Raw genomic sequence first — 72,089 nt, 5'->3', positions numbered from 1 at the left:
CCCGAGTACCTGTCACCAGCCCATCAGGTACTCTGATGACAGGTACTCGGGTACTCTGATGGGCTGATGACAGGTACTCTGATGGGCTGGTGACAGGTACTCAGGTACTCTGATGATGGGTACTCGGGTACTCTGATGACAAGTACTCGGGTACTCTGATGACAGGTACTCTGATGACAGGTACTCGGGTACTCTGATGGGCTGGTGACAGGTACTCTGATGGGCTGGTGACAGGTACTCGGGTACTCTGATGATGGGTACTCGGGTACTCTGATGACAGGTACTCGGGTACTCTGATGACGGGTACTCGGGTACGCTGATGATGTGTACTCGGGTACTCTGATGACGGGTACTCGGGTACTCTGATGACAGGTACTCGGGTACTCTGATGACAGGTACTCGGGTACTCTGATGACAGGTACTCTGGTACTTTGAGTACCCGTCACCGGAGTACCCGAGTACCCGTCATCGGAGTACCCGAGTACCTGTCACCTACCCATCAGAGTACCCAAGTACCTGTCACCTACCCAACAGAGTACCCGAGTACCTTCCACCTGCTCATCAGAGTACCTGACACCTGAAGTACCCGAGTACTTGCCACCTGCTCATCATTACCCATCACTACTCATCAGTACTCATCAGTACCCATCAGTACCCATCAGTACCTATCACCTATTAGTATCAGTACTGATCATCCGTACCCATCAGTACAGTATCACCTATCAGTATCAGTACTACTCATCAGTACCTATCACCTGCCTGTCACCTGCCCATAAGAGTACCCGAGTACCTGTCACCTGCCTATCGGAGTACTCGATTACCTGCCACTTGCTCATCAGTACCAGAGTACCTGTCACCTGCCCAGCAAAGTACCCGAGTACCTGTCACCCTTCATACAGCCACCATGTCTAAGTCCAAAAAGGTTAACATACGTCGTCCGTTTAAACCTAAATACCGGTGTTATGGCAGCAGATAGCTGCCATAACCCTGGTATTTTTTTAAACGGTGGACGGTTGGCTTTCCGATAAGGGTGGTCCCAGCGGCGGATTCGCCGCGGGATCACCCTTCCGGGGTGGCGGAAGAGGTGCCCCCCCCTCCCGCTGCATTCTGGTCCTTTTCCCCGCTTAACGGACCCGCCGGCAGCGGGGAAAACGATCCGGTCCCAGATCCTCACAGACAGGATGTCGAGTGAGGGCAAGCTTGCCCTCACTCGACTCTATGGTCTTGGAGGACCGGAGCTACGGCAAACGTCGTTGCCTAGCAACCAGTTTAAAGGTCCCTTTTTTTTTTTCATTTTATTTAATTTTTTTTTTATTTTTTTTTTTATTTTTTCTATCTTTTAGTGTACTTGTGAGATCTGAGGACTTTTTGACCCCAGATCTCACAAAAAAGAGGTCCTGTTGTGCCTTTTTCTATTACAAGTAATGTTTACATTTCTTGTAATAGAAATAAAAATGATCAATTTTTTTTTTTTAAAAACAGTGTAAAAATAAAAAATAATAAATAAAATAAATAGTAAAAAAAAAAAAAAAAATTAAAGCGCCGTGTCCCCACGAGCTCGCGCGCAGAAGCGAAACCCCGCCCACATATGTAAACAGTGTTCAAACTACACATGTGAGGTATCGTCGCGATCGTTAGAGCAAGAGCAATAATTTGAGCCATAGACCTCCTCTGTAACTCTAAGATAGCAACCTGTAGAAATTTTTAAAATGTCGCCTATGGGGATTTTTAAGTATCAAACTTTGTCACCATTCTGTGAGCGTGCGCAATTTTGAAGCATGACATGTTGGGTATCTATTTACTCGGCGTAACATTATCTTTCACATTCTGGAAAACAATTGGGCTAACTTTACTGGTTTCTTATTTTTTAATTAAAAAAAGTGATTTTTTTCCCAAAAAATTGCGTTTGGAAGACCGCTGCGCAAATACGGTGTGATAAAAAATATTGCAATAATCTCCATTTTATTCTCTAGGGTCTCTGCTAAAAAAAAAATATATAATGTTTTGGGGTTCTAAGTAGTTTTCTAGAAAAAACAACTGATTTTAGCTTGTAAACACCAAATGTCAAAAATAGGCCTAGGCAAGTGGCTAGGATGCATGATGATGCTCCTTGGATGTTTAGGCCCCTCTATATGGCTAGGCTGTGAAAAAGTCTCACACATGTGGTATTGCCATACTCAGGAGGAGTGGCAGAATGTATTTTGGGGTGTCATGTTTGCTATGTACATGCTATGTGTTAGGAATATCCTATAAATTGACAACTTTGTGTAAAAAAAAAAAGTTTTAATTTTTTTCCCACATTTTCCAAAAACTTGTGGAAAAAAATGACATGTTCAAAGGACCCATAATGCCTCATAGAATATACGTTGGAGTGTTTGCTTTCCAAAATGGGGTCATTTTGTGGACTTTTTCATTGTATTGGTGCTCTAGGGCCTTGAAAAGTGTGATAGGTAGTAAGAAAGTTTTATGTGTATTTATGCTCCTAAAACGTCTTATGGTGCTACTTGGACGTGGAGTCTCTTTTTGTGGCCAGGCTGTGTAAAAGTCTCACACATGTGGTATCACCATACTCAGAAGGAGTAGCAGAATGAATTTTGGGGTGTCATTTTTGCTGTGTACATGCTATGTGTTAGAAATAGCTTATAAATTGACAACGTTTTGGGAAAAAAAAAGAAAAAAAAATGTTTTCTTCATTTTCCCAAGAATTGTGGGAAAAAATTATAACTTCAAAAAACTCACCATGCCTCTTACTAAATACCTTGGACTGTCTACTTTACAAAAAGGGGTCATTTGGGGGGTATTTGTACTGTCCTGACATTTCAGGGCCTCAAGAAAGGAGATAGGCCATCAGTACATCTGGTGTGATCAATTTTCAGTAATTGGTACCATAGCTTCTAGACTCAATAACTTTCACACAGACTAAATAATACACACTAATTTGGTTTAATTTTACCAGAGATATGTAGCAGTATAAATTTTGGCCCAAATGTATGAAGAAAAATTAATTTTTTGCAAAATTTTATAATAGAAACTAAAAAAAAGTGTTTTTTTTTGCAAAATTTTTGCTCTTTTTTTGCTTATATCACGAAAAAAAAAAACCCCAGTTGTGATCAAATACCACCAAAAGAAAGCTCTATTTGTGTGAAAAAATGATAAAAATTTTGTTTGGTTACAGTGTAGCATGACTGAGCAATTGTCATTCAAAGTGTGAGAGTGCTGAAACCTGAAAATTGGTCTGGGCAGGAAGGGGGTCTAACTGCTCTGTATGGAAGTGGTTAAAGGGTTTTCATTGATAAAGAAAGTTCTGGAATCCCAGAGATAGAATACTGCAAAAGGGTTTATTGAGTTTTCCATAATGGATCCAACAAATGTAAGCACCGATTCTTGTTTAAAATGCAATTGGAAAATACGGTAATTTTTGTATATTAGTTTGTTTTTCTTTTGAAATTTAGGATTGTTTCAGTATGTTATGCTAATTTTTGTATTTATATCTTTCATTAGCCTATGTGAGCACTGTCCAAACCAATTGTCCTGAAGAAGCTATACATATAAAGCGAAACATGTCGAGAAATCGTTTGTGGTATTGTCTTAGTAAGATTGTAAATTGTTTTTAAATTCTATTTTTTGAGATTTTAAAATCATTTTCATAATAAAATATTGTTCATTTTACTAAATGTGTTTTTTGATTAATCTTGCCCTTACTGAGAGATGTGACTTATTTTAAACACAGCCACATTGCTGCTCCATGTACAGAGCCCTGTGTTGTTAGTAAACACAGGGCTCTGTACTGTGATTTGCTAAACCCATCAGCAGGTCCCAACAATTAATTATGGGCTGGGACCTGCTGACCAACTTGTGCTGTGCCGAATCACAGCACAGACAGGGTGCCCTCCACCCGGAAATGTAAAATCATATACAAACCCGATTCCAAAAAAGTTGGGACACTGTACAAATTGTGAATAAAAACAGAATGCAATGATGTGGAAGTTTTAAATTTTAATATTTTATTCAGAATACAACATAGATGACATATCAAATGTTTAAACTGAGAAAATTTATAATTTTAAGGGAAAAATAAGTTGATTTTAAATTTCATGGCATCAACACATCTCAAAAAAGTTGGGACAAGGCCATGTTTACCACTGTTTGGCACCCCCTCTTCTTTTTATAACAGTCTGCAAACATCTGGGGACTGAGGAGACAAGTTTCTCAAGTTTAGGAATAGGAATGTTGTCCCATTCTTGTCTAATACAGGCTTCTAGTGGCTCAACTGTCTTAGGTCTTCTTTGTCACATCTTCCTCTTTATGATGTGCCAAATGTTTTCTATGGGTGAAAGATCTGGACTGCAGGCTGGTCATTTCAGTACCCGGGTCCTTGTTCTACGCAGCCATGATGTTGTAATTGATGCAGTATGTGGTTTGGCATTGTCATGTTGGAAAATGCAAGGTCTTCCCTGAAAGAGACGACGTCTGGATGGGAGCATATGTTGTTCTAGAACTTGGATATACCTTTCAGCATTGATGGTGCCTTTCCAGATGTGTAAGCTGCCCATGCCACACGCACTCATGCAACCCCATACCATCAGAGATGCAGGCTTCTGAACTGAGCGCTGATAACAACTTGGGTTGTCCTTGTCCTCTTTAGTCGGATGACATGGCATCCCAGTTTTCCAAAAAGAATTTCAAATTTTGATTTGTCTGACCACAGAACCGTTTTCCACTTTGCCACAGTCCATTATAAATGAGCCTTGACCCAGAGAAAACACCTGCTCTTCTGGATCATGTTTAGATATAGCTTTTTTTTGGCCTATAGAGTTTTAGCTGGCAACGGCGAATGGCACGGTGGGTTGTGTTCACCAACAATGTTTTCTGGAAGTATTCCTGAGCCCATGTTGGGATTTCCATTACAGTAGCATTCCTGTATGTGATGCAGTGCCGTCTAAGAGCCTGAAGAACATGGGCATCCAGTATGTTTTTCCGGCCTTGACCCTTAAACACAGAGAATGTTCCAGATTCTCTGAATCTTTGGATGATATTATGCACTGTACATGATGATAGCTTCAAACTCTTTGCAATTTTTCTCTGAGAAACTCCTTTCGGATATTGCTCTGCTATTTTTTGCCACAGCATTGGGGGAATTGGTGATCCTCTGTTCATCTTGACTTCTGAGAGACATTGCCACTCTGAGAGACTCTTTTTATACCCAATTATGTTGCCAATTGACCTAATAAGTTGCAAATTGGTCCTCCAGATGTTCCTTATATGTACATTTAACTTTTCCGGCCTCTTATTGCTACCAGTCCCAACTTTTTTGGAATGTGTAGCTCTCATGGAATCCAAAATGAGCCAATATTTGGCATGACATTTCAAAAAGTCTTACTTTCAACATTTGATATGTTATCTATATTATATTGTGAATAACATATAAGTTTATGAGACTTGTAAATTAATCCATTCCTTTTTTTACTCACAATTTGTACAGTGTCCCAACTTTTTTGGAATTGGGTTTGTACATATACGTGATTTAGCGCAGAGCGGCCATCCCGGCACTGTACATCTATATAGGGCAGTTCACTAGTGGTAAAACTATGTAAACTATTAATGTGTTAAGACTTGTGCAAAGGTAATGAATGATTCCATAATGTTTGTAAAATGTGTGTAATGGCATCTTTGTTGCCTTTCACTTGTGAATGTAACATTCTCTAACATTTGAGAAAAATAGCCATAAGATTATTTGACCATGAAAGTTACCATTCACCAATAGAGAAAATGGCCTAACATTACAGGCTAAAAACATTGGACCAGAAGGGGAAATATTATGAGGAAGACCTCCACACTGTGTACAGTCTATGAAGTATCCTGTGCGAAAGGACAAACAAATGGGTGTTCCGTAAACTTTACCTAAAACCCTGAAATTAGTCTAGAATAACACACAAGAATTGAACATCCCAGAAAAGCGTTCTCAACTTTTAATAATGATGAACAAAATAAGAGCCGATATTGTATTTATTCAAGAAACTGTATGGAACTGAGGGTTGGGAAACATGGACTTTAGAAGCACAATTATTGAAAAAGTACATTTTTTTTTCAAAACGATTAAAGTAAACAAAATTACATGTATACATAATGGGAAATATATCTTAACTATGTACTTGCGTACATACTATACAGCTCGTCATCTATAGGACTATCGATTACATCACATCAGTGAGAGTATTCTTAATCGTTCAATTGCGTACATACTATAACCACCACAGCTCGTCATCTATAGGGCTATCGATTACATCACATTAGTGATGAGCCGAACACCCCACAGTTCAGTTTGCACCAGGACACTGCGAACAGAGGAAAAGTTTGTTCAAATAAACAAACCCCATTGAAGTCTATGGGACTCGAACCTCGGAAACCAAACAGCCTCTTTTTAAAGGCTTACTGTAAATGCAAGTTATTGCCCCAAAATGTGTTATGTGCCTGTAAAGTAGTGCATCTCTACGATGTATGTAACCTGCTGCAGCAATACTGACATTTCTAAAGGAAAAAATGTCATATACAAATATACATAAAAATTTCAAATCGCATGTACTTGTCATACGGGTGCAGGAAAATCGGGCCTTGGTTGTTGGTGGTGTCTAAACACCATAACCCCTCACAGTTACTCTTGTTGGCCGTAGGAACGGGCCCTGCTGCTAAAAAATCCATACAAATTTGAAATCGCATGTTCTTGTCATACATGTGCCAAAAATTGGGCCTTTGCTGTTGGTGGTGCCTGAACACCGTAACCAAGTCCTCGCAGTTACTCTTACTAGGTGCAGGAATGGGACCTGCTGGTAAGAATTACCTACAAATTTGCAATTGCATGTGCTATACATGTGCCAAAAATTGGGCCTTTGCTGTAGGTGGTGCCTGAACACCATGACCAAGCACTCGCAGTTACTCTTGCTGGATGCAGGAACGGGACCTGCTGGTAAGAATTCCATACAAATTTGAAATTGCATGTGCTATACAGGTGCCAAAAGTTGTGCCGTTGCTGTAGGTGGTGCCTGAACACTGTGACCAAGCACTCACAGTTACTCTTGCTGGGTGCAGGAATGGGACCTGCTAGTAAGAATTCCATACAAATTTGAAATTGTATGTACTTGTCATACAGGTGCAAAAATATTGGGCCTTTGGTCTGGTTGGTGCCTGAACACCATAACCATTTGGTTGAATTGCCTTATCACCTGTTAATATGGGACTCAGCACCTCCCAATTAGAGGTACCCTGGTCATGCTTGGGAATCCTCTTTGAATAGCCGCCTCAGATGTCTGCAGCATACCTTTGTGGTGTTTATCAGCTTGACCCTTCTATATGTGCAATTTCACATGCCAGTGGTGAGAATGAATTTGAAGCTATATTTAAGGATATGTGACTGTATCTGTATATATTGAAATGTTGATATATTACAATTGTTCTTCTCTTTCTTTATATATAAAGTCTGTCTGGGTCCAAAGGGGTATCTGCGGAAGCAGTTTTGAACCTCTTTTGTTGTTCAGCGAAATGCGTCAGCCCTTCCCACCTTGGCTGTACCCACTTGCAGGCCACTGTTCATTTCTGGGCCAGAAATTTCTATTTTTGATTGTATATTTTTATGTACTCTCTGACTATATTATATTTTAATGCAATATCAATAAAATAGATTTTTTATATATGTTTTGTCTTGGCTACTAACAATTGCTATTGCACCACTCACACCCTTTAAAGTTTGTTATTTTTACTAGGTGTGGTTAGGACCAACTAGTCTGGATGACTGTGGACCAGCCCACACCTGTATTTTATTTGTAATCCTTATCCTGGGATGTGGGTGTGTTCTGGTGCAATTTTTCTTACACCCAAGTTAATTCATTTATTTTGGATATGAACACCATAACCCCTCACAGTTAGCAGGGCACAGGGACAGGTCCTGCTGCTAAAAATGGCACACACCATTTAAATTGTATGCACCCTTCATACAAGTGCAGAAAATTTAGGCCTTAGGGGTTGGAAGTGACCTAAACCAAAAACATTGTTGGAAGCTAGCAGAATCAAGGTAGGGGAATAGGATAGGCAGCATATGCAGTCTTCAAGGGATGGCAGACCCCTAGCAAATTCAGTCAGTTAAATCAGCATCAGGAGCTTGATAGCTCTTGTTGATCCAGGACTGGTTCATTTTGATAAAAGTAAGCTGGTCAACAGAGTCTGTGGACAGACGCACTCTTTTGTCCATCACAAAACCTCCAGCCGGACTGAACGTCAGTTCAGAAAGCACACTAGAAGCAGGACAGGCCAGTAGCTCCATTGCATATTGAGCAAGTTCTTGGCAGTGTTCCATGCTCAAGATCCAGTAAGCCAGTGGATGCTCAGCTGGAAAGGTCTCCAGTCTGCTATTGTGCCTCACCATGCACCATATGATGGAGACACTGCCAATGGTTGCTTAAACCTAACAGCCCTGGGTGCTGCTGAGGACAAAAGAACTGTTTAAAGGCATCGGTCAGCTGGCTGCCTTCTCTGCCGCTCCTCCTTTGGCTGAATGATGCCTCAAACACTTACAGAGAATGTTGACCTCCCAGTGTCTGAAAAGGCGGTACACACATTTTTTTCAAGGCCTCCTCAAGATGTTTCATCCTCTGCTCCCTCTGCAAAGGCAGGATGAGCTCTGGAACTTTACCTTTGTAACGTGGATCAAGAAGGGTTGCCAACCAGAAATTATCCCTCTCCTTGATAGCACGAATCTTCAAGTCCCTTCTCAGTCTTTGCAGAATCAGGGAGCCAATGCAAAGAAAGTTGGAGGAGGCATGAGCTTCTGAGTCCTCTGGGTCACTAAGGATGAAATTGTCAGCAGGAGCAACCTCTCCCCAAACATGTACAATTCCTGGGGTTTCCTGGGAAATCAAGACCATCTCTTGAAGACTGCTGTTCTCTACATCCATGCTACTGAAATCCTTATCCTCCTCCTCCACTTTGTCCTGTGTGTTTTATGTCCCTGCAGGAATGACATCTGCATAAAGGGGGCCTTGTGAGGAAAGGAAGTACTCCTCTTCCTGCCGCTGTTCTGCCTCAAGTGCCCTGTCCATGATTCCACACAGCATGTGCTCCAGCAGGTAGACTGGCGGGATAGCGTCACTGATGCATGCATCGTCCTGGCTCACCATCCTTGTGGCCTCCTCAAATGGTGACAGGACGATGCATGCATCCATAATCAAGAGCCACTGGCGTGGCGAAAAAAAGCCAAGCTCCCCTGACCCTGTCCTTGTGCCATACTCACATAAGTACTCATTGATGGCCCTCTGCTGCATGTGCAGCCGCTGCGGCATTGCCAATGTTAAGTTCCACCTAGTGGGCATGTCACAAATGAGGCGGTTGGTGGGCAGGTTAAATTCCCGTTGAATGTCAGATAAGCGAGCACTGGCATTGAACGAATGGCAGGAATGGCCACAGACTTTTCTGGCCTGCCTCAGAACATCTTTGAAGCACGGGTATCTGCTTAAGAAACGCTGCACCACCAGATTCAGAACATGTGCCAAGCATGGAACATGTGCAAGTGTCCCTGTCGGAGGGCGGAGAGAAGGTTGGTGCCATTCCTGGCTCAAGCTGTCTTGGCGTCAACAATCTCTGAGCCTGCCCCTGCAGAGCTGTCAGAATCTCTGCACCGGTGTGACTCCTAAACCCTAGACAGACCAACTGAAGCACAGCATGGCATCTTTTAGCCTGACTGCTTGTGTAGCCCCCTGGAACGCTTAGGGAGCACTGCTGCTTCAGAGGACAAATAGTACTGCACAACCAAGAGCAAAGGGCCACAGACACAGAGAGGACAGACAACAGATGACAGAGGAAGGAGAGAGAAAGAGGAGGAAAGAAAAAGAGTGGATGGAGAGGAACAGGAGGAAAAGGGGAGGGGGGAGGAGCTGAGGGGTGGTGAGGGGAGGAGAGAAAAGGGGAAGATCCCATGGTGCAACAAAGACCTACAAAATCACAAATCAGCACAGTTTAGGATTGCACATTCAAAAGCTCAGCATATTTCTCGGAGTAGGTGAAGGCAAGCCAGGAGGCCCAAATCTTATTTGCCTTGGAGGCACGACCCCTGTAATCGTAGGTCATGTCCTCCAGGCGGTACGTATGATCCACAGAATGAAGCCAGAGTGCGATGGGTGGGGGAACCTGCTGCTTCCAATATAGTGGAATAAGGGCCTTGGCCGCATTGAGGAGGTGGGGTGTGATTGACCGCCTGTACCTATGGGGCGGGTCCTTAGAACCATGAAAGAGAACAGTCCATGGGTCAGCAGCTACAGGGAAGCCCTGTATGGTTTCTATTAGCGATAACACCGACGACCAATAAGGGCGAATGATCGGACATGACCACCATATGTGGGCATGGGTGGCTGACTGGCCACACCCCCTCCAGAACAGAGGGGAAGAGGAAGGAAACATACGATGCAACCTCACCGGGTAGAAGTTCCACCTCATAAGAAGCGTTTAGTTCATCTCCGCTGTTTTGGCAGAAATTGCAGAGGAGTGACAAAGAGTAAGTAGAAGGTGGATGCAGGAAGGATTCCCTGAGAGGAGGAGACATGATGTAGTAGGGTATTCATAGAGTGAGGCAGCCAATGTTGAAAAGATAGATCATGCAGGCCCGTAATGAAATAATTGTGGCCTAGGAGAGGCATCAGGGGCGAGTTGTAAGGTAGTTTGAAATGCCTGTGCAACATGTCCCAAGTGTGGAAAACAGACGTAGACAATGGAGATGTTCCAGGGGAGTAAGATCTAAACGTGTGGAATCCAGAGTTGGCGGTACAAGGAAGTCCCAGCAAGATCGTATTCTAACTGCACCCAAAACTTTGAACCGGAGTGGTATTTCCAATCCAGAACCCAGTATTGTTACAAAGAAAAGGAGGTTGGGACTTTACATGAGAGACATAAAAATAATACTTTTTTACTCATATACATCTGTACTACAATATATACTTAATTTTTACATATATACTCATTATATTCTTACAGATATATGTATACAGTGTCATACTTATGGCTCTTGTCATCTCTACTACTTAGCCCACATGTGCCATGTGTGCGACATGTTCCACCTGGCTTACCTGCCTATGTGCCCTCAGCTCCCGTGGGAGGCATTTGGGGCAATTTCCAGTCTCCATGCCATTCTACATGCCGCTATGTACGTCCCCTTTCTCCTCCCATTTCCACATTTTTTATATTTTTCATCTCTTGCATTATCCATATATGCCTATATTTTCCATTTTTATAGATTACTAACATACATACATCTACTCCTGATGAAGTGGCGATTTGGGTCCATGAAACGCGCCAGTACAATGATGTTTGTAAAATATTGAATTACTCAATTACCTGGAACTTTAAGTTCTGCCATATCCTGCATATGTTTATTACTCTATATAATTGTAAATTAGCTTTGTTGGACATTATTTATTGTATTTGGGGAGTGTTCACCTTTATTTTATCATTTGATGTTATCATTTTTGATCTGTCATGCATGTCTTATTTACATGTATTAATAAATGCTGCTGACATTTTTCCTGCCGACCCATTTATGTCTCTCATGTAAAGTCCCAACCTCCTTTTTTTTGTAACAAATATTAGGGATGGAGACGCACGGCAAATCCCACTGTGCGCCTCATGTAAAGTCCCACCATTCCCCCCTTTTTTCCAATCCAAAACCCAGGTTAAAATAGATGCACGTAAGTATTTCTCAAAATCTGGCACTGCCAGACCCCCATGGGACTTGGCACGCATCAAAATATTGCCAGCTATACGGGGGTGTGATCGGCGCCAGACGTAAGACATCACTAGGGAGGACAGGAGTGTCACAAAATTTTTGGGAACATTAAAGGGCAACATTTGAAACAAAAAGAGCACCCTGGGCAGCACGTTCATCTTGACCACGTTCACCCTCCCAAGCCAAGAGTTTGCCAAGTGGTTCCACTTACCCAGGTCGGCTCTAACCCTATTAAGAAGAGGAACATAATTCTCCACAGAGGTAGCACAAATGTTCACAGTGAGGTGTACACCAAAATATTTAAGTGAGCAAGGTTGCCACGCAAATGGGAAGGATGGTTGGAGTCTATCAACAACAGGGTGGGGGACAGAAACGTTCAAAATCTTGGATTTGAACCAACATCATAGCTTTCAAATTGCTGCGCATCCTCCAGCAGCATGTCACTGACACTATGATTGAATAGTTCAGGTGACTCCTCTGTGCATGATGGTGGGGTGACTGAAGGAGTAGCTGTAGAGAAGGAGCCTGTGGAAGGGGCCACTTTGGCAGCTGCGGTGGAAGGCAAACTACTGTGAGCGTGGATGTCAGAGGATGAGGAGGAGGAGGACGGCTTATTGATCCACTCCACCAACTCCTCCACATGTTGTGGCTGAATAGCCCAGTCAGAACCGGAAATAATGGACGGGCGTACCCCTCCTGCAGAGGATGCACTATGTCGACTGTGACCACCGCTTTTCACAATGGACACAGAGGCTGCTTGCCCTCTTTTCATGGCCTGTGAGTGTCAGACTCTGCTTTCGGACATTATGTTAATACAGATCAATATAGGTTATACGCAACTGACCAATCAATACTCAATGACCTGACATGATGTAATTGATAGCCCTATAGATGAGCTGTGGTGGTTATAGATGTACGCAAGTGACCGATGAACAATACTCTCACTGATTTCTGATGTAATCTATAATCCTAAAGATGGATGATCTGTGCTGCTTATAGCATGTACCCAACTGACCGATGAACAATACTCTCACTGATATCTGATGTAATCTATAATCCTATAGATGGATGATCTGTGCTGCTTATAGCATGTACGCAAGTGATTGATAAACAATACTCTCACTGATATCTGATGTAATCTATAATCCTATAGATGGATGATCTGTGCTGCTTATAGCATGTATGCAGGTGACCGATAAACAATACTCTCACTGATATCTGATGTAATCTTTAATCCTAAAGATGGATGATCTGTGCTGCTTATATCATGTACACAACTGACCGATGAGCAATACTCTCACTGATATCTGATGTAATCTATAATCCTATAAATGGATGATCTGTGCTGCTTATATCATGTACACAAGTGACCGATAAACAATACTCTCACTGATGTCTGATGTAATCTATAATCCTATAGATGGATGATCTGTGCTGCTTATAGCATGTACCCAATTGACCAATGAACAATACTTTCACTGATATCGGATTTAATCTATAATCCTATAGATGGATGATCTGTGCTGCTTTTAGCATGTACGCAAGGGGCCGATAAACAATACTCTCACTGATGTCTGATGTAATCTATAATCCTATAGATGGATGATCTTTGCTGCTTATAGCATGTATCCAACTGACCGATGAAAAATACTCTCACTGATATCTGATGTAATCTATAATCCTATAAAAAGAAAAGAGAAGGCGCCTGGCCCTTTAAATAAAAGATTGTTGAACCTGCTGCCCTTTTAATTGTAATAAAACAATAAATAGGTATATATCATAGGTAAAAAGGCGCTGGTAATCTTAATATATCACGTGTTATAAAAATTAATAGGTGATTTAAAGTGTAATATATGTGATTAAAAATTGCTACAAATATATATATGATCTACTATTGGTGCAATTAGCAAAGAAAAGTGCATACCAGTGCAATTTCAATTCAGAAGTGTTTGTGCTTCTCAAAGTAAATTAATCCACAAAGGTGTGGATCAGTGAACCAATAAATAGATATATAAAGAATTCCATACAAAAATCACATAAGAATATATAAAAATATAAATATATAAATGTGCTCCAAGTAGTGTTTAAAAGTCCAGGCAATAGCATGCAATCAAAATTGTGCTTGGTGGATTCTTATTAATCCATTCACAGTGCTCCAGGTGCTGGGATGTATGCATGACAAAAAACAAAAGCAACAAACCCCCAAAACTTGCATAGGACATAAAAATAGCCCCCCACCCCCCACCCCGCAACACCAACCCAATCTTGGTGAGCATAGTTCCCCAAACCGTGCAACCGCACAACCATCGGGAGGGGCGATCACCATATGAGATCTTCCCGAAGGAGCAGCGGTCCATGCAGCAGAGATGCTGAAAAAGTAGGATCACCAATCAAGTCAGCAGCAAAGTCCCCCCGCCAAAATGTACCAGTACCAAAAATGGGGAGAGACCACCCCTCCATCCCGCTCAAGGGTGCAGAAGAAGGCCCAGGATAAGATAAAACATAAAAAAAGGGGGGAAAAAAATAATAACCCAATAGTCCACGCAGGGTCCTGTACAGAAAAATGTTCCAGCAATTCAGGTGTAGCCAGACATTCCAACCCCGAGACAGCAAACGTACTGGGGTACTGCAGCAGGAGCCAGACAGGAACGCATAGGATAGGAACAAATAGCAGCAGCACAGTCTCCTGGAGTCCCAGGGGCACACACTTAGAGAAACATTGCAAACAACCGTAGGTAAGAACTCTTTTCCCTCCCCAAGGTCCAAATGGCAGGACTCTCAGGGAGAACCACAGGGCTGATCATCCAGGACAGCACCAGAGGCCATCAACGCTGCGGTGGCAGGGTATCCATCCAGGCAGACACATCCGAAGGGTTCACAAAGAAACGGACCGCCTCCCCATCTTGGACTCGGAGGCGAGCGGGAAACAGCACACTATATTTGATGCCACGGGTCCGGAGAGCGGCTTTAACAGAGTCAAAGGATTTCCGGAGCTTCTGAGTCTCAACGGAGTAGTCCGGGAAGATGAGGAGCTTGGTATTCTGGTAGGATAAGGCCCCCTTCAATCTAGCAGCCCGGATCACCTCATCCCTGTCCCGGAAATTAAGCAGGCGCAGGATCAGTGTGCGAGGGGGCGCCCCGGGGGGGCCCGGCTTGGGTGGGACACGATGGGCTCTCTCCACAGCATAGAAGGGGGAGAAGCGGGCTTCAGGGAGCAGGGACCGGAACAGTTCCTCAACAAAGAGCGTCGGGTTAGCCCCCTCCACCCCCTCAGGCAGCCCCACAATGCGAAGGTTGTTGCGCCTGTTACGGTTCTCCGCATCCTCCGCCTTATACTCCAGCGCCTTCACCCTGGTCTGCAGGGAGCGGATGGCTCCGGTATGATCCCCAACCAGATCCTCGGTCTGGCCCAGGCGCTGCTCCGCCGTGGACAGGCGTGAGCGCAGTTTGTCCATGTCCTGCCGAATGATCCCCACATCCAGCTGCACCGCCTCGATTTTAGAGGTGAGGGCAGACTGGCAGGTAGCAATAGCGGCCATGACATCCTCCAGTCGCAGCTGCGAGGAGGAAGCCTGCATGTCCGGATCAGTCTGTGACGCCATATTGGAGCGAGGGAGCAGCCTTCCCGCCACTGACCTGCTTGGAGCCGTCGGGGGAGAATCCTCCAAAATGGTCGGAAACTTCAACTTTTTTCCCCTCCCCGTGGTCCCCGCAGACCTCCGGCGCATGGATGGTGGGACAGTACAGGTCCGGTAACTGCAGGAGAAGAATAGCCGGCAGAAGGGACAGAAGGTTCAGCAGAGCTCCGGCAAGTGCAACCGCTCAGGTCTCCATCTTGGCCACGCCCCCCTTTGTAGCAATTTTTAATCACATATATTACACTTTAAATCACCTATTAATTTTTATAACACGTGATATATTAAGATTACCAGCGCCTTTGTACCTATGATATATAATCTATAATCCTATAGATGGATGATCTGTGCTGCTTATAGCATGTACACAACTGACCGATGAGCAATACTCTCACTGATATCTGATGTAAAGAAACAAATCTCTCCCTGCCTGAAACACATTCCTCTCCTTCCCTACACTGCTAAAAAAAAACTCCAAAATAAAAACTACTCTCTCCCTGCCTCACACGCGTGCCTCTCCCTGTCTCCTCGTCCGCTCAATAACACTACACACTGCGGCAGCGCGGGCAGCCTGACAGGATACCACATATATAGTATTGTTTTTAACTCACATTATATGTTATTTAATATAATTTTCTCTCCACACTTGAATAAATTGATACAATTACTTTTTTACAATTGTGCATATACTCTCATTACTATCCTGATGGTCCTTTGCCTAAAAAGTCCTGCGTCTAGGGGAACTTTTGCTTTCTAGTTGTAAAAGTTGGAGCAATGCTTGGAATGTCTATATAGAGAACCAATTGCAGAGTAGAATAGTCCTCTGTTGGGGGGATGTATACGAGGAGGATCAGTATATAGGAAAGGTAGGTATTCCCGCCTATGACTGAGAGGGTCCCAAAGATGTACTTGCTATGCTAGCCTGAGTTTGTCTCAAGAAACAGTAATCTGTATAAGGTCAAATAGTAACAAGCTGACAGCTGGTGGTAGGGGCAGCCAACTATTCAAGAAACTCACTTTGAGTCCAAGATCCAAAATCCAAAAACCATCATTTTCCAGTAGTTCATCATACCACCAACAGTCTAGCAAAAACCATGGGGGTGTCCATCCTCATCTCCAAATGCTCTCCTGTTTCCATTACAGATGTTCTTACAGATCACAATGGCAGGTTCCTTTTTGTCAACAGACCAGTCACACTGGCAAAATTGTACCGCCTAAATGAGAAACAGGTCTCCTTTCTTAACTCAGTAGTGAGCCAGCTCACCACCTTTCAATCAGGCATCCTAATACTGGGTGGAGATTTCAACAGAACACTACAACTTATTTTTGACACATCTACAGGTACATCATCTCTACCATATAGAGCCTTACGAAAGGTAAATCTTCTACAGGATCTTTTACTCCATGATACATGGCATACTCTTTATTCCAACACTCACCACTACACTTTTTTCTCTACCCCGCACAATCACCACTCCAGACTGAACTACTTATTTCTCAGAGCTAATTACAACATTAATGGCACTGAGGTCACGGGACGCACTTATAAAATAGCAGCATTCACGGATGACATTCTGCTGTTCTTGTCTGAGTCACAATCCACTATCCCTAACTTACTGAAGGACTTTTCACATTATAACACTCTCTCTAACTTACAGATCAATTTTTTAAAAATCTTTTGTCCCCAATGTAACGCTGCCAATTCACAAAGTGACCTCCTATAAGTCTTAATGACCCTTTATATGGCAAAGCAGTCGATCACCTACTTCGGGATTCAGCTCCCAAAATCCTTATCTGACCTTTATACATTGAAATTACTTCCCCATACTAAGGAACATCCAAGGTAATCTACAGAAACGGCTTAAAGGACTCTATTAATCTGGGGGCATAATGCCCTAGACTCTGTGACATACTTACTCTCCCAAAAATGAAGGGGGACATAGGATTGCCTGACATCCACAAATATTACATGGCATGCCATTTAGCAAGGATTTTAGACTGGTACTCCCATTGAAATGTTAAAGCATGGGTCCAGCTAGAGCAGCCAAACTCTGTGATATCTTGGTTACCCATAAAACATACACCTACAGAATACAAAGACCACCTGATGGTAGGGTCTTCTTTGCAATGCTTGCAAGCAGCTTGTAAACCATACAATCTCTCTTCTCTCCCAGGCCCGCCTACCACTCTTCGACATAACCCATACTTCTCTCCAGGTATGTCCAACCATTTCCTAAGGGACATTTGCCCTTTATAAACAGGTTTCCGCAGAGTACTTTTTCCACAGGGGCTCTTTTCTATCCTATGAGGCACTACAGGCCAAGAGTAACTCCACCTTCCCTTTCTGGACTTCGGTCCAACTAAGACACTTTAACCACCCAAGATCTCCCTCTGGCTGGTATCGCCTGCACACATCATTTGAAGCTATTTGCTCTAAAGCCAACAAAATGTTCTAGACCTGGGAAAGACAGCTAGACAATCTCACTATTGGCGAGTGGGATAGCATTCTCACTCATACACTCAAGGGATCAGTGAATGTCACAGTACAGGAGTTAGGATATAAAATACTCTCAGGGTGGTATAGGACACCCATGCCCCTCCACAAAGTTTCACGCTTGAATATTCCCCTTATGTTTGAGATGCGGATCCGAACCTTGTACTTTGCTATACATCTGGTGGTTCTGGTCAGAACTGCAGGCATTCTGGACCGGTGCATGATGACCTATCCAAGATAACCACTTTTACACTTGACTTAACTCCAGCTCAGTACTAGCTTCATCATACCCCTCCCCCAAAATCAATTTACTACAAATTGTTAGTCAACGCGGCCAGATGGTGTATCCCCACTAAATGGGGCACCACCACTCCCCCTACAATACATGATTGGTACTACCATGTCAGACAAACAGCTGAAATGGAAGAACTGATAAGTGTCACTCGCGATAACCCATCTAAATGTACCCGTACATGGGCATGCTGGATCAATTTCCAGGATTTTCTGAAAACTACATCACAAACAACACCTGGACACCCAACCACCAACAACTCAAACTCATGACCTGTCTTGACCGCAAAGCAGACAGAAATGATATGGCACTCTGTCCTCCCCCTTCTATATGTAAACATGCCTTAGCTTGTCTAGCTTAACATGCTCATCCCCTACCCTACAGTCTCTGGACCTCTCTTACACACCCTTTACCTTCTCCATTTCTCTTCACATTCCCCCCTAACTCTCTCCCCTATTATTTTCATAGCTACTTATCTTCTAAACATCATATAGCCATCTACATATCGAACACTGCCTTGGGATACGGTAATAGCAAGCTACTCCCATAATAAGACATGGCTAATTAGGAAGAACTCCAAGGTACTCATAGATATTGTTAATGGACATCTTGTGTATCATTCTCTGTGTCCCCTTACTCCTCTAAGTCAGCTACTTTATTTGCCTATGACATGGATAGAAACAAGACTTAAGACACGATAAGTTACTTATTTCATGCAAAGTTCCTACTCAGTATTGGAAGCTATGTACTTGGTTACACATGTTATGTTGTTTTATTTTATCTATTTGTAAATCCCAATAAAATTCCTAGAAAAGAAAGACAGTGTATATTTTTAGCACTGATCACAGTATTAGTGTCACAGGTTCCCAGAAAGTGTCAGTTAGTGTCAGACTGCCCGCCATACTATCACAGGTCCGCTATAAGTGATCACCGCCATTCCTAGTATTAAAAAAATTTAAAATTCCAGTATACATTTCATCATTTTTATAACTTTTGCATAAACCAATCAATATACGCCTATTGGGAGTTTTTACCAACAAAATGAACAGGGAAAAATATTTAATTACCACCAAAAATAAGCTCTATTTGTACGAAAAACATGATGTAAATGTCATTTGGGTACAGAGTTGCACGACTGCGCAATTGTCAGTTAAAATAACGCAGTGCCAAAAAGCAACAAAATGGCCCGGTCATGAAGGAGTAAATCTTCTGGAGGTCAAGTGGTTAAAGGAAACCTGTCCAAAAAAAGCATTACAAAGGAGACATTTTGTCCTCGTGTGATAAAAATGACAGTGTAAGAAAATAAAGTTACATCCAAGCACCTACACCCCCCCCCCCCCCCACATACACACACACATACAGAAATGAACACAGATGGAGGGGCACCTGCGCACAAAAGCTCTAATTGTGCTACATATGTTCTATATAAGCACGCATGCTGGAGGGGAACAAGTTATCTGGTATGAGTGGATTGTGGGTGCAATGTCAGGCTCCTGCAGACAAGTCCTTCAGCTTTCTGTCCATACATCTGTACAGGATTTTTGTTAGAAAGCTGGAAGACTTGTGAATGGACTACGAGTGCACTGATCAGCACAATCACAGTCCATTGATACTACAACTCTACGATGGCAGATAGGACTTTAGTAAACAGGTAGTTTATCCATTCACAGATTTGCATGGAGCCTGAGCTGACTTTAAATATGGCAATGGTTACAGGGGGGAACCCTACCCACTGGGGGGGGGGGGGGAACATGTGCTGGAACATGTTACACCCCTAATACGGATGTGCCATGTAACATGTTCCAAAAGGTGAATTTAGCCTTTAAAGTATTACCTATGGAAAGTTTAAGGTCCTAAATTATGTCATCATTTCAAAGGTGCAGGAAATTTTAAGGCTTGACATACTGGGTATCTATCTACTCAGTGCAACCTCATCTTTTATATTTTATCAAATAAGTGGGTAATATATTACATATGAATGCCCTAAAATGAACTAAAATTGCATCTTTTACTAAAAACAAAAGATAGCATTTGGTAAACCATTGCACTAGTATCAATGACAGAAAAATATGATACAGCAAGCATTGTTCCTCCAGGGTCTCTGCTTTCATAAAATATACTGTTTGGGGGTTTTACATAATCTTCAGGCCTAAAATTTTTTAAACATGAAAAAATAAAATAAAAAGCTCCAACATTGAAAGGGTTAAACACCTCTAAACTAAACATGAACCTAAATTGGGGGTGATGTTTGTGTGGTGGAAAGACGTGTCTGGGCACATTGTGTTCCAATACTAAACTGACCGAGTATAAGAAGATACGAGTAACCTTTCATTGAACCCTCTCACCTTATACTTTAGTGTGTGTGGATTTATTTCAGATTTTTTGTAATTCATTTTAAAAGAGAAATCCATGTCATGTAATGCTTGAGCCAAAATGTAGACTGAGATAAACACTTTATAGGATGTTTTCTCATCAGGAAAATCTAAACCAGGAGGAAGTGTCTCCAAATTGCAGTTCATAATAGGACGTCTAATTGTGAGTGGAATAAGGACATTTTTCATTTGGTTTTTTGAAAAGCATCTATATTGAAATATGAGAATATCCTCCATCAGGGGGTCATTTAAGTGGCTGGATGGGTTAAAACTATTAAAATATTCCTGCAATCCTGTTATGTAGACATAGGGGTATGTGAACACCAAGCTGCAGTTATTGACATAAAAAAAAAGTATGCCAGTTATTGACCAAGAATTAGGTAGAATAAATGTTTTCTCCGTGAAATAAGGGACATTATTATACAAAAACTTGTAATAAGTCAGACTAACTGAGCCACAAATAATAAGAACTTCCGTAGTTGAGGTTTGCAGCTCTGGAGGAATTTTATTATAATTCTTTATAGACATCAGAATCTTGAATTCAATACAAATTCCATGATTAGATAAATGTTTGCTGAGTTGTCGGATCTCCCTCTCTCCGTATTCATCATCAGATGTAAGGATCCCAACCCAGTTCCACTTCATCCTTTCCAGTAACTTTGCTATGGCCACATATTGCATCTCATCATCCGGAACTGTCCGGAAAAAGTTTGGATACTTCTTTCTATCACTCAGTAAAGTGTCTCTGGCTCCATAACTAATCTAGGAAGAAAGAAAACCGTCTGTATAAATAATGTGTAATTCTGAATATCTAAATGAATAGAAGAAAACCTTAGAAAATGTTTTCATTTTTTTTTTTAGAGAGCAACAAACAGAAGTTGTCACCTGAGCTGTCTATAATAGATCTATAAGAAGATTGTAATGGTGCTTTTATTTTACCAGACCAACCAGATGAAGATGGAAGAGTAAATATAATTTATTTTCGTACATTACGGGACACAGAGCCAAAAAATCATAACATATGGGTTATATAGCCACCAACAGGTGAAGGACACTGGTCACCAATCAGAAAGGATGTCCCCCCATATAATCCCTCCCACATAGGAAGTACCTCAGATTTTTTGCCAGTGTCTAGTTAGGTGATGGTCACAGTGGAGAGTCTCTCCACATATTCTTTAAAGAAGAAAGATGATATGCTACATACCCCAATCAAAGATCACTGAATCTAAGGGGTTAGCTATCAGATCCATCTAAAAAAGTCAGAAGACTAAAAAGATGGAACCTGAGCCTTGGGAAAGCAGATACAAGGTTTTTCCTGTAATGTTGTCCTTTTTAGGTGCTGGAACCTGGGATCTGGACCCTTTGTAATACCAAACCTGAAAGGCGCTCTGTGCAGGGTGCTCTACAGGTCCAAGGCCGTGACCCCTCTAAAAACAAAGGTACCCAGTCCTTGAAGTTCAGAAAAAATGGATTGGATTCCTGTTTCAAACAGAATCCTGCGGCAGGACTGGTAAGTCCAATTTAATATTTAATAAAATATTTACACATACAGCAGATGTAAATATTTTATGCACTGTTCCCTTTCAGAGATAACAGAAACCAAGTGCCATGTGGGTCTCTGCATGAGACAATGGTTGTTAAGCCTAGGCAAAATACATCTTGTTAAGCATTATTTCTGTGCTTGTTTGTTTGACACCCTGTTTTCACCTTGTACTGATCACCTGAAAGGTATCAGCTGTGACAAACAAATTCGGCCTAAGCTGCTCTCACCCCATGTTGTTGTTTTCGCCTTGGTGCGAAAGCGCCCGCGTGTTTCTCTTCTCCCTCAATATTGTGTCTGTGCCTTTTAAAACGGGCGTACGCCGCAGGGGGTGTGTTTGAATGTGAATAGCACACACCCAAACGCCATGTAGCACACCGTTCATGCGCTATACAGCATGAAACGGCACAATTTTTAACAAACTGTTTCCAACCTGCAAGTCTCTGTCATAGGCTGGAGGGGACTCAGAGCTGCAGCAGCTGGGTTGCATGAGTCACTGTATGTTACTGGCACAAACAGGTCCTGTATCTTTGGGTTAATCAGTGCTGTGTATGATAAGCTTGGCACAAGCCTTGAGTACACTGAAGTTGGTACCTCAAGTTTATCTTGCTACAAAGCAATTTCTGCCCGAAAAAGGGCTGGGGGGGCACCGCTGGAAGGGGCACTGTGATGCCACCATTAGGCCTTTAAGATCCTAGCCATGCTTCCTCTGTGTCTACTCCCCCTGAAGAGCCAGAGGTGGCTAGCCAATCTGGGCCATTATGGTTGTCAGGCATAGTAGCTACTCCAGGTTCTTCTGACGCAACCTATGTCATTATGGATGATTTGGCATTGGCTTTAGCCAGCATTTAATGTAAGATTGCTGACATGATTGCTGCATCTCAAGAAGGGAGGAAACGTGATAGATCCCCCTCACCTGAGCCACCCCCTGAATCAGTTCAGGATTGGGCAAAGGATGTGGAAAAAGTAGTTGAAAATTACCCTATAGAAGGTTAATCTGAGGTTTCCACTTCTGGGGAGTCAGGGTCAGAGGAGTCTCTATCTACCTCTCAGGCCCAGAGATTGTTTATTCAGTCTCTTACCGAAATGACCTGGTCTGGATACAAATTTCCTCCCTTAGGGATGGCTGAAGTCTCTTTTTTCCTCTCTAGGCTCATTACGCCCTCCTCATAGTCCTCAGACATTTCCCATACATCCGCTCTTGGAGAAAGTAATGTATAATGATTGGGACCATCCTGATAGGATTTGTGTTCCATCTAAAAGGTTTTCTCTATTATATCCTATAGAGGAAATGTTTACTAAGAAATGGAATATACAGTACCTACTGCGGATCCTGCCATTTCTTCGGTTAACAAAAGTTCAAACTGCCCTGTGGATACTGCTCAACTTTTTAAAGATCCATAGTTACATAGTTACATAGTTAGTGAGGTTGAAAAAAAAAGACATCAGTCCATCCAGTTCAACCTATGATGTGTGTGTGTGTTTGCTGTTAACCGTACATTGTATACCCCTCTATGTTGTGGTCTTTAAGGTGCCCATCTAATAGTTTTTTTAAACTATCAATGCTCCCTGCTGATACGACTGTTTGCAGAAGAGAATTCCACATCCTTACTGCTCTCACAGTGAATAACCTCCTGTGTATTTTAAGGTTAAACCACCTTTCCTCTAGTTTTAGTGAGTGGCCACGTGTCTTATTGTATTCCCTTTCTCTGAATAGGTTTTTCCATATGCTAGGGTTGCCAGTACAATATTTGTACATTGATATCATATCCCCCCCTCAATCGTCTCTTCTCCAGAGAGAATAAGTTCAGTGCTTGTAGTCTTTCCTCGTAGCTGATGTCCTCCATTCCCCTAATTATTTTTGTTGCCCTTCTCTGGACTTTCCCCAGTTCCAGCACATCCTTCCTGAGGACCGGTGCCCAGAACTGGATGGAATACTCCAGATGTGGCCGGAACAGGAGTCTTGTAGAGTGGGAGAATAATCTCTTTATTTCTGGAATGAATCCCCTTTTTTATACATCCCAGAATTCTGTTGGCTTTGCTTGCAGCGGCTTGGCATTGCATGCCACTGCCAAGCCTGTTGTCTACCAGTACCCCCAGGTCCTTTTCCATCCTAGACTCACCCAGAGGTTCCCCCCCTAGTGAGTAGCTTGCTTTCTGGTTTCTGGCACCCAGGTGCATTACTTTACATTTTTCAACATTAAACCTCATCTGCCATGTAGTTGCCCACCCCATAATTTTGTTCAGGTCCGCTTGTAAGGTTTTCACATCCTGCCCTGAAGATATTGGCTACTGAGATATCTACTGAGTATACTGAGATTTTACTCGATATCCCCTCCTCTAGATCATTTATGAATAAATTAAACAGGATTGGCCCCAGTACAGAATCCTGGGGGACCCCGCTTTCCACACCCGCCCAATCTGAGTACTCCCCATTAATCACCACCTCCCCTGGAGCCAGTTCTCTATCCAGGTACTCACCTTATGTTTCATATCTACCTTCCTTAGTTTGAACAGTAAGCGTTTGTGGGGAACGGTGTCAAAGGCCTTTGCGAAGTCCAGGTACACCACATCAACAGGCTTACCTTTATCTAGGTGGCAGCTCACTTCATCATAGAAGGTTAGGTTTGGCAAGAATGATTTTTCATGAATCCATGCTGATTACTACTAATAATATTGTTTTCATTACTAAAGTCTTGTATGCGGTCCCTTAACATCCCCTCCAAAATCTTGCAGACTTTTGATGTTAGGCTGACCAGCCTATAGTTACCCGGGATATATCTCGGCCCACGTTTTTAAATATTGGTACCACGTTGGCTTTTTTCCAATCAGCTAGCACCATACCCGTCTGTAGACTATCCTTAAAGATCAAGAATAATGGTCTGGCAATCACCTGGCTGAGCTCTTTAAGAACCCTCGGGTGCAAGCCATCCGGTCCCGGTGATTTATTTATGTTAAGTTTCTCTAGTTTAGTTCCAAGTCTATCTTCTGTTAGCCATGGCGGTTTTTCCTGAGGTGTGTTGTTTAGTTTAGCCTTACAAGCTGGGTTAGTGTAGCCCCCCAATTCTTTTGTGAAGACTGAAGAGAAGAAATTATTTAACACTACTGCCTTTTGCCTGTCCTCTGTGGCCAAAACTCCCTTATCGTCTTTTATGGGGCCAATGTGTTCTGGCCTCGTTTTCTTACTGTTTATATACTTAAAGAATTTCTTGGGGTTCTTTTTACTCTCTTCAGCTATATGTCTCTCGTGTTCTATTTTAGCCGCCCTGATTTCGTCTTTACATTTCATTGCCAATGACCCCCTCAGTCTTGTATTTTTTGAAGGCCTTTCCTTTAGCATTAATATGCATTTTTATGTTGGAGTTTAGCCACCCAGGGTTTAGTTTTGCTCTTTTAAATTTATTTCCCGTTGGAATGCACTGGTCAATCACTTTGTTAAGTATGCTTTTGAAGCACTCCCATTTTTCCTCCGTGTTCTTTGTTCCAAGGGTTCTATCCCATTTGATATTTTCTAGCAGAGAGCGCAGTTTTGGGAAATTGGCTCTTTTGAAATTCAGTGTCCTTATATTGCCCTTGTGTTTTCTATTACTATAATTAATACTGAAACTAATTGACCTATGGTCACTGTTTCCTAAGTTGTCCCGTATTTCTATATCCATGAGCAGGTCTGTATTGTTGGTAATAAGTAGGTCAAGTACCGCATTGTTTGTCGGTGCATTCACCATCTGACCCATGAAATTGTCCTGCAAAACATTTAGGAACTGCCGAGCCTTGGCTAAATGCAGGGTTCCTTCTGCCCAGTCTATAGCTGGATAATTAAAGTCCCCCCTCTAAATACGTACCTCAGTACTCCCCTCGTTGTTTCCGGGGGTGCAAATCCCCAGGTACCCACACACATATCTGGTGGGAATGCTCTGTGGTGCGAGCCTTCTGGTCCAAAGTATCCGTTACCCTGTCTACCATGTTTGGCATCTCTCTTGCCCCTGACCCGACCTCTGCTCTCCTGAATCGCAAGCCACCTAACCTCACCCATCGTCAATTCAAACTCTACCTGTATGTCACGACTGCAAACCATCGCAAAAGCATGGAAAACCCCCACGCTCTGCCATCTGGCTATGCTGCACAGGGTTACCCAAGCCATGCTACAGTACATGCTAAAACGGAAGCAATTTTGTTGGATAAACTGACCCCCTATGAACAGCTCTGGAGGCCCTGTATTGACCATTGCCTGCCACCAGGTCTTGACGACAGCCTTGTACTCACCTAATTTAACGTCCTCATTACCGGCCCCCTTTTTCCACCTGTGACCCAGGGGGGTTCGAGGCTCTCTCCGGGCACCTGCTATTACCTCCCCCCCACGACCCTTTCCTACTTACCCTGATTTCCTCCCATGCCTGCCAACCCAGCCCCCCCCCCACCCGGCCCCCGGTATACCTAATCAAGAGATATATCTTTGTTTTGGCTGAGACCCCTTCTGTGTAGGGGTCCAACCGCGCATTGTGACCTAGGCCACACCTACAGTTAGTGCGTACCCTCAATGCTTCTCAGACAGGGCGCCGGGTTGATCCCATATACTGTATGGGATATGGGTTGGTGGGCCTATAGCATACGCCCAATATTACCTTCCCCACAGTGCCTTCCCTTTGAAGTTCTACCCATAGGGATTCTGCCTCGTCCATAGCTACATTATTAATATCATCCCTCATATTTACCTGTACACTGTTCTTAATATACAGACATACCCCTCCCCCTTTTTTACCTTCTCTATCTCTGCTATAAAGGGAATACCCCTGAATGGTCGCCATCCAGTCATGAGAGCTGTCAAACCAAGTCTCTGTAATCCCCACAAAATCTAAGTCCTCCTCAAACATCAGCAGCTCCAGCTCTCCCATCTTGTTAGCCAGGCTTCTGGCATTGTATACAAGCCTCTTAATTTTGACCGGTTACATATATCCTCATTTGATGTTTTTAGGCTGCTATCTTGATTTTTTCCAATACCCCCCCCCCCCTGGGTTTAGGAGCTCTGAACACCCTACCACTAATGTCCCCATTTCTGCCCTCTGAATCTTGCTTTCCACTGGCTAATTCTACATCTGTACCCTCCCCCACATCACCTAGTTTAAAAGCCCCCTCTAACTTTTCGGGCCATCTTCTCACCCAGTACGGTAGCACCCTCCCCATTTAGGTGCAATCCGTCCCTACCAAAGAGCCGGTGGCCGACTGAGAATTCGGCCCAGCTCTCCAGGAACCCGAAACCCTCCTTACTACACCAGCTCCTCAGACACTTGTTAACTTCCCTAATCTCCCGCTGCCTCTCTGGTATGGCTCGAGGTACAGGTAGTATTTCTGAAAATACTACCTTGGAGGTCCTAGTCCTCAACCTAGCCCCTAAGTCCCTGAAATCATTTAGGACTCTCCATCTTCCTCTGCCTATGTCATTGGTACCCACGTGTACCATGACAGCTGGGTCTTCCCCAGCCCCACCCAGTAATCTGTCCACCCTGATCCGCGACGTGCCGAGCCCGAGCGCCCCATAAACAACAGACTGTTCGGCGCACACGGTCTTTGTGGCAGATTACACGGTCTGTCCTTCTAATAATGGAGTCCCCTACCACCAGCACCTGTCTTTCCTTTCCCTTTCTCCCGGCCTCACTGGAGGAGTTCTTCCCCTGGCAGCTAGGGGCATCACTTTGCTTCAGCAATGCTGGTCCCTGACTGGTTTCCCCAACATCACGCAACGGGGCGTATCTATTGGGGTGCTCCAGCCCGGGACCAGCCTCTTTGCCTTGTCCTCTTCTACCCCTCCTGTCATCCCTCTACTCTGCTCTGATGGCAGCAGATAAAAAGTTTGAATTTATTGAAAGCCTCCTTTGCTGTTGCAGAATCTGTGATACAACCAGCAGTAGTGGCCATAGGAGTTTGTCAGTGTTTAAAAGACCATATGAAGCGAGTGTCCAAGACAGTTACTTCTCAAGGAGAGTCTGTTGAAGATCTGTCAGGTCTGCTCTTACGAATTCCATACGGCAAATGTCACGGGTTGCTCTGATGACAGTGCATATGCTCAGAATCCTTTGGTTAAAGAGCTGGTCTGTGGAATTACCATGTAAAAGGTTGCTGGCTGGCTTCCCTTTTCATGGAGAATGCCTTTTTGGTGACGATCTAGATAAGTATATCCAAAAGATTTCAGGGGGGGGAGAGTATGTTGCTATCTGTAAAATGGAAGAGCAAGCATCCCTCTTAAGATCCCCAGCACTCATACTACCAGTGCTTCTAATTCCAGATGGTGGCGACGGCCTCGGACATCTGGGTCTGGAACCAAGCATTCAGGGCAGGGACAAAAAAAGTCCTGGGCCCAGAGATCAGCCAAATCTTCCTTCAAGCCTAGCTTGTGAAGGTGCGCCCCCCCCTAACTTGGGTGGGGAGAAGGCTGCTTAGGTTCTAAAAGATTTGGGTGGAAATGATCCAGCACATCTGGATTAGCTCCACCATCTCGCAGAGGTACAGAATGTAATTCCGGGTATTCCCACATCCTCGGTTTGTAAGGTCAAGTATATTGACAGATCCCCTAAAAATAGGATATCTCTTCCTGGTTTTGGACCAGCTGAGGGCCCAAAGAGTGATAACGAAGGTTTCCGGAGAACAAAAGGTTCAGAGGTTTTTACTGAAACCTGTTCATAATCCCCAAACTAAATGGGGATTTGAGACCTATTCTGGATCTCAAAGCTCTAAACCAGTTTCTAAACAATCGTACTTTCGTACACTCAATTCAGTCATGGCCTCCCTACAAGTAGAGGAATTTCTAGTATCCATAGACATCAAGGATGCATATTTCACGTGCCTATATTCCAGGCTCATCAAAGGTTTTTAGGCTTTGCAGTGGAAAACTGTCATTTTCAGTTTGTGGTCCTGCCCTTTGGGTTAGCCACTGCTCCAAAAGTGTTCACAAAGATCCTAGCTCCAGTATTGGCTGTTCTAAGGTCCCACGGGAAAGCAGTAATAGCATATCTGGACCATCTATTATTTATAGATCAATCGGCTTTGGCTCTAAGCCAAAATATCCACCAGACAGTACAGTTCCTAGAATGCCTGGGTTGGATTCTGAACTTGGCAAAGTCAGCATTACAGCTGATCCAGTGTCTGGAATATTTGGGATTCCTTGTGGACACAGTACAGGCAAAAGGTATTCTTGCCAAAAGAAAGGTCACAGACCTGAAGGATCTGGTCCGGTCTGTAGTAAGGCTGAGATATCCTTCTGTACATCTTTGCATGAAATTATTGGGGAAGATGGTGTCTGCATTTGAGGCAATACCCTATGCTCAATTCCATGCCAGACCCTTGCAGAACAACATTCTGTCTCATGGACTGGAAAGGTTCAGTCTTCGGATTGGTCCATGTCTCTGGTACCACATGAGAGATAGAATTGGTGGTTGTTGACCAGAGATTTAGAGAAGGGGAAATGCTTTCTTTCAGTGTCCTGGAAAGTGGTGACTAAAGATGCAAGTCTCTCCGGCTGGGGAGAGGTTCTGGAGGAAGCCACTGTCCAGTGGAAATTGTCTTGGGTAGCGAGAGATCTCCCCATCAACATTCTGGAAATCTGAGCAGTCAGTCAGGCTTTGAAATACTGGATGCCCAGACTTTGAGGTCACCCTGCCAGGGAAGGGGGGACACCCCTGAAACGCGTAAGCTATTTGGAGGTTTTCATCCCACTACTGTTTTCACCAAGCAGATTATGCCAAAGTGGAGACTATGATGTATATGTTTTAATTTAAATAAATTGTTGCAAAGGTAATGCACTAGGTTGGTGCGCCCTCTGTATTTTTTCTTTTTAGAGTTGCAATCCCATGGCTGTGACTTATATCAACCATCAAGGAGGCACAAAGAGCCAGTCAGCCCATAAAGAGGTGGATGTCATCCTGGCCCGGGGAGAGAAGTTTGTGCCATGCCTGACAGCAGTTTTTATTCCAAGAATAGAGAACTTGCAGGCAGTTTTTCTGAGTTGTCAACAGATTTTTCAATCAATCTGCCTACACTGGGGAGGGGGGGGGAGGGTCCCAGATGTAGATCTTTTGGCATCCAGGATCAACAACAAGTTGAAGAGATTTGTGTCCAGGACCAGGGATCCACTAGCAGTCAGGGTGGATGCTTTGGTGACTCCTTGGGAGAAGAATTCCCTATGCCTTTCCTCTGGTACAGCTGATACTGTGTCTGTTACGCAGAATCCAGCTAGAGGAGAAACCAGTAATTCTGGTAGCTCCGGCATGGCCGAGGAGGGTTTGGTATGCACAAATCCAGAGGTTGGCAGTGACAAGGCCTTGGGCCCTTCCACTGTGTCCGAACCTTCTCTCTTAAAGTCCGATATTCCACCCTGCTTTATAGTCTCTAAATTTGACAGCTTGGCTATTGAGGCCTTAATCTTGAAGGAGCGGGGAGTATCTGGCCCTGCAGTTTCTACCCTGATAAATGCTAGGAACCAGTCTCTAGAAACATTTATTATAGGGTCTGAAAATCCTACATTACCTGGTGTGAAGCCAGGAAATCGCATCCCCGCAAATATATAATCGGGAGAATTCTAGCTTTCCTTCAAGCAGGCGTAGATATGAAATTAGCCTTGAGCACTATAAAGGGGCAAATTTCAGCCTTATCTGCTTTCTTTCAAGAACTGATCGCCTCACATTCTTTGGTGCAAACCTTCATCCGGGGAATGTTACATATGCTTCCACCAGTGAATCTACCATTATGACCTTGGGATCTAAATTTGCTGCTGGCAGTTTTACAAAAATAGCCTTTTGAGCCCATGGGGCAAGCTCCTCTGGTTCCTCTGACCAGGAAACTGGCTTTTTTGATTGCAATAACTTTGGCTAGAAGGCTATTGGAACTAGCAGCTCTTTCCTGTAAAGAGCCTTTCTTGATTCTATCTCCACACCCAGATGTTTTGCCCAAGGTGGTTTCCGCTTTTCATTTGAATCAGGGTATTATACTACCTTCCTTTTTTCCAGATCCTCACTCAGAATAGGAAAAGTTATTGCATTCTCTTGATGTAATACATGCACTTAAAATTTACTTGGAAAGATCAGCTCAGATTCGTAAGACCAATCTCTTGTTTGTGCTGCCAGAAGGGCCCAGGAAAGGGTTGGCAGCATCTGAGTCTATGATTTCTTATTGGATTTGCCAGGTTATTACCCAGGCGTATGATTTAAAAGGGAAGGTTCCACCTTTTCCTGTAAAGGCACATTCTACCAGAGGAGTAGGTGCCTCCTGGGCACTTTGCCATCAAGCCTCTATAGCTCAGATTTGCAAGGCCGCAACATGGTTATCGGTGCATACGTTCACTCGTTTCTAAAGAGTGGATGTTGGGACCCAGGAGGAGGTAGGATTTGGCCGCAGTGTTCTGCAGGCAGTGGTGTAGTCCTTTTTGTGGTCTGATGGTGGTGTTTTTGGTTACCAATAGAGTTGAGCGGACACTTGGATGCGGGTTCGGCCGAACTTGAAAAAAAAAGTCCGGGTCCGTGTCCCGGACTTTTTCCGAACTTTTCCCAGGACACCGAACCCCATTGAAGTCAATGGGGACCAGAACTTTCAGGCACTATAATGGCTCTAAAAAAACAATGGAAAGGGCTAGAGTGCTGCAAATGGCAGCAAAATGTAGTTAAGAGCACGGCAAGTGCTCTGCAAACAAATGTGGATAGGGAAATAACTTAAAACAACAAAAAAAACCCAGAAAAATAAAAAAAAAAAGTCTTCATCTGTGAAGGACGCGGCCCATATGGAGTAAGAGGGAGGTTGAGGTGGCGGGGGATGTGGCGGTGGATGTGGCTGTGTAGGTGGAAGCAGCGGTGGAGGGGGACGAGGTAGCCAACACTGCTTTTTTTCAGTCATTTTAAATTAGGGTACACCCCAAAAGAGTGAGAAAGATCAAAAATATAACAATGGCTGGGTAAGGTCGGTATCCATCTCTATTCTGCACAAGGTACGGAAAAGTTCTGTGGGATCCATGCCTGGTTCATTTTCATGAACGTGAGATTGTCCACATTGTCTCTGGACAGGCGGCTGCGCTTGTCTGTGATAATGCCCCCAGCCGTGCTAAATACACGTTCAGATAATACACTGGCTGCAGGGCACGCCAGCACCTCCAAGGCGTAAAGGGCAAGCTCAGACCATGAGCCCAATTTGGAGACCCAGAAGTTGAAGGGGGCAGACCCGTCATTCACTAGATGTAGGCGTGTGCACACATACTGCTCCACCATGTTGGTGAAATGCTGCCTCCTGCTAAGACGTTCCATATGAGCTGCTGGTGCTGCTGTTTGTTGTGGCGTGCTGACAAAGCTTTTCCAGATTTCGGCCATGCTAACCCTGCCTTCTGAGGTGCTGGTGGTGCCCTGGTTGCGTTGGCGACCTCTTCCTCCTCCTCCTCCTCTGCCTTGTGCTTCCACTGTGGCCCCGCTGTCAGGTGGGAATGCCAGCAGCACCGCATCTACCAGCGTGCGCTTGTACTCGCGCATCTTGCGATCACGCTCCAGTGAGTGAATTAAGGACAGTACGTTGTCCTTGTAATGGGGATCCAGCAGCGTGGCCACCCAGTAATCAGCACAAGTTAGAATGTGGGCAACTCGGTGGTCATTGTGGAGACACTGCAGCATGTAATCGCTCATGTGTGCCAGGCTGCCCAGAGGCAACAAAAGGCTGTCCTCTGTGGGAGGTGTATCGTCTGTGTCTTCTGTATCCCCCAGCCACGCACCAGTGATGGCCATGAGCTGGCCTGGGTGCCACCCTGCTGTGAACATGGTTCCATCTCCTCCTCCTCATCCTCCAGAACTGTGCCCCTGCTGGACAATTGTGTACCTGGCGTTTGTGGGTGCAGGAACCCACCCTCGGAGCCACTTGCAAATGACTGCCCTGAAAGCCTTGGAAATGTTACCTCTTCATCCTCCTCCTCCTGTGCCACATCCTCTTCCATCAGCGCCCGATGCGTTTTTTCAAGGAGGCATGGAAGTGGGATAGTTAAGCTGACATCGGCGTCATCGGCACTGGCCATGTTGGTGGAGTACACAAAACAGTGCAACAAAGCACACAGGTCTCGCATGGAGGCCCAGTTATTGGTGGTGAAGTGGTGCTGTTCTGCAGAGCGACTCACGCGTGCGTGCTGCAGCTGAAACTCCACTATGGTCTGCTGCTGCTCGCACAATCTTTCCAGCATGTGCAAGGTGGAGTTCCACCTTGTGGGCACATCACATATGAGGCGGTGAGCGGGAAGGCCGAAGTTACGCTGCAGCGCTGACAGGCGAGCAGCAGCAGGGTGAGAACGCCAAAAGTGCGCACAGACGGCCTGTACTTTCTGCAGCAGCTCTGACATATCGGGGTAATTTTGAAGGAACCTCTGCACCACCAAATTCAGCACATGCGCCAGGCAAGGGATGTGCATCAAACCGGCTAGGCCCAGAGCTGCTATGAGATTTCGCCCGTTATCGCACACCACCATGCCGGGCTTGAGGCTCGCTGGCACCAACAACTCATCGGTCTGCTGTTCCTGCTCCTCCACAACTCATGCGCGGTGTGGGATTTTTCCCCCAAACAGGCAAGTTTTAAAACTGCCTGCTGTCGTTTACCCCTGGCTGTGCTGAAGTTGGTGGTGAAGGTGTTACGCTGACCGGATGAGGAGGCGGTAGAGGATGAGGAAGCGGAGTAGGAGGAGTTAGGAACAGGAGGCAAACTGAAGCGCCCTGCAATCCTCGGTGGTGGAAGGAGATGCGCCAAACAAATTGAAAGGGTGTATCTCACACGTACACATACAGACTATGCCGCAATTTAATTTTTGTCACCTGCATGGATGTATATTGAATAGTGGAATAGAACAAAAGTATATAAAAGGGTATATCTCACACGTACAGACTAGGCCGCAATTGAATTATTTTCACCCGCATGGGTGTATATTGAATAGAGGAATAGTTCATCCAGGAGGAAACTGCTTTGCAGGTTTTCTGGGAGTGCCCCTTTGCACAGAGCCTGTTTAGGGCCTTGGAACCTGAACTTAAGGACTTTGTACCACAGACTTCCATCACACACTTTGGTGTGCTAAATGGATTATTTGGTGGAACTTTTTCCCAAGAGGACATTGACAACGCCTGGCAGGTTCTGTGTTCCTTTAAGGACGCTTTATGGTGCGCCAAAAAGTGCTTTATCTACCAGCGAGAGAGGATGCCCATTGAGGACTGTCGCAGACTGGTCCATAGTCTGCTCAGAGACTATAACCTAATGGATCTCATGGAGGAAGAGGAGGTCTAGCGATTTCCCCTTCCCCAACTCTCCCTTGTGTGTTTTTGTCCTTTCATTAAAGCTTTGGGCTTGCACTTCCCCACCTCCCTTTCCCCCACTCTTTATTGTTTGTGTGTTTCACATTTGTCTTTTTGTAATGTGGCGGTACACTTTATTTGCACACATAATCTGATTAGTAGGGTGTAGGTACTTGGGACTGTCCCTGAACGTCTTGGGGGGGTATGGATATGGCCTTTTGGCTTGGTTCACCCACCTAGTACTTTGCCAGTGTAAGTACACCAGTCCCTGTCAGCAGCCTTGCGCCCCGGAGGATCAGGGTCAGGGTCCTTCCTCTTTTGGGAGGAGGAGGACCATGTGTACACCCTGTGTACTTTTTTATGCACCCGCCGGGTGATAGTCTGAGTGTGTTCACACACCACGGGCTTATAAAAAAAAAAACGGCTGGTGGTCCTGGTTTTTGTGGCGTGCCGACAAACCTTTTCCACATTTCATACATGCTAACCCTGCTCTCTGAGGTGCCGGCGGTGCCCTGGGTGCGTTGGCGACCTACTCCTTCTCTGCCTTTGCCTTGTGCTTTCAATGTGCCCCTGCTGTCATATGGGAATTCCACCAGCATCGCTTCTCGACCTTTTGGCTAAGATCAAGTGTAGTATCAGTTGTTATAAGTTATACAGTGGGGGCGCTGTGATGTCATTCTGCCTGACCAAGATTGGGTGGCGGCTATGGAAACCTTCTGGAGTGATGGGGGCTTGGAAGGTTTGATGTGTGGCCCTCAGGTTCCTTCCTCCTGGGGGGGGTCTCTCTTCGGGAGAGCACCCCTGACCTAGTATTCGAGGTGGCTTCGGCTACCATGAAGAATGGGGTTCTGCCAGGCCTTCTGGCTAGGCAGATCATGGAAACCCTATGTCCCGGTCAGGAGACTTGCCAACCAGTAATCAGCACTAGGGATGATCGAACGGTTCGGGTCCACCATCGGTTCGGCCCGAACAATGGGTGTTCGAGGTTCGGCCGAATTTAGAACTTTTTGCCCAAAAAGTTCGGAATTCGGCAACCAGAACCGCCCAAAATGCAATGCTTCAGGAAATGGGCTTTAAAAGCCCGTAATTGGACCAGAACCATTAGCAAAAGCCAATTGAGGGGGCAGAAGAATGCTAGGAATGTGATTGGAGTGACTAGGGGGTCCCTAGACCAATCATTAGTGAATACGCCCCCCAGTATAAAAAATCGACCCCACCATATTCCTAGCATTGTTATACTGGACATGGAAGAGAGTGGGAGCAGTTCTGTTCATTTTACTTTAAAAGTGTCATTTAGCTATTTATTAGTGTGAGGAAAGGGACATCTAGTGTAGTTAGAGTGCTCCTTTACACTTAAATTAGCTTCAAAAATTTAGTTTCTGTAGGGAAAGTGTGAAGTGTCAGGGTGACCGTAGTGTAGTGTAGGGTTAACTGGCAGTGACTGCTATGGCAGGGTGACCAAACCCTTCCATAGCAGGGTGACCGCTATAGAGAAATGATCATTTCTCTGAATAGCTTCGGGACAGGCATATGGCTTCTCACCAGCCAAGCATTTTTTATGCTGCAGGGGCTGCCACTGCCAGTGCCTTTTTGAGGACATGTTTGATATCAGACATGACATCTGAACATGTGTATAGGGGGTATATATAGACATATATGTCTGAATATATACCCCTAGACATATATAGGTGTGATAGTAGCAGAAATAAATGCTTGTGCTAATAAAATCATTTACAGTAATATATTTCTGCTACTATCACACCTATATATGTCTAGGGGTATATATTCAGACATATATGTGTGTATATATACCCCCTATACACATGTTCAGATGTTTTGCCTGCCTCAAAAGAACCCAAAAAAATGCCTAAAAAACGCTAGCGTCAAAAAAAAAAATGCCCAGGTGTGTTTTTGCTGGCATTTTTTGGGGGGTTTTGGAGGCAGGCAAAACATCTGAACTTGTGCACAGTACCACTATACACAAGTTCAGATGTTTTTCCTCACTGCAAAGAACCCAAAAAAATGCCTGCTTTGAAACCGGCAAGGTGTGGAGAGAAGCTAACCCCTTGAGCTGAAAGTTTTCTAATACATACAATCCTTTTTTTTTTTTATGGTTCTGGACATGCTACAGAGCTGAAACTTCACAGGTACACCTTTTAGACCCCCCAGACACAAATCACACAAAAAAAGTTCTTAAAAATTGTCATTTTTGATAAAAAAGCCAATTATTGAAAAAAAAAAAAATTTTTATTTTTACTTTGGATTTCAGATCTGGGGGGTCTAAAAGGTGTACATGTGAAGTTTCAGCTCTGTAGCATGTCCAGAACCAGAAAAAAAAGATTGTTTGTATTAGAAAACTTTCAGGACAGGTAGTTGGCTTCTCTGCTGTAACACCTTGCCGGTTTAATAGAAGGCATTTTTTTGGGTTCTTTGCAGTCAGGAAAAACATCTGAACTTGTGTATAGTGGTACTGTGCACAAGTTCTGATGTTTTGCCTGCCTCCAAAAACCCCCAAAAAATGCCAGCAAAAACACACCTGGGCATTTTTTTTTTGACGCTAGCGTTTTTTTTTTGGCATTTTTTGGGGTTCTTTTGAGGAAGGCAAAACATCTGAACTTGTGTATAGTGGTATATATACACACATAGATATATTTATATACACACCTAGACATATATAGGTGTGATAGTAGCAGAAATATATTACTGTAAATGATTTCATTAGCGCAAGCATATATTTCTGCTACTATCACACCTATATATGTCTAGGTGTGTATATAAAATATATGGATGTGTGTATATACACCACTATACACAAATTCAGATGTTTTGCCTGCCTCAAAAGAACCCCAAAAAATGCCAAAAAAAAAAAACGCTAGCGTCAAAAAAAAAAAATGCCCAGGTGTGTTTTTGCTGGCATTTTTGGGGGGTTTTTGGAGGCAGCCAAAACATCAGAACTTGTGCACAGTACCACTATACACAAGTTCAGATGTTTTTCCTGACTGCAAAGAACCCCAAAAAATGCCTTCTATTAAACCGGCAAGGTGTTACAGCAGAGAAGCCAACCTCCTGTGCTGAAAGTTTTCTAATACAAACAATCTTTTTTTTCATGGTTCTGGACATGCTACAGAGCTGAAACTTCACATGCACACATTTAGACCCCTCAGATCTGAAATCCAAAGTAAAAATCAAAAAATCTCTTTTTTTTTAATTTTTTTTATTTTTTCAATAATTGGCTTTTTTATCAAAAATGACAATTTTTAAGAACTTTTTTTGTGTGTGATTTTGTGTCTGGGGGTTCTAAAAGGTGTACCTGTGAAGTTTCAGCTCTGTAGCATGTCCAGAACCAGAAAAAAAGATCATATAGGTGTTAAAGTTAAAGGAGGGTCCCGACCCACATCCCTGTTCTACTGAAAAATTATCTTTTTTTTTTTACGTGGTTCTGGACATGCTACAGAGCTGAAACTTCACATGCACACCTTTTAGACCCCCCCAGATACTAAATCCAAAGTAAATCAAAAAATCTCTCTTTTTTTTTTTTTAATTTTTTCAATAATTGGCTTTTTTATCAAAAATGACAATTTTTAAGAACTTTTTTTTTGTGTGATTAATAGTTAATGGGGCATGACCCAGAACCCTGGGCACTTTTTAGGGGCGTTTATTGGGTTTTAGGGCTTAAAAATTGTGTTTTTTAAATACCGAAGTTCGGGTCCCATTGATTTCAATGGGGTTCTGAAATCCGGGCCGAACTTTCGGGAAGTTCGGATGTTCTGGCCGAACCGAACTTTTCAAAAGTTCGATCATCCTTAATCAGCACAAGTTAGAATGTGGGCAACTTGGCGGTCATTGCGCAGACATTGCAGCATGTAATCGCTCATGTGTGCCAGGCTGCCCAGAGGCAACGAAAGGCTGCCCTCTGTGGAAGGTGTATCGTTTGTGTCCTCTGTATACCCCCAGCCACGCACCAGTGATGGCCACGAGCTGGCCTGGGTGCCACCCTGCTGTGAACATGGTTCCATCTCCTTCTCCTCCTCCTCATCCTCATCCATCATCCAGCAATTTTTCAAAAAGGTATACAAGTGGGATAGTAACGCTGAGAACGGCGCCATAGGCACTGTCCATGTTGGTGGAGTACTCGAAACAGCGCAACAAGGCACACAGGTCTCGCATGGAAGCCCAGTTATTGGTGAAGTGGTGCTGTTCTGCAGAGCGACTCACGCGTGTGTGCTGCAGCTGAACCTCCGCTATGGCCTGCTGCTGCTCGCACAGTCTTGCCAGCATGTGCAGGGTGGAGTTCCACCTTGTGGGCACGTCACATATAAGGCGGTGAGCGGGAAAGCCGAAGTTACGCTGCAGCGCTGACAGGCGAGCAGAAGCAGGGTGAGAACGCCGAAAGTGCGCACAGACGGCCCGCACTTTCTGCAGCAGCTCTGACATATCGGGGTAATTTTGAAGGAACCTCTGCACCACCAAATTCAGCACATGCGCCAGGCAAGGGATGTGCGTCAAACCAGCTAGGCCCAGAGCTGCTATGAGATTTCGCCCATTATTGCACACCACCAGGCCGGGCTAGAGGCTCGCTGGCACCAACAACTCATTGGTCTGCTGTTCCATGCTCCTCCACAACTCCTGCGCGGTGTGGGATTTTTCACCCAAACAGGCAAGTTTTAAAACTGCCTGCTGTCGTTTACCCCTGGCTGTGCTGAAGTTTGTGGTGAAGGTGTTACGCTGACCGGATGAGGAGGCGTTAGAGGATGAGGGAGAGGAGTAGGAGGAGTTAGGAACAGGAGGCAAACTGAAGTGCCCTGCAATCCTCGGTGGTGAAAGGAGATGCGCCAAACAAATTTAAAAGGTGTATCTCACACGTACCGATACAGACTATGCCGCAATTTAATTTTTTTGACCCCAAAAGGGTGTAGATTGAATAGCGGAATAGAAAATATGATATAAAAAGGTTTATCTCACACGTACAAACCCAGACTAGGCCCCAATTACAATTTGTTGTACCCTAAAGGCTGGATGAGGAGTAGGAGGAGTTCGGAACAGGAGGCAAACTGAAGCACCCTGCAATCCTCAGCGGTGGAAGATGCGCCCCAAAAATTTGGAAGGTGTATCTCACACGAACCGATACAGACTATGCGCAATTTAATTTTTTCTACCCCAAAAGGGTGTATATTGAATAGCGGAATAGAAAAAAGTATATAAAATTGGTGATTTTTTAATAGCACATGTGAACACAGCAGTGTCTTATGTTTTAAGTCACGGTCAGCAGCAGGCTATGAAGGGGAAAAAAAAAAAAATCCCCTTTAAATTTGTAATTTTTAAATAGCAGATTAGTACAGACTATGCCACAATTTAATTTTTTTTAACCCAAAAGGGTGTACAGGCATACCCCGCTTTTAAGTACACAATGGGACCAGAGCATGTATGTAAAACGAAAATTTACTTAAAGTGAAGCAATACCTTTTTTCATTTCCTAGGCAAGCTGGCTGGCCACAAATAGGACATGTTGTAGTCCTGGGTCCCCTCACATTGCTCCCCAAGTTTGGCATCCCTGTCACTTATGGTTTGGGAGCAGTGCCATGTCAAGCTGACCAAGATTTCCCATAGACGCCAATGTTAAAAACTGGGAGTAATGCCATGCCAAGCTGACCAGGCTGTGTCCGTACTCGCGAGTGTACGTAAAGTGAGTGTACTTAAAACGGGGTATGCCTGTATATTGAATAGTGGAATAGAAAAAAGTATATAAAAATTGGTGATTTTTCAATAGCATATGTGAACACAGCAGTGTCTTATGTTTTATGTCACGGTCAGCTCAGCAGCAGGCTATGAAGGGAAAAAAAAAAAAATTCCCCTTTAACTTTTTTAAATAGCAGATTAGAACAGCAATCTGTAGTAAAATATAGCTGAACGCTGCACACAACAGACTGATAAAAATATATTTTTTTCTCCCTCCTCCTCCTCCTCAGTGGGCTCAAGTAAGGGCAAAAAGATCGTTCACTGCACCACCCCCCACGCAGCAAAATCGATGTAGATCGCTAACGGACGATTGTTCTGTCCTGTGTCTCCTATCTGTCCCTGCCTACACTCCGACCTGTCCCTGCATTCTTTTCGGGCACAATGTTGTTTTTCCCTGTCTGTCCCTAATCCAGCAGATAGCACCGTTATGATGTGTGCTCTCTCCCTACACTACAGCAGACTGACGCACCGCGCTGTGTCTCTCGAGCTTATAAAGACCTGGGTCACATGCTTCAGCTGGCCAATCACAGCTACTAATACATTAGTAGGCATGGCTGGGATGGCTTAAGGCACACCAGTTAAACACTTGTTGATTGGCTGTTGAAAGCCCGCCATTAAAAGCGCGCCATTACATACAAAACAGGAAATAAAATGACCGAACACGGATTTTAAACCCGAACATACAGTAAAGTTTTCGGGTCCGTGTCCGGGTTGCAAAAATCCAATTATCCGCTACGGACCCGAATAATACAGTCCGTGTTCGCTCAACACTAGTTACCAACACATCACTATGAGCAAATGCAATTTCTTATTTCATCTTGGCTCACACTTCAATAATAATAAAAAGTAGGATACTTCAATTAACTATTCACATTATTTGAGGACTTCTATCTTCTCTACTTCGCTTTTAAATGTGGAACAGCCAGGCTGTTAATTCATCCCGCCACTTTGGATGAATAAGAATTAAGTCTCTTGGTTTCTTCAAGACAACTTGGTGGACAATCTCTTATCTTCAGGACACTCTCCCTAGTATCCTCTTTCTCTCTGCTGACACCCCTCCTCTGACTATCCTATAAGCAGGGGTGGCCCCCCTCAGGCCAGGCCCCTTGACACAAATCCCCTTACTCATAATACTGCAGTCAAAGGGTCTCCAGTGTCTCCCCTCTCAGTCAGCTTCCCAGGACCTCTGGGTTTAGCTTCTCTTAACCGCACCTCTGGCCCTCAGGACGACCTCCAGCATCTGCTTGGCACCTCTACAGAGAAGGAGGTAGCCGCCCCCTCCCTCCGGGACTCCACCCTCCAACGAAAGACCCCTCAGCACATGTGCCCTTGGCTTTAATACGGTAACCCAGAATGCACCAAAGCGACCTGCCCACTGCCAATTATCAGGACTGTATAAAAAGCCTACGCACCCATTCTTCAGGTTTCCTACCACTGTCCAACATGCCTCCCTATTGGACAAGCATAAAACACTCTCCAGGCTGATTGAATCGCATACTGAACACAATGAGCAGACCTCACTAACAGATCCTGCTTTTTGGTAGGCAGAGAACAGTATAGATTCACCTGCAGCCCCTCTGGTAAGCAGACAGAGCTCAAAACTATACTTCTCTCACTAGCACCTACCTAGGAAGATGCTACACTCACCCCCCACCAAAACAAGCCATGTCCTCACTGGCTCTGGGCAGCCACACCTACAAAAATTATTTGCACAAAATTTTCACGGAGTAGCCCACAATCTTAGAAAAGGGGAAAAGAGAAGTAACATATGTACAGGGCCATGCTGAATACCCCATATGTGGCCAGTGGATACAATGAATTACGTGGAAAAATATATGACTCTGCTGTACAAATATTCAAACATTTTTGTACATACACAAGGTGCATTTAAATCAATGCACCCCCCGCCAAACAAAAATCTGCTTGACAGGTAAAGACATTACCCTATCTGGCTAACTGAATACAAAATCTACATTGTATAAGAATTTACATTGAGCAATGGAGGGCCTCTTCAGACCCAGAAGTCCTAAGCAAGCCTGCAAAGGAAATTAAAGTTAGGCACAAGTAGTACATTGTGACCTATTCACAGTGAGACTCCTCTCCTCAGAGGCGACCTTCTCACTAAAATTATCTTTAACTAAGACATTCTTGTAGAGATCTTCATCACTCCAGGCCCCCTAAGGGCTTGCTTGACTCTACGTTCTGTTGGGTACCTGTAATAGACAACAAACAGACCCTGCCAAGCTGACTATCTAACACATTACCATTGTTTCCTATTGAGAATCATATTGACTAAATAATAGGCACCGTCCCTCTCCGATACCAGGGCAATGACTCTCTCTCTTATTATAGTCAGACCCACAAGTTCAGAATGAAGAAATGCAGAGTCCACCTGACTGGTGTTCACAGTGTCCTCTCCTTCTGTAACACAGAGGCAACACATCTTCTGTCACAAGCTATTTTGCTGGAGCCCGAGCAACTTGTCCAACTTGTCAGTTTTGCCAAACTCTTCAAGGGGTTCTTTACTCTGACATCCCCTCTCAGAAGAGACACTGAGCCTCTACCTGCTTTTCCCAAGGTAGCAACTCACACAAAGTTCTTTTAACTGGCCCACTGACCTGACAGGATCTTCACAAAGTGTCCTTTGAGCAAAGTATCTTTGTAAAGCATCCTCTTCTTCTGTACTCCAACCATCTTGGCCCGTTGGCCAAAACTCTTCACAAAGTGTCTCTAGTGACAACTAGAAAAAAATTTGACTGAGCGAGACGGACATGTCTGCCTGAGCTCCGCTCCGGAACGACACACGCCGCCGCCCGAACCGGTGACCAGCCGCCCTGCACTCCGCCCGACAAGGCTCCCCACACAGCCCACACTGCCCCCACCCTCACCATGGTATCCGGGGGGGCAAAATCCAAGCTCAAGAGCCGCAACATCCGAGACGCTCTGGTGCGGGCCTCTTCCAAGATGGCGTCGCCGCTAGTCTCCCGCGCCAGCACCAGCTCCTCCAAGGCCCCTCGGTTCTCCCAGCCTCACCCAGATGAAGGTGAGTCTGACACAGACATCCCGCTCACCCAGGGGCAGGCAAACTTTGACCCCCTGCAATCTGGACTCCTCCGCCATTTTGAGAGCATCCTCCAGAGGGCCCTGAAGCACACATCTGACCAGATCACGGACAAACTGACTAGAGAGATCAGGGACCTGGGCCAACGCACTGCTGACCTTGAGCTCAGGGCAGACGAGATCGAGGTCAGTGTCACTAACCACTCTGAGGAATTGGAGGCCCTCAGGGAAGAAAACCAGTCCCTGCAGCTTCAACTGGAAGATCAGGAAAATCGCGCCAGACGATCCAATATCCGGATCCGTGGGATTCCGGAGTCTGTGGTAGATCTGCAGTCCACTGTCACAGCCCTTTTTGAGGAACTCTCCCCCTCAATCCCCATCGAGCGTCTAGAGATGGACCGTATTCATCGGGCCCTGGCCCCCCGCAAACCTGATGGGCCCCCAAGGGACATAATCGCCAAAATGCACTTCTACAAGACCAAAGAACAGCTTCTACAAGCCGCCAGACGCAAGGAAACCCTCCGTTTTCAAAGCTATGATTATCAACTCTTCACGGATCTTTGTAAGGCTACTATCATGAAGCGCAGGGAATTTAAACCGCTGCTCCACACTCTGCAACAGCACCAAATAATCTATTCCTGGGGCTTCCCATTCTCCTTACGTGTTACCCACCAGGGCCGCAAGCACACCTGCAAATCTACAGAGGAACTTCAGCGCCTTCTTCAGGATCTCCGCCTGCTCTCCCCTCCATCTACCCCGACACCCCTTCAGCAACGACGACGATCTGCCTCCAGATCCCCACTGAAGCTGACCGCCCCGAATTCCACCACTCCTAAGAGGAGCCGCCTTGTTTCGCCACAACCACCCCCAGCGGATTCCATGGACTGAAGAACCACCTACCGGATACCAGCCGGATGTCATGGCTGCAAGCCAACTCAGGCCTGTATATTTTTTCACTGCACCCCCTTTTTTTTTTTTCTATTCACTAGAACCCGTATTGGGTGAGCCGGACACCCATACGGTTTGAACTTGAACTTTTTTGAACCTGTGTATTTGACTTTCCATGTTCTTTTATTTGCCTTACCTCTATAAACGTTTATTTATAATATCTCCCCTGGTCACCACCGTAAATCTTGCCTAAAGCTACTTTATAGGCGGTCGTGTCTCCTTCCCGGTTGTCACTGCCGCCTCCACCCACCTTTGGAACACTCCTCTAGGAGTCTTCCGGAGGTGACTTGTTTCCCTCCATGCAGTGGATCACCCTCTGCATGGACGGACTGTCCTTTTTCACCACGCTCTTACGTATATTTCTAACTACAGTGTTGTCAATGTGGTCCTCCTCTCTCTCCTCCTTGCATCTTCCCACCCTCCACTTTCCTTCACCCTTCCCTCCCCCTTCCCTTGTTCGCCGGGGGGTCCTGTCCTCCATGCTATCGCCATCTCAGTTTAGCTGCTTTCTCCTGCTGACCCAATGGCCACCTTGAACATCCTAACCCTAAATGTACAGGGCCTCAACTCACCTCAGAAACGCTGTAAGGCATTTCCCCCACAAACTCCTCGCTTTCTAACCTCCTCTTTTCCTCAGTTTTACACAGCTTCAGCGACTGTCAAGAGGGGGGTGTTGATAGCGTTCCATCGGACAACTCCGTTTACACTACACACGTCGATTGCGGATCCTGAAGGTAGGTACCTGATCCTTGTTGGCACCCTACTGGACAAGGAAGTCACTCTGGCTTCTTATTATGCACCCAACACCAACCCCACCTCCTTCCTCTCCCACTTCCTTCAAATTGTTGAACACCATAAGAAGGGTACAACTATCCTATGCGGTGACTCGAACCAAGTCTTATACCCATCCCTTGATAAATCACCTGCGCCCCTTCCTCGCCCGCACTCCGTCTCAACTTCCGGGACTTGCTTCACTCTCATTCCCTGATTGATGCTTGGCGTGAATGCAACCCCTCCAGGAGACAATATACCTACTACTCACACCCGCATAATACTTTCACACGCATAGATCATATTCTTACCCCGATTGCTACCTCTCCCTCCCTCCTGGCCTCCTCTATTGTACCGATTTCCTGGTCGGATCACAACGCGGTAGTCTCCTCCTTTGACTCTCTAGTTCCTAAGCAGCATAAATTTTCTTGGTCTTTGAACGATACCCTCCTGACCCATCCTTCCCACAAAGTTGAAATAGCAGCAGCAATCAAAGACTACCTCTCACACAACGTCACCACTGACGTTGCCCCCCTCACTGTTTGGGAGGCCCACAAAGCAGTGCTCAGGGGTACGCTCATTAGCCTGGCATCTCGCCGTAAACGAGAACGCCGCCTTACCTACCAAACCCTGGATTCAGCTTTTGTACAAGCCCACAACGCCTTCCAAGCACACCCCACCCCGAATAACAAACAAATTTTCGATAAGGCAACCCTGGAACTAAATCTCTTCCTCACGGATGCGGCCGAAAAGCAAATTCGTCGCTCACAACATCAATTTTACTCCAAAGCGAATAAACCAGACACTTTTCTCGCCCTCTCTCTCTCCGTAACGCTAATATTATCCGCAAACCTATCCGTCTGCGAACCTCCCCCTCCACCCACACTAGCAAACCCATCAAAATTCTAGACACCTTCAGACGACACCTCTCCAAACTTTATTCCCCATCCCACCCCCCAACTGACTCGCAGCTCTCTGAGTTTTTCTCGACGATATCTATGCCCACCCTTTCTGCCTCACACCGCGACGCATTAGAGCAACCGATCACAGACCTTGAAATCTGCGCAGCAATCGATACTCTTAAATTACGCAAACGCCCCGGCCCTGACGGTTTTACCGCTTCGTACTATAAACACTTCTCAGAACATTTGACCCCCATGCTCTCTAAAGCGTATAACTCTATCCTCAAGGGCCATTCCTTTGGCCTAGACTCCCTCAAAGCGGCCATTTCCATGATCCCCAAACCACAGACGGACGAGTCCTCTTGGTCCAACTATCGCCCTATATCCCTCCTCAATATAGACATCAAGCTGATGGCCAAAATCCTATCTGCACGACTTAATCCGATCATAGGATCTCTAATCCATAAGGACCAAACGGGCTTTATCCCATGTCGCCAGGCTGGAGACAACGTGCGCAGAGCTGTGCACCTTACCTATCTCGCTCGTAAACGCAATATACCTGCCTGCTTGGTCTCCCTAGATATTAAAAAGGCCTTTGACTCCCTCTCATGGGCATACTTACACGATGTCCTACGCAGATGGGGTTTTGGTCCACACTTTCTAACATGGATATCCTCACTATACTCTTCCCCTTCTGCATCTTTCCATTACGCTGGCTTCCACTCTTCCTCTTTCCCAATTCGATCTGGTACTAGGCAGGGCTGTCCCTTATCTCCACTCCTCTTCGCCCTGGCTATCGAACCTCTTGCCCTTAAAATTCGAGCAAACCCTGATATTAAAGGCCTAGACCTCGGCGGCTTTCACCATAAACTATGTCTCTTCGCAGACGACATCCTCTTGTTCCTCTCCTCACCTCTCACTTCTGCTCCCAACCTTCTTTCTACACTGACCAAATTTGCCCGCATCTCCGGTCTAGTTATTAATCCCGAGAAATCGAAGGCCCTTAATATCTCCCTGACTTCCTCCCTTCACTCACAGCTCCGATCGGTCCTCCCCTTTTCCTGGGAGTCCCAGTATTTGCCCTATCTAGGGATTAACTTGACAGCTGACCCAACGGAGCTATTTAGGGCTAATTACCCTCCTATGCTGCGACACCTCACACGGTTGATGACGTCTTGGGCTACTCTGCCCCTAGCCTGGATGGGGCGCATTACAGTAGCTAAGATGGCCATCTTACCCAAGGTACTGTACCTCTTTAGAGTCCTGCCCATCCCTGTTCCCTCTTACTACCTTCGTCAACTTCAGCGACGCACCTTCTCTTACATTTGGGGCACCACCAGACCTAGGGTTGCCCGCACGACCCTCTATCTACACAAACTCCAAGGAGGCCTAGGACTCCCAAACTTCACCAAATACTATCAGGCGGCCCAATTAGCCCAATTACCTAAATGGCACGCTACTAAGGAAGTCCCTTTGTGGGTATCTCTTGAAGCAGTAGAAAGACCCTCTCTCTGTCGCAAACCTCTTATGGCTGACCCCTTCTGACCGTCGGTCGATCACGAATCCTATCGTACGCCACTCCCTGCGGCTTTGGGATGCTCTGAAATTTAAATTTAAGCTCCGGTCACCGCATAATCCCTTACTCTCCTTCTTGCGCAACCCCTCTTTCACTCCGGCCTGGGAATCCCCTACAGCCTTCAACAGTTGGGTAACTGCTGGTCTCCTCCGAGCTCACTCTATAATAGCATCTAACGCCATTAAACCCTTCTCTGACCTTTGTGCGTCTCACCACCTGCGAAGCTCAGAGGTCTTCCATTACCTTCAACTCAAACACTTCTTCACGCAATGCATCCCCACTGACCCCACTCTGCCCCACATGACCTTTTTTGAGCATATCTGCCACGACGATCCGCACATGCGAGGCCTCATTTCCCAACTCTACTCTAGGCTCACTACACCCCCTACTAATGATCCTCCGCCTTACGCATCCAAATGGGAACGAGATCTTGAGTCCTCCATTGAAAAAGAGGACTGGACAAGAATATGGCAATCAACTAAATCGGCCTCCCAAAACATTGTAGCCCTAGAAACAAACTACAAAGTGCTGATGCACTGGTATCTAGTACCCGCACGCATTGCGAAATTCCAACCTTCATACCCTGCAACATGTTTCCGTGGATGTTCAGAGGCTGGCACGCATATGCACATCTGGTGGACGTGCTCTATTGTGCAGACTTTCTGGCAGGAAGTCTTTTGGGTCCTTTCCAAATTAATGTCCACACAACTCCCGCCCTCCTTAATGTGAAACCTGATATGGTTTCGAAATTTCGGCACAAGCTGTTTCTGCAGGTGACCACGGCAGCGAAACAGACCATAGCGAAAGCATGGAAGTCTCCGCATTTATCTCTACTTGAAGTTAAACAGCGTGTCACAACTGCTATGATACATGCCAAGATCGAAGCTACACTAATGGACAAAATAGATCAGTTTGACAGACTTTGGCAACCCTGGGTTGACAACTTCCTTCCTTCCAACTTCGATAGCTCCCTGTTGATGCCCTAATCACCCTGAGCTGTGCCCACTCCTTTCCTTCACTCATGGATCCCCCCGGCGACCCTCACCCTCTCTTTTTTGTTCTATTCCCACCCCATGCTCCCTCCCCCGCCTACCCCACCTACCCCACTCTTCTTTAATAAATACTTCTCCCATAACACTAGCAACGTCCTTACCTGAACCTGCCTCTCACAGTATAGCCCACCAGGCAGGCTCGTGAGTAAAGCCAGCTCTCCCAGTTCACTGGACTATACTCTCAGTCCCCCACGTCTGGTCAGTCCATTCTGCGGTTTCCTCCACCCCTCTGCTTCTCTCTCCGAGATGTTAAGGTATTGGGCATTAGATAACCTTGGCTCACTAGCTACCTGGCTGCACCTTCCTGTCTAGGCAGAGTGTGTTCCCATTATGGGGTGCCTACGGGCTGGTCGCGCCACCTGCCTCCATCTAACTTTGCCCGACTTGTTAGCTCGTTCGCTCTCGTGTTTACCATACAGTTATGGCTGATCCTGTTAAATGCCTGTCATGGTTATGACAATCTTCTGCAATGTAACTCACACGTTGTTATTGTTATTTGTTATTTGTTATTCTTCATCAATAAAATACTTGAACAAGAAAAAAATTTGACTGAATAGCCAGCAGACATGGCTTCTTTTAGGAAGCTGTGGCACCAAGCTAAGTGCCTCCTAGAGTTCTTTGAACAGGAAGTCTTTGTGGGTTAGAGGGTCGGCCCTCCTTCACATGAGAAACTGCACAGTGATAGTTGTTCTGCTGAATTCCAATCCTTCTCACAAGGATAGAAGTGAAAGGAGAATTGGAAATAGGGCTTCTGGCCCTAGCAATAACATTTTTTCCTAACTGGTGAACTCTCTTCGGGCTCTCTAGCCCATTTTTAACAACTTCACATCACTTGATTCCCATTCAGGCTAACTAGCCTCATAACATTATGACTCTCCCAGCAGGGACGGGAACTCTGCCCAAGCCTGGCCTGTTCAGTTTGGGCGATGAACTTCCACCCGGCCAATGTGGATGGACTGCCCCAAATTCCAATTAGCCTTTACCGATAAGAAGGTGTCCCACAACTTAGGCCTCTTGCAAATTTGATATGGCTTGGGGATATAGAGGAAATTCCAAACCTCTTCATCGCATCATCCCTCTCTCTTGGCCTCGATCTCCTCCATAACCTCCCGAGGAGTGTAGGGGTAGTCATACCCATATTCCAGTGCCACCTTCTTCTGGATCAGGCGTGGACATCAAGAGAATCAGGGGAGCCTTTGTCTGTCTCCTCTCCCAGTAAGGGTGTATAGGGTCTCCTCCCTCTTGATGAGACTGGTGTAGGCTTCATTCTGATCCCAGGCCCGGGTGTAGGTGCGAGGTGGGGATAAATCTGGGACCCTTGTGGCGTAGGCTTCACAGAACCCCAAATTCCTGGCACACTGCATATAGATGACAGCCCTCTCAGTCTCATCATTGAGTGAACTAGGACTTGAAGAGCTGCTCCTCTTCTCTGTTCCCCAGTCCCATTCAGTCTCCTCATCTGAATTCCATACATCAATGCCCTCTTCCAGGGCCCCAAACCGACATTGGAAGCGGGGTGACCCTATATAAATGGCTCCAGCCTCTTCCTCACTGGAAAAACTAGAGGCCTTCCTCTCAGGAGCCCATTAAATCCCCTCTGCCACTTTGAGAGCGATGAGTTCTGCCTTTGCAGGGATTGCTGACCCTTCTTTTGGCCGTGACTCGGCCTGCACAATCTATGTGCATCTCAGCTTCATATATAATGTAGATCTATACATTATATAGCACCCTCCTAGGTAGGTGCTAGTGAGAGAGTATAGTTTTGAGCTCTGTCTGCTTACCAGAGGGGCTGCAGGTAAATCTATATTGTTCTCTGCCTACCAGAGAGCAGGTTCTGTTAGTGAGGTCTGCTCATTGTGCTCAATATGTGATTCATTCCGTCTAGACTCTAGAGAGTGTTTCACCCTGGTCCAATAGGGAGGCATGTAGGACAGTGGGAATGGGTGCATAGGCTTTTGATACAGTCCTGATGATTGGCAGAGGGCAGGTCGCCTCGGTGCATGCTGGGATACTGTATAAAAGTCAGAAGCACATATGCTTTAGTTGAAGAGCGGAGTCCTGGAGGGAGGGGGGCGGCTGCCTCCCCCTCTGTAGAGGTGCCATGTGGTTGCAGGAGGTCATCTTGAGAGCCAGAGGAGTGATTGAGAGGAGCTGAATCCAGAGTTCCAGGGAAGCTGACTAAGAGGGGAGACATTGGAGGTCATGTTTCTACAGTATCATGAGTACAGGAACTCGTGTCAAGGGGCCTGACCCGAGGGGGGGCCACCCTTGCTCCTAGGATAGTCAATGGACCGGTAAGAGATAGAATTAAAACAATGATGGCTCTAACGACAGTCACCCACAACCACATCCCTATATAAAATAGAGAAAGGAAAAAAAACACGTGGCTGTCAATCATCCAGTCCAAGGAAGAACAGGAAGCTTGACTCAACCACCGCCCTGTATAAAAATGGGATTTTAAGGGCTGGGGGGGGGGTAATCTGTAGTAAACATACAAGGTAATTTATATAAAAATATAAACTTTATTAAGTACATCGACAATACAGGTAAAAGCATAGTGTGCAAGCACAAAAGATATAATGCATGGATAACATAATATGGATAGGAACAGTGTGACTTAATGACTCATGGTCTCATTAAGTCACACTGTTCCTATCCATGTTATCTGCCGTTATACATTTGGGATGCATTATATATTTTATGCTTGCAAACTATGCTTTTTTTGTATTGTCGATGTACTAAATAAATGTTCTATTTTTATATAAATTATCTTGTATATTTACTACAGACTACCCCCCAGCCCTTAAAATCACATTTTTATACAGGGAGGTGGTTGAGTCAACCTTCCTGTTCCTCCTTGGACTGGATGGTCGACAGCCACCCCTGTTTTTTTCCCTTAGTCAGTGGACTGGTGTCAGCTGAAAGGGGATGCTAGTGAGAGTGTCCTGAAGATAAGATAAGGTTCACTAAGTCGGCTTATTAGAGAGTAAGAGACTTAACCCCATCCACATTTGTGGCAGTGTAGACTAACAGCCTGGCTGTTTCTGATCACTAAAGAAGTTCTGAAGATAGAAGTCCTCATCTATGTGAGTAGTTCAATTGGAGTATCCCACTATTTCATTCTCCTATCCCAATTACCAATAAACAACAAAAAAAAAAACAACAACACCCCTAGACTGTTTATTTCCGGGAAGAGCCAACAGAAGCAAGGAGGGATACTGGATCTGTATCTGCTTATAACTGTGTGTTGGTAAACAGGGGAGCCTGCAGAATCAGTATCCAGTATGCCTGAATGTTTCCATGCAGCTGCGGGCGTGGAGTCAGTGTGGGCAATGTGATGATATGCTGATGCAGGCGGGGCGGAGTGATTGTCGGCCAAGAAGACTGAGCGTGAGCTGGTAGACAGGAGTCAATCGGGATTTGCTGGTGCCTATGATAGGGATACCTGTGGGCAGAGGAAGAGGAGTGTTGAGAGCACTGCTGGGGCCAGGACCAGTAGTGCAGACCTACACCACAGTATGGCAGGCCAGGGAGACCCGTATCTCGGAGGTGAGATGCACACAGATTGTGCAGGCTGAGTCACGGCCACAAGGAGGGCCAGTAATTCCTGCAGAGGCAGAACGAACCACATCTAAAGTGGCAGAGGGGAATCAATAGGCTCCTGAGAGGAAGGCCACTAGTGTATTCAGTGAGGAAGAGGCTGGAGCCATTGACATAAGGTCACCCCGCTTCCAATGTCAGTTTGGGTCCCTTTAAGAGGGCATCAATGTGTTCCCCAGTCCCATTCAGTCTCCTCTTCTGACTTCCACAGAGAGGAGAAGCAGTTCTGCAAGTCCTAGTTCACTCAGTGATGAGACCGAGGGGGCTGTCGTTCGTATGCAGTGTGCCAGGAATTTGGGGTTCTGTGAGGCCTATGCCACAAGGGTCCCAGATCTATCCCTACCTCACACCTACATCCGGGCCTGGGATAATAATGACACCTAAGCCAGTCTCATCAAGAGGGAGGAGACCCTATACACTCCACCTGGGAGAGGAGACAGACAAAGGCTTCCCATGTTCTCTCGATGCCAGTGCCTGATCCAGAAGAAGGTGGCCCTGGAATATGGGTATGACTACCCCTATGCTTCTCGGGAGATTATGGAGGAGATAGAGGCCAAGAGATAGGGATGGTGTGATTAAGCATTTTGGGATTTCCTTTGCATCCCCAAACCATACCGCAACCAGAAGATGCCTGAGTTGTGTGACACCTTCTTTTCTGTGAAGGCTAACTAGAACTTGGGGCGGTCCATTGACATTGTGTGGAAGTTCATCGCACAAATAGAACAGGCCAAGCTTGGGCTTTTCTAGTTCAGGACTGCTGAGGATGTAGAGTTCCCATCCCTGCTGGGGGAGTTATAGTGTTACGAGGCTAGATAGCCTGGATGTTCACCAAGTGATGTAAGGTTGCTAAGAAGAAAAGGGGCTAGAGTGCCCAAAGAGGTTTCACCAGTTTAAAAGAAAAAAAAAGTTGTTAGGGATGGAAGCCCTATTTCCAAATTCGCTTTCCCTTCTATCCTTGCAAGAGGATTTGGGATCCAGCGAAACAATTACTACTGTGCAGTTTTTCATGTAGTAGAGGGCCAACCCTCTAGTCTACAAAGACTTCCTGTTTAAAGAACTTTGGCCAGTACTTTAACTCTGTGTTACAGCTTGCTACAAGAAGCTATGTCTACTGGACACTCTGCCAAGATCCCTTGGGCCAATGGGCCAGGATCACTAGCTGTTACTAGAGACACTTTGCGAAGAGTTTGGGCCAATGGGCCAGGATGGTTGAAGTACAGAAGAAGAGGATGCTTAACAAAGATACTTTGTTCAAAGGACACTTTGTGAAGATCCTGTAGGAGGGCCAGTTAGGAGGAATTTGTGTGAGTTGCTACCTGGTAAAAAGGAGGTAGTGGCTCATTGTCTCCTCAGAGAGGGGGGATGCCAGAGTGAAGGTTCCTTTAAATAAGGCAAGTTTGCTCAGGCTCCAACAAAATAGCTTGCCACCAGAAGAAGATGTGTTGCCTCTGTGTTACAGAAGGAAAGGACACCGAACATCAGTCAGGTGGACCCTGCATTTCCTCATTCTGAACTTGTGGGTCTGACTATAATAGGAGAGAGAGTCAGTGCCCTAGTGTCTGAGAGGGACTGTGCCTATTTAGTCAAAAATATGATTTTTGGTAGGAATCAATGGCGAAGTGTTAGTCAGCTTGGAAGGATCTGTTTGTTGTCTATTACAGGTACACAACAGAACGTCAAGTTAAGCATGCCCTTAGGGGGCCTGCAGTGAAGAAAATCTAAATGGGAATGTCACAGTTAGAGATAATGTTGGTGAGATGGTCGCCTCTGAGGGTAGGGCAGTCTCACCGTGAATAGGTAATAATGTACATCTTGTGCTTAACTTTCATTTACTTTGCCGGCTTGCATGGGACTTCTGGGTCTGGATCGGCCCTCCACTGTTCAATGTAAATTTCTATACAATGTTGGTGTTGTGTCTAGTTAGTTAGATAGGGTAATGCCTTTTACCTGTCAAGCTGATTTTTGTTTGGTGGGGGGTGCATTGATCTAAATGCACTTGGTATGTGTATATGTACATAAATGTGTGAATATTTGTACAACCAGATCATAATTTATTGTTTTCACTGGCCACATATGGGGTATGTCCCATGGCCCTGTATATATGTTATTTCCCTTTTCTCCTTTTTCAAGTTTGTGGGATACTCCATAAAAGTTTTGTGCAAATAATTTTTGTAGGGGTGGCTGCCCAGAGCCAGTGAGGACATGGCTCATTTTGGCGGGGGGTGAGTGTAGCACCCTCCTATGTAGGTGCTAGTGAAAGAGTATAGTTTTGAGCTTTGTCTGCTTACCAGAGTGGCTGCAGGTAAATCTATATTGTTCTCTGCCTACTAGAGAGCAGGCTCTGTTAGTGAGGTCTGCTCATTGTGCTCAATATGTGATTCATTCAGTCTAGAGAGTGTTTCACGGTGGTCCAATAGAGAGGGATGTTGGACAGTGGGAGGAAATCTGACGAATGGGTGCATAGGCTTTTGATACAGTCCTGATGATTGGCAGAGGGCAGGTCGCCTCGGTGTATGCTGGGATACTGTAAAAGCCAGGAGCACTTCGGGCTCTTTCGTTGGAGAGCAGAGTCCTGGTGGGAGGGGGCGGCTGCCTCCTCCTCTGTAGAGGTGCAATGCTGTCGCAGGAGGATGTCCTGAGAGCCAGAGGAGTGGTTGAGAGGAGCTGAATCCAGAGGTCCAGGGAAGCTGACTTAGGCTGGCCATACATGTTCAAATTTTGTTGTACAATTTTCTGGTAGATCTACCACAAACCATATAATGTGAGGTCAAAGCTAAATAATACATTCAATTGTATCTAATTAGGCAGGCCTTCATACTACATACTTGAAGGTAAATATCAAGAAAATTGGACATAAAATTGTAAGAAAATTGTATCATGTATGGCCAGCCTAAGAGGGGAGACACTGGAGGTCCTGTTTCTGCAGTATCGTGAGTACAAGAACTAGTGTCAAGGGGCCTGACCCAAAGGGGGGCCACCCCTGCTCCTAGGATAGTCAGTGGACGGGTGTCATCTTCAGAACACTCTCACTAGCATCCCCTTTCAGCTAAGATAAGGTTCACTAAGTCGGCTCATTAGAGAGTAAGAGATTTAACCCCATCAACACCTGTGGCAGTGTGGATTAACAGCCTGGCTGTTTCAGATCACTAAAGAAGTTCTGAAGATAGAAGTCCTCATCTATGTAAATAGTTCAATTGGAGTATCCCACTATTCCCTTCTCCTATCCCAATTAACAACAAAAAAAACAACACCCCTAGACTGTTTATTTCCGGGAAGAGCCAAGAGGGGCAAGGAGGGATTCAGGATCTGTATCTGCTTTTAATCATGTGTTGGTAACCAGGGGAGCCTGCAGAGTCAGTATCCATCAGTTCCTACAGGGGCAGTGCTACAATTATATGCCTATTCACTATACTGACTGCAATAAACGAACTCAACTCACTATGCACTAACTACCTACCTAACCTCTATTATCACACACTATACACGGCTGCCGTGTAAGCAGCAGCCTGCCTTTGGCCAATCATGGCTCTGACAGGACACTGTGCTGTGATTGGTCAAAGCATACAGGTCATGGCCATGCTTTGGCCAATCATCAGTAATTTTTCTTTATCGTACATCACGGGACACAGAGCCCTAAATCATAACATATGTGTAACGCTGAGCGCTCCGGTCCCTGCTCCTGGACCGGAGCGCTCGCGGCGTTCGTCCCAGATCCACTCACCTGTGCCCGCTCCGGCTCTCTCCTCTGCTCCCCGCTCACGTGGTTCCCGGCTTGCGCGTCCCTGCACCATAGGGCGCGCGCGCGCCGGCTGTTTGAAATTTAAAGGACCAGTGCACCAGTAATTGGTGCCTGGTCCAAACCTCCCTTCCGGTTTCCTGTTTCATATATAAGTGACCTGCCCCTTCCTGCCCTTGCCGGATCTTTGTTGCCTTATTGCCTAGTGAAAGCGTTGTTGGTGTATCCCTTGCCTGTTGCCAAACCCTTTGCTAATGACTACCACCTTTGAACCTGTGCTGCCTGCCCTGACCTTTGCTACGTCTGACTATGCCTCTGCCTGTTCCTTTTGTACTACGCCTATCTCAGCAGTCAGTGAGTTTGAGCCGCTACTGGAGGTCACGACCTGGTAGTTACCGCCGCAACAAGTCCATCCCGCCTTGCGGCGGGCTCTGGTGAAAACCAGTAACTACTTAGAACCGATCCTCCGGTACGGTCCATGCCATTCCCTCACTGACACAGCGGATCCACTCCCTGCTCCACTCCTGCTACCAGTCCGGACCCTGACAATATGGGTTATATAGCCACCTTCAGGTAAAGGACACTGGTAACCGATCAGAAAGGATGTCCCCCTATATAACCCCTCCCACACAGGAAATGCCTCAGTTTTTTTGCCAGTGTCTAAAGGTGATGGTTACTGTGGAGAGTCGCTTCACATATTTTTTATGTTTTAAAGAAAAAGAAAGAATATTATGCTACATACAACGATCAAAGATCACTGAATCTAAAGGGTTAGCTATCAGATCCATCCTAAACAGTCAATAGACTGAAAAGATGGTACCTGAGCCTCGGAAAGCAGATATGAGGTTTTGCCTGTAATGCTGTCCTTTTTAGGTGCTGGACCCTGGGATCCGGACCCTTGCAATACCAAACCCCAAAGGCACTCCTTGCAGGGTGCTCTGCAGGTCCAAGGCCATGGCCCCTCTAAAACAGGGGGACACAGTCCTTGAAGGTCTCCAAGACAAAGCTCACTGTGATGAGTGAAGATTGGATTCCTGTTTCATACAGAATCGTGCAGCAGGACTGGTGAGTCCAAATTAAAATATTTGCACATACTGCAAAACTTGAAGGTAAAAAATGCTGGCATAATTGCAGATTGTAAATATTTTTTGCACTGCTCCCTTTAAAAAGATAACAGAGTCTCTGCATGAGACTACGGATGGTAAGCCTAGGCAAAATACATATTGTTAAACATTATTTCTGTGCTTGTTTTTCTGGCACACGGTTTTCACCCTGTGCTGATTAACAGAAAGGTATCAGCTGTGGCAAACCAATGTGTGCATGAGACTGCATGTTAAGCTATGCAAAATACATCTTGTTGAAAGTTCAGTTTTTTTCTCAGGGATTGAAATGTGCTATTTATATCAGTTGTGATTATATGAGCTTGTGCAGTTGTGGGATGATGCAAAGGTTGTTTAAACATTATTTCTTTGCCTATTGTTATCACGCTGTTTTCTTGCCCTGGGCTGATCACCTGAAAGGTATCAGCTGTGACAAACAAAATTCAGCCTAAGCTGCTCTCACCCCATGTGGTTGCTGTTTTCGCCTTGGCGCATAAGCACTCGCATGTTTGTCTCCTCCCTTGATAGCGCGACTGTGACAAAGGTCTTTTTGAACTTGCGAGAATCTTCGTTTTTAAGTACAGGCGTACGCTGTATGGGGGGCATGCTTGAATGCAATTGGCATGCACGTGGACACCACATAGCACACCATGCATGCGCAGTACAGCATAAATGGACGCGATCTAGAAGGTACTGCTTCCAACGCGCTAGCCTCTCCTGAGGTCGTAGGGAACACAGAGCAGCAGCAGCTGGGTTGCGTGTGTCACTGTGGGTGTATAGTTACTGGCACAAACGGGTCCTGTATCTTTGGATAATCAGTGCTGTGTGTGATAAGATGTATAAGCTTTTTACAAGCCTTGGGTACACTGAAGTTAGTACCTTTAGTTTGTCTTGCTATAAAGCAATGTCTGCCCTAAAGAGGGCTGGTGGGGCACAGTTGGAAGGGGCACTGTGATGCCACCATCAGGCCTTGAGGGTCCTAGCCATGCTTCTTATGTCTCTACTCCCCCTGAGCAGTAAGGGGTGACTAGCCAATCTGAGCCATTAAAGTTGTCAGGCATAGTAGCTACTTTAGGTGCTTCTACCGCAACCCACGTCACTAAAAACGATTTGACATCGGCATTAGCCAGCCTTGAGGGTACGATTGCTGAAATATTTGCAGCAACAAAAAGAGGGAAGAAACATGATAGATCCCCCTCACCTGAGCCACCCCCCCGAATTCAGTTTAGGATTGGGCAGAGGAGTAGAAGAAGTAGCTGATGATCACCCTGAGGTTTTCACTTCTGGGGAGTCAGGGTCAGAGGAGTCTCTGTCAACCTCTCAAACCCAGAGATTGTTTGTTCAGCCTCTTACTGAAATGGTCCAGTCTGGACACAAATTTCCTCCCTTAGAGGCGGCTGAATTCTCTTTTTACTCTCTAAGCTCATTGCGCCCTCCTCATAGTCCTTGGACATTTCCCATACATCTGCTCTTGGAGCAAACAATGTATAATGATTGGGACCATCCTGATAGGATTTTTTTGTTCCTCCTAAAATTTTTTTACTATTGTATCCAATGGAGGAAAACGTTTACTAAGCAATGGTATATATCCACTTTGGATGCTGCCATTTATTCTGTTAACAAAAGTTTAACCTTCCCTGTGGATATTGCCCAGGTTTTTAAAGATCCAGCAGATAAGAAGTTGGAATCCTTTTGGAAAGCCTCCTTTTCGGTTGCAGGATCTACGATACAACCAGCAGTAGTGGCCATAGGAGTCTTTAAAATACCACATGAAGTGTGTGTCCAAGACAGTTCCTTCTCAAGGAGAGTCTGTGGAAGATCTGTTAGATCTATCTCCCACTTTATGTTTTGCCGTGGATGCTCTTACGGACTCCATAAGGAAAATGTCACGAATTGTTCTGATGACAGTGCATATGCGCAGTATCCTTTAGTTAAAGAGCTGGTCTGCAGAATTACCATGTAAAAAGTTACTGGCTGGCTTCCCTTTTCAGGGAGAATGCTTTTTTTTTTGGTGATGATCTGGATAAGTATATCTAAAATATCTTGGGGGAAAGATTACGTTGCTACCTGTGAAAAGGAAGAGCAAGCGTCCTTCTTTTAAGATCCCCAGCACTCATACTACCAATAGTACAATAATACAAAACTAGTAAAAAGGTTAGGTCTGAGCATGTAGGCCCTTTAATAATCAGCAGTGGGTGACTGGGGACAAAGAAGTCAAATTAAATATTTTCTTCAGCTCTGTGTATATAAAGGAGCATGAGGGAGCTCATGACCATAATGAGGATGGTATTGACACAGCCCCAAATGATCCACAATGGCTCAAAAGTGATATGGTACAGGAATATTAGACATAATAAGGGTGGATAAAGCGCCTGGACCAGATGGCATCCACCCACGCATCCTAAAAGAATCGAGCGCTGTAATTTCAAAGCCTTTGTTTCTAATTTTTTGGGACTTTTTAAGAACTGGAATAGTACCACTTGATTGGCGTAGGGCCAATGTGTTGCCTATATTTAAAAAGGGATCAAAGTCTTTGCCAAGTATCTATAGACCTGTTAGTTTAACTTTTATAGTCGGGAAGATACTGGAGAGTTTAATAAAAGACCACATAGATGAGTTCTTGCTGGAAAAAAATATTTTACGCAACAGACAGCATGGATTCATGAAAGACAGAAGTTGTCAAACAAAACCTGATTTCTTTTTATGAGGAGGTAAGTAATACCTTGGACAGAGGGGTGGCTGTGGATGTAGTATACTTGGATTTTGCAAAAGCGTTTGACACAGTTCCCCACACACAGCTAATGTGTAAGGTAAAGTCTACTGGCTTGGAAAGATCAGATTGTAAATGGATAGAAAATTGGCTAAAAGATAGAAACCAGAGAGTAGTGGTTAATGATTCTTACTCTGAATGGTGTAAGGTATTCAGTGGTGTATAGGGATGGCCTTGTGGTTCACCCGGCGGTAGGTTCGTGGCAAATTTTGCTTGTTCGCTACCCTCCAAATTTGCGAACACATGGCATTGTTCGCGGCGGCCATATTAGTTTATATTGGGGAGAACTTTGACCCATGACACAGCCGTCAGGGGGAATGGGACAGCCAATTAAAACATTCCAGCACATTGACATACTCCCTACCCTATAAATAGACCTGAGCTGTCGGCCATTTCACATTCCGCTTTTTGCCAGTGTAGGTAGAGGTCTGCTATGCTCATGAGGGAGAGATTGCTAGACACAAATAGCTCTGTTAAGATCCACAAAAGTCCTTTTCAGGGCTGGTATTTCAGTATAGGCCTTCTACAGTCTCATTTCAGGTTAGGAACAGGTATGCAGTCGTTGCTTTAGGGGCAGTTAGAGATCGGCAGCAGTCACACACAAATCGTTCTGTTAATGCCCACAAAAGTCCTTTTCAGGGCTGGTATTTCGGTAAAGGTCCAGTCTCTCTTCAGTATAGGGTCAGGTATCTATTCTGTGCTTTAGGGGCAGTTAGAAATCGGCATCTGCAGTGACACAAATCACTCTGTTAATGTCCACAAAAATAATTTAAAGGGCTGCAATGTCGGTATAGGTCTATTACAGTCTCTTCAGTATAGGGTCAGGTATCCAGTCTGTGCTGTAGGAGCAGGGCCGGCGCTCCCGCTAGGCGAACTAGGCAGCTGCCTAGGGCGCAGCGCCACCTAGGGGCGCACTGCTGCCTAGCCTAGGGAGGGTGCAGACTGGCCCGGATGGATCATTCACGGCAGCTCAGGCAGCAAACTACAGGGCTACAGGAGGGGGAGGGTGTGCTAAAGCTGAGGTTCCCTCAAGTGCTTATGCTGGTGCCGTCCTACTTACACCTGCTCAGCACAGCCGACCCATGACAGACAGCACAGAGCTGGGCGCCGCTCTGAACTGCCTTCAGCTGCTGCCTCTGCACTAGCTTTTGCCAGCAACAAAGGTCCCGCCTCCTCCTCGCTTATGAAAGACAGTCTCATGTCCGAACATCAGCCACTTCTTCTTCTGGGTACACTTGCTGCTTCTCTGAGTTCTCTCCAGGAGAATCCCCTCCCACGTGGGCGGTGCCAGAACAGCCTCTGAGTCTAGTCCATCACACTCGTCAGTGAACTGGAGGTAAGTGAGAGAAGGGGGGGGGGCCGAGTGAGAGCAGGGGGAGGAGACAGCAGGCCAGTGCAGGACTGCAAGAATGACACGGATCCTCAGTGGAAGCATGGCTGACTGTGCCCATTACACTGCTGCATGTACAGGTACATTATGGGGACCATGTAGAGATAGAGGAGGAATAGATGAGATTAGAGAGGGGGACATTAGGACAGAGTAATCAAAAAAGAGAGATGGGAGTAGTTAGAGAGTACATGGGGACAGAGAGCAGAGGAGATGGGACAAAAAGACATCCACAATAGGACCCCTTTCACATGGGACAGACTTTACTTTGCTCAGAAGGGGATCTGTCTGCTGATCCCCCCTGAGCAGAGCAGGAGGTTAACAGATCCGCATCTGCTCCAATAATGCCAAGCAGACACAGCCCACTTTGCTCTATGGGCAGTCAAATGTAAACAGCCTGCTTGTCCCTTTACACCAGACTGGCATTCGTCCTGATTTGCCAGAAAAGAGGGTAACGGATCCCCCTTCCGTTTGTTTTTGTCAGATCAGATTGGAGGTAGGTGGGTGTATATGAACACAAGTCTATTTACATCCACTGCTCCATAGTGGAGAATGGAGGGTCCAATCAGGGATTGGACCCTCCATTCTCCTCTATGGAGCGGCACAAGTAAATAGACTTGTGTCTAGAGGTGAGTGGACACCTGGATGTCCGTGTTCGGCCGAACTTGGAAAAAAAAGTCCGGGTCCGTGTCCCGGACTTTTTCCGAACTTTTCCCGGACACCGAACCCCATTGAAGTCAATGGGGACCCGAACATTCAGGCACTAAAATGGCTCTAAAAACACCAATGGAAAGGGCTAGAGTGCTGCAAATGGCAGCAAAACGTAGTTAAGAGCATGGCAAGTGCTCTGCAAACAAATGTGGATAGGAAAATAACTTAAAAACAACAAAAAAAAAAACGAAAAATAAAACAATTTTTGTCATCTGTGGAGGACGAGGCCCATATGGAGTAGGAGGGAGGTTGAGGTGGTGGTGGATGTGGCGGTGTCATAGGCGTGCGCACAGGGTGTGCCGGGTGTGCCTGGGCACACCCTAATCACCTAGGGCACATTAGCATTATCGCTCGGTTTGCCAGTGAGGAGATGGGAAAGATCTCCCTCGGACCTGCTCTGCCATAAAAGAAGTGCCACACACTTCTATTTCACTTTGCCAGCAGGGAGAGTAATGTACCGGGGCCATATACATGTAGGTAAACACATGCATGTGTATTTAAACTTTGGGGTGCACACCCAAATGCAATAGGCTGCGCACACCTATGGGCGGTGTAGGTGGAAGCGGCAGTGGAGGACGAGGTAGCCAACACTGCTTTTTTTAAGTCATTTTAAATGAGGGTACACCCCAAAAGAATGAGAAAGATCAAAAATATAACAATGGCTGGGTAAGGTCGGTATCCATCTCTATTATCACGGAAAAGTCCTGTGGGATCCATGCCTGGTTCTTTTTAATGAACGTGAGCTTGTCCACATTGTCTCTGGACAGGCGGCTGCGCTTGTCTGTGATAACGCCCCCAGCCGTGCTAAATACACATTCAGATAATACACTGGCTGCAGGGCACGCCAGCACCTCCAAGGCGTAAAGGGCAAGCTCAGGCCATGTGCCCAATTTGGAGACCCAGAAGTTGAAGGGGGCAGACCCGTCATTCACGACATGTAGGCGTGTGCACACATACTGCTCCACCATGTTGGTGAAATGCTGCCTCCTGCTAAGACGTTCCATATGAGCTGCTGGTGCTGCTGTTTGTTGTGGCGTGCTGACAAAGCTTTTCCACATTTCGGCCATGCTAACCCTGCCTTCTGAGGTGCTGGCGGTGCCCTGGTTGCGTTGGCGACCTCTTCCTCCTCCTCCTCTGCCTTGGCCTTGTGCTTCCACTGTGGCCCCGCTGTCAGGTGGGAATGCCAGCAGCATCGCGTCTACCAGCGTGCGCTTGTACTCGCGCATCTTGCGATCGCGCTCCAGTGAGTGAATTAAGGATGGTACGTTGTCCTTGTAACGGAGATCCAGCAGCGTGGCTACCCAGTAATCAGCACAAGTTAGAATGTGGGCAACTCAGCGGTCGTTGTGGAGACACTGCAGCATGTAATCGCTCATGTGTGCCAGGCTGCCCAGAGGCAACAAAAGGCTGTCCTCTGTGGGAGGTGTATCGTCTGTTTCCTCTGTATCCCCCCAGCCACGCACCAGTGATGGCCATGAGCTGGCCTGGGTGCCATCCTGCTGTGAACATGGTTCCATCTCCTCCTCCATCTCCTCCTCCTCATCCTCCTGAACTGTGCCCCTGCTGGACAATTGTGTCCCTGCGTTTGTGGGTGCAGGAACCCACCCTCGGAGCCACTTGCAAATGACTGCCCTGAAAGCCTTGGAAATGTTACCTCTTCATCCTCCTCCTCCTCATCCTGTGCCACATCCTCTTCCATCATCGCTCAAATTGTTTTTTGAAGGAGGCATAGAAGTGGGATAGTTAAGCTGACAACGGCATCATCGGCACTGGCCATGTTGGTGAAGTACTCAAAACAGCGCAACAAGGCATACAGGTCTCGCATGGAGGCCCAGTTATTGATGGTGAAGTGGTGCTGTTCCGCAGAGCGACTCACGCGTGCGTGCTGCAGCTGAAACTCCACTATGGCCTGCTGCTGCTCGCACAGTCTTTGCAGCATGTGCAAGGTGGAGTTCCACCTTGTGGGCACGTCACATATGAGGCGGTGAGCGGGAAGGCCGAAGTTACGCTGCAGCGCTGACAGGCGAGCAGCAGCAGGGTGAGAACGCCGAAAGTGCGCACAGACGGCCCGCACTTTCTGCAGCAGCTCTGACATATCGGGGTAGTTTTTAAGGAACCTCTGCACCACCAAATTCAGCACATGCGCCAGGCAAGGGATGTGCATCAAACCGGCTAGGCCCAGAGCTGCTATGAGATTTCACCCGTTATCGCACACCACCAGGCCGGGCTTGAGGCTCGCTGGCAGCAACCACTCATTTATCTGCTGTTCCATGCTCCTCCACAACTCCTGCGCGGTGTGTGGTTTTTCCCCCAAATAGGCAAGTTTTAAAACTGCCTGCTGTTGTTTACCCCTGGCTGTGCTGAAGTTGGTGGTGAAGGTGTTACGCTGACTGGATGAGGAGGCGGTAGAGGATGAGGAAGCGGAATAGTAGGATGAGTTAGGAACAGGAGGCAAACTGAAGCGCCCTGCAATCCTCGGTAGTGGAAGGACATGCGCCAAATTGCTATCCGCCTCAGGCCCATCCACCACTGCATTTACCCAGTGTGCCGTTAGGGAGATATAACGCCCCTGACCGTGCTTACTGGTCCACGTATCGGTAGTTAGGTGGACCTTGGCACAGATGGCGTTGCGCAGTGCACACCTGATTTTTTCACCCACTTGGTTGTGCAGGGAAGGGATGGCTTGCCTGGAAAAGTAGTGGCGGCTGGGCACGACGTACTGTGGGACAGCCACCGACATAAGACTTTTAAAACTGTGCGTCTCCACCAGACGGAATGACAGCATTTCAAAGGCCAAGAATTTTTAAATGCTGGCAGTCAGGGCCAGGGATCGCGGGTGGGTAGGGGGGTACTTCCTCTTCCTCTCAAGTGTTTGGGAGATGGAAAGCTGAACGCTTCCACGGGACATTGTGGAGATGGTTGGTGACCCAGGTGGTGGTGTTGCTGACAGATCGTCTGTTTGCGGGGTGGCAGGTGCCGGTATCACTACAGAGGTGGATGGAGAGGCCGAGACTGCAGCAGAAGAGGAAGCAGGAGGAGCCAGAGACCTTTCTTGGTTTTGAAGGTGTCTACTCCACTGCAGCTCGTGCTTTGCACTTAGATGCCTGATCATGCAGGTTGTGCTCAGGTTGAGAAGGTTTATGCCTCGCTTCAGGCTCTGATTGCACAGGGTGCAAACCACTCGTGTCCTGTCATCAGCACATTTTCTGAAGAACTTCCACGCTAGAGAACTCCTTTGAGCTGGCTTTGGTGCGCTCGGTCCCTTGCTGCGTTGGGCAGTAGCAGGCGTAGTGTCTAGGGCATGGCCGCTCCGCTTCTGCACCCTGCTCCCTCTTCTGCGGTGCTGGTGGCTCTGTGCGACCACCGCCTCTTCCTCCAAACTACTCAGGTCACCTGCATGACCTTCATTCCATGTGGGGTCGAGTACCTCATCGTCCTCCACATCATCTTCCACCCAGTCTTCACCCCTGCCCTCCTTGTCGGTCTCCACAATTCTGAGTGCCGCAGCAGTTGGCACCTGCATTTCGTCATCATCGGAGACGTGCTGCGATGGTCCAATCTACTATCGCCTGTACTTCTTCTGGCCTCATCACTTCTAGAGGCGCATGATGCCCTACCAAATACTGCTGCAGGTTCTGTCACCTACTCACACTTGAGGAAGGTGTTTCACTTGTGCGTGTAGCTGGCACAGATCAACCACGTCCTCTCCTTGCAACAGTAGCTCTACCAGCAGCACTACGACCCAGGCCACGGCCCCTATTTGATGGTCTCCTCATATTTCTGTAATTTATGATCTTGCCCTAGAAAGGTGTTTATTGAATAGCGGAACAAATCAACAACAGTATCGCACGGGTGTATCTCACAGTCAAATATGCAAACTATGCCGCAATTTAATTTTTTTTACCCCAAAAGGGTGTTTATTAAATAGCGGAATATAAAAACAGTATACAAATACAACGGGTGTATCTCACAGTCAAATATGCAAAGTATGATGCAAATTAAATTTTTTTCACCCCAAAAGGGTGTATATTGAATAGCGGAATAGAAAAAAGTATATAAAACGGTGTATCTCACACGTACAAACACAGACTAGGCCCCGATTACAATTTTTTGTACCCTAAAGGCAGGATGAGGATGAGGAGTAGGAGGAGTTCGGAACAGGAGGCAAACTGAAGCGCCCTGCAATCCTCGGTGGTGGAAGGAGATGCGCCAAACAAATTTAAAAAGGTGTATCTCACATGTACCGATACAGACTATGCCGTAATTTAATTTTTTACACTCAAAAAGGGTGTATATTGAATAGCGGAATAGAAAAAATTTTATAAAACGGTGTATCTCACACGTACAAACACAGACTAGGCCCCGATTACAATTGTTTGTACCCTAAAGGCAGGATGAGGAGTAGGAGGAGTTCAGAAAACAGGCAGGAGGCAAACTGAAGCACCCTGCAATCCTCGGCGGTATAAGATGCGCCCCAAAAATTGGAAAGGTGTATCTCACACGTACCGATACAGACTATCCCGCAATTTAATTCTTTTTACCCCAAGGGTGTAGATTGAATAGCGGAATAGAAAATATGATATAAAATTGGTGATTTTTCAATAGCACATGTGAACACAGCAGTGTCTTATGTAAGTCAGCTCTGCTGCAGGCTATGAAGGGAAAAGAAAAAAAAAGAAAATTCCCCTTTAAGTTTGTAATATTTAAATAGATTAGTACAGACTATGCCACAATTTAATTTTTTTTAACCCAAAAGGGTGTATATTGAATAGTGGAATAGAAAAAAGTGTATACAATTTAAAATCAGTCAATAATAGCACATGTGAACACAGCAGTGTCTTATCACAGTCAGCACTGAAGCAAAAACGCTGCACACAACTGACTGATAAAAATAGATTTTTTTCTCCCTCCTCCTCAGCGGGCAAAACGATTGTGTTCACTGCACCACCCCACACACAGCAAAATCGATGTAGAAAACTGACCCTGCCTATTCTCCAGCCTCGCCCTAAAATGATTGATAAGATCGTTCACTGGCACTGCACAACCAACCCCCCACACAGCAAAATTGATGTAGAACACTGACCCTGCCTATTCTCCAGCCTCGCCCTAAAATGCCCTAATAACTCGCCCTGCCTGCACTCCGACCTGACCCTGCATTCTTTTCGGACACAAAACAATTTTTCACTGTCTGTCCCTAATCATCAGCCAGCACGTATGATGTGTGCTCTATCCCTAATCTACAGCAGAATGAAGCGGCGCGCTGGGGCTCTCGAACTTATAAAAACATGGTCACATGCTTCAGATGGCCAATCACAGCTACTAATACATTAGTAGGCATGGCTTGGATGGCTTAAGGCACACCAGTTAAACGCTTGTTGATTGGCTGTTGAAAGCCCGCCATTAAAAGCTTGCCATTACATACAAACCCGGAAATAAAATGACCGAACAATGATTTTAAACCCGAACATACAGTAAAGTTTTCGGGTCCGTGTTCGAGTAACAAAAATCCAATTATTCGGTACGAATATGAATAATACAGTCCGTGTTCGCTCAACACTACTTGTGTCCATTTACACCCACCTACCTCCAATCTGATCTGACAAAAACAAATGGAAGGGGGATCCGTTACCCTCTTTTCTGGCAAATCAGGACGAATTGGACCTTTCTTGTGAAAGTGCCTAAAGTGCAATATATATATATATGTGAGTGTGTGTGTGTGTGTGTGTATATATACACACACACACATTCCAACTGTGCGCTGATAAACTTCAATGCACAAAAATCGTAAAACATCCACTCCAAGCTGTTTGCACCAACTTCAGCGTACCATGACCAAGACAAAGCACACACCATCTGCTTACCAAAAAAATGTAACTCCTTAAACTTATGAAGTGACAGGGGGGGGTGCCACCTACCTGAAATTAGTTTTTGCAGGTTGGGATGCCTGGGACATGGTCATTTCTTCAGCGCTATCTGTGCATGGATTGGATTGGTTGAGGATGTCCGCTGCAGTCAGACTCCACTAATCCAGATCAGGAATAAGATGAGGCTGCAGCCTGGCTGCCAACAGTGTGCCAGGACAGGTGCTTCCAGCAAAAGAGGTGCTGAGCACGGGGGTGGCATGCCTCAATGTGATGTCACGTCATTCCCTCCTCCAGTCCCACCCACAACAGAGCAGAGGAGCCCGCAGTCCTTGGTTCTCTCACACGGCGTAGGACTGAGAAGGTAGGTACAGTATATGGCCTGTAATAAGCATTGCTGCCTGTTTAGTTCTGCATTAAACACTCCTGGCAAGGTTATAGTTTATCCCAGGGGTACTCAAATATAAAATTGAAAGGTCCACTTACCAATTTTCCATTCAGTCCAAGGTCCGGGCTCTGTGGTGCTGGTTAATATGGTGCTGGCTGGTGCTGAGCTCTGTGGTGCTGGTTTCAGTGGTGTTGGCTCTGTGGTGCTGGCTTCTGTGGTGCTGGCTTCTGTGGTGCTGGCTAGTACTGGCTCTCTGGCGCTGGCTGGTGCTGGCTCTGTGGCGCTGGCTCTGTGGAGCTGGCTCTGTGGCGCTGGCTCTGTGGCGCTGGCTCTGTGGCGCTGGCTGCTGCTGGCTCTGTGGTGCTGGCTGCTGCTGGCTCTGTTTCTGGCTGGTGTTGGCTCTGTGGTACTGGACTCTTGTGCGATATCCCGCAGGCTGCGGCTGTCACTGTGAAAACGGCGCCTCTAATTCCTCCATAGTCCTGGCTCACAGGCGGAGTGATATCAAATGCACTCCACCTGTGAGAGGAGGAGCCGTACAGAGAAAGCATGCGGCTGCAGTAGAGAGCAAAGCCGCTGCTTCCTCTGTACGGCTCCTCCTCTCACAGGCGGAGTGCATTGGATATCACAAAGGATGTAGAGGCTCCATTCTCTTACTGCAGCCTTGCTGTGTGAGAGACTCCCTCAACTTGCGGGAGACCTGGGCGGGTGTGTGACGTCACTGGTTGCTAGACGCTGGGCGGCCGGTGATCTAGCAACCAGTGATAAAAGGAATAGGCCGCGGTCCAGATCTAGGAGCGTTGGGGTCTGGACGCGGCCCGGAGTCCACCTATTGAGGACCCGGGGTTTATCCCATCCCCTGTCACTTAGTATAGTTTGTCCCGATCCCTGTCAAAGTTTGGTCTTCATGAAATATGGAGAAAACTGTAAAAAAGTAATTTAAAAAAAAAAATATTGAACAAGGGTCATTCTAATGGTGTCACAACACCGAAATAATTTCTGTATTGTGGCACCATTCAAATCCCCTTGTTCATTGTTTTTTTAAATTCTATCTTTCTGGGATGAAGGTGACTTTGATCAATGGATGGATGTGACTTATTTAGAGGTTAATGTAAAAGAGTAATATTAAATAGAAGAAATGAAAGTGGTAGAAGAAATGAAAGTGGTAGATTATATCTTTATGTGTATATGTATTAATGACGTGAAGTAATCAGAGTACAAAAGTGCTTATGATAGTTCAGCCATAGCCATTGGTCAAGTGCAATCTGTGCCTTTGTATGTGATGCCAGCCAGTGCAGAAGTAGCTCCACCCACAGCTAGATTAATAAAAATCTATAATAGCTTATATGAGAGGAATTCTTCTAGTAGCCCCTATAGTCTACCACTAGCCACCTGTTCTCTCCTCTCCCCCTTCTCAGGCGATGTGGATTTTTCAGGATGGAGGGGGGGGCGCAAGTAGCTGGTCTTGCCTAGGGTGCAAAGTAGTCTAGCACCGTCCCTGTGTAGGAGCAATTAGAGATCGGCATCTGCAGTGACACAAATCGCTCTGCTAATGTCCACAAAAGTCATTTAAAGGGCTACAATTTTTTTGTTATTGCTGCGCAGTGCACTAAAAGTGGGGGGGAGGGGGGTAATCCATAGCATAATATACTTTTTAGAAAGCATATTATAGTGGATTAGTAGTATTATTGTGCACTGTGCAGCATTGTGACAGTTGTGAGCGCTGCTGCAGCAATACTACACACAGTGCCAAACTCCCTGGCCAATTTTGTGAACAACTGGTGTGATAAACCAGTGGCCCCCCAATACCACATATTGAAGTGGGGTGTTAACAGTATTCTTTTCTAAGAGTGTATTATAGTCCTGCAAAAATTTGGCCTCTTGCTGTGTTGACTGTGCTACACACAGTGACAACAGTTAATGGCCAATTATTTGTAGAATTGTTGTAATAAACCTGTGGCCAACCAATAGCACAGATTAAAGCGGGGTGTTATCTACCTTTTTCCAGATATACTGCGATTCTCTAGAGACTTTTGACACAGGGTAATTAAAAAACATGACAGGCAGAGGAAGAGGCAGACACGTACGCAGGGGTGATAGGGGTAGGGCAGGAGCAGTAGGCCGGAGCAAAACTGAAGTTTCAAAAGCCGCATGCAATTACGTCAAAGGACGCACCAGACTTGGTTTAGCAGCTTACTCAGCCTTCCTCGTCTACACCCTCCTCATCCTCTCTATCTGCACCCTCTTCACTCTCTGCTGTGTGCACCCCCAAAGACACCACCACCACCACATACCCTGCGCTTGAGTCACTGGAATTATTTTCCAATCCATCACAAGACGTTTGCGATGCGCAGCCATGGTTGGAATCAGATCAGGAAGAGGAGGTAGCAACAGCCGCCAATCAGCAGTCTGATGACAGTACCCAGATCAGCCCAAGTGTTAGGATTGAGTTCCCCTGCTGGTGACACTGTGTTGCCCTGGACTGAATGCTGCACTTCCATTGTCCACCAGCAGGTGTCTCCCAGAAGCAAGCAGGCTTCTATGATCACCCAAACTGTGTTCAGCTGCCAGGTGGCTATTTAAGGCTGCTCCTCCCTTTCCCAGGCGCGTCACTATTTTGAATGCCTCCTTGCTGTCTGAACCAGTTGTCTGTGATCCTGATCCATACCCTGATCTATCCTGTACCCCCTTGCTCCTGCTCTCTGCCTTGTATCCAGTAATCCAGTCTAGTCTGCCCTCCTTCTTGCTACCCTGCTCCCCTTGTCCTGTATAGTGTATATATTTGTAGATAGTTGGTTCTTTAGTTATTGTGTCTTTGGGGTTGGTTTTTGTTTACTGGCATTTCCTTAGTTCACTGTTGCTGTGTGTGTTTTGTGGTTCACTATAATAAATTTTACTTTAAGGCTATCTATATTGTTTTGGTGTGTAGCTACATGTGTCTGGTCTCCCTAGTTGCTGCTGAACCCTGACACCAAGGAGGTTGGTCCCCGCTGTTGCTGCCTACTCCGAGATCTCGAATGTTAGTGGTGGGGAAGGTGACGTGTCTATGGACGTCACGTGGGTGGCCACAAGAGAGGAAGAGGAAGGGAGTTCAGAGGGAGAGACGGCAGATAAGGAGGAGAGGCAAGCAGAACTTGCATTGCACAAGAGGTACAAAGCAGACTGCAAATGTATCAAGAGCGAGCCATCAACCATGTAAGGACCAGGAATTGTTGTGGGTGGATGGCGGTCTGGCAGATATTTGTGGCCTGTCATGAGGAATTTCAATGAAACATGGTCTACTGGTCACATGTGTTGAATTCCTCAGAGATCCATGCCTCATTAATTTTTATAAATGTGAGGTAGTCTACACTGTCATGAGCTAGGTGAGTGTGCTTATCGGTCACGATCCCCCCTGCTGCGCAGAACGTCCTTTCGGACAGGACACTGGACAGGGGGCAAGCCAAAAGTTCCATTGCAAATTGTGCAAGCTCTGGCCAGAGGTCAAGCCTGCCCACCCAGTAGTCCATGGGTTCATCACTGTTAACCCGATGTAGTCGGACACCTTTTTTACGCTCCAACATTTGTGCCATAGAATCCTGCCTTTTTCCAGAACAACGTGCTGACAGCATCATGGAAGTTGGAGTGTTGGACAACTGTGAGGAGACAGGAGAATAGGAGAAGGAGAAGAGGCTGGACGGTGAGAGCCTGGAGTGTGGCTTTGTGGGTTCTGACGGTGTTGCTCCCACTGGGCTCGGTGATGGGAGTTCAGGTGCCTTCTTAAGGCGGTTGTCCCTAGGTGAGTGTTGGGCTTACCGCGACTTATGCGTTGACTGCAAAGGCTGCAGATGGCAACACTGTTGTCAGCAACGGACACATTAAAAAAAGCCCACACTGCGAAGCCATGTAACGGCATCCTGGGAGCGCCAGATGTCACTGTACATGGTTGATGGCTTGCTCTTGATACATTTGCAGTCTGCTTTGTACCTCTTGTGCAATGCAAGTTCTGCCTGCCTCTCCCCCCCTATCGCCTCCTCTCCCTCAATTTGCCAGTTCTACAAATAATTGGCCAGTAACTTGTCACTGTGTGTAGCACAGTTAACACAGCAAAAGAGGCCAAGTTTTTGTAGG

The 72,089-nt window shown here is 45.8% G+C and overlaps 1 protein-coding gene across 1 annotated transcript; it reads right to left on the bottom strand.

The window, feature by feature from the left end:
- Positions 1 to 16,478: 16,478 nt before the first annotated feature.
- On the bottom strand, positions 16,479 to 42,811 carry LOC309564650 (extracellular calcium-sensing receptor-like; the record flags this gene model as incomplete). The annotated part of the gene is made up of 4 exons (XM_082269314.1): positions 16,479 to 16,610; positions 20,528 to 21,316; positions 42,317 to 42,330; positions 42,736 to 42,811. The coding sequence occupies 4 exons, from the start codon at positions 42,809 to 42,811 to the stop codon at positions 16,479 to 16,481; spliced, it is 1,011 nt and encodes a 336-aa protein (XP_082125440.1).
- Between the last annotated feature and the right edge of the window lie 29,278 nt (positions 42,812 to 72,089).

The sequence above is a fragment of the Pelophylax lessonae genome (assembly GCF_965119305.1).
Source record: "Pelophylax lessonae genome assembly, chromosome: 1".
Taxonomy (NCBI): domain Eukaryota; kingdom Metazoa; phylum Chordata; class Amphibia; order Anura; family Ranidae; genus Pelophylax; species Pelophylax lessonae.
The sequence above is the reverse complement of the archived record's forward strand: the minus strand, read 5'-3'. Positions and strand labels throughout refer to the sequence as shown.